This window comes from Chrysemys picta, chromosome 12, assembly GCF_011386835.1.
Source record: "Chrysemys picta bellii isolate R12L10 chromosome 12, ASM1138683v2, whole genome shotgun sequence".
NCBI lineage: Eukaryota > Metazoa > Chordata > Testudines > Emydidae > Chrysemys > Chrysemys picta.
The window spans coordinates 5,200,589-5,272,471 of record NC_088802.1 but is presented as its reverse complement, the minus strand read 5'-3'; the positions used below and the strand labels follow the sequence as shown (position 1 = coordinate 5,272,471).

The following is a 71,883-nucleotide window of genomic DNA, read 5'->3' as shown; positions in this document are numbered from 1 at the left end:
TAGCCTTCATTGCACAAAAAAAGCTTGACAGTAGGACTCAAGTAAAACCTAAATGTTCAGAAACCAGAAGGCAAATATAAAGAACCAAACATGTATAATTTCTCCATAATAAGCCAATCTCATGATGTTTTAGGGTTTGACTCATGGTTTTTGAATGCTTGGGGATCGCAACACTGGAGTTATGTATATAAACGGGCCTCAGTATGAATGAGAATCTGGTCCATTTTATTTCAAGCAGACAGTTTCTTTTTAATACGGTGACTGGGTTTTCAGTCACAGCGAGAGTGCTGCAAACTCTTTAAGGGAGAGTGACTCATGGCTCTGGGACAGTAGAAGCTGGGGTTACCTGCCAAGCTGCCATGGTGGGGTTCACACAGTATTGCTTTCAAGCGAGACCGGAAATCTTCCAGGCAGGAGCTGCATTCAGTGTTACTGATGATTCTGGTATCATTATTCTCTGATGTATTCAGAGCTTCTCTGGTAGGTCCTTCAGAAGAGACATGCAACTGGGAAACTTCAAAAGAGCATCAGTGTCAATGAAAATCACTTCTATTGCAGCCATTTAGGAATTTAAAAAAAATGGTTGTGGAGGATGTAAAATCATCACACAGTGCAGTATCTGTTACAACTAGGGTGAGGACAGAGGAAGAGGGAATCCCATTCACTACACAGTATAGGTGCATTTCTGCTTCCAGGTACATGTAACAATGAACCTGCCTTAGCCGGACCACACAAGTTTCATGCATCCAGCTCTTAACTGCACCTTGTTCCTGTGACACTTTGACCTGGGTGGTGATGTAATGCCTAGGATTTCATTTGCAAATGGATGGGAATCAGGAATGGAATATCGGTGGGATTTGGAATGAGAAGAGAATTCCTGGAGCACCATTAAACCCAAATGGATAAATAGATTGGTGCACTTACCCCAAACTCCCAGTGCTATCACAGCTATTGTCAGGATGATGTTCCCAGCCCATCCGACACCTACAGCGATGCGATGCCACCGGGGACATGGAGGGGAACCTATAAGAGACAATGTTTGGAGAAACACCATCAGCCCCCAGTGCGAGAAATAACAATGGAATTTATTCTTCTCTGGAGCCTGTCCCAACCTCCTTACATGGGAGTTCCACTCCTCTTTAAATACCACTAGGTATAGCTTTACCAATGGCAGCTTCTTTCACCCATTTCTCACAGAAACACTTTCCCACCTTTTCCCGCAATGTCCCTTATGTATGGATGCCCCCCCCAACCCGAAATCATTCTATACAGCCACTGCTCTTTGAAAAAATGTTATATTATTGTTCATTTTGTGGTATAGTTTCTTTGTTGGGGAGCTGTTGTACCAGCAGGGGAGTTTGCTCTCTGCCTTAATTTCTCTAACTAGAGTCACATCTTGGGGCAGAGTTGCTTCCTGGGAATCAGACAGGGTGTTGGGCTGAGATTCCTGAAAGAGGGGTTTGTTTGCATGCCATTTGTGACCACCTCTGTTCCAGGACTGGTGTATACAGTATAAATAAGCAAATTACACTAAGAAAAATACCCAGTCTCTATGTCACTGAATTCTTCTCCAACGTGAAAACAACAGGCCAGGTTCCGATGTCTACTAACACTAAACACAGGGTGACAATACTTGTGCCTGCACTTCACTTTAAGCATGTGAGAAGTCCCATTGACTTCAAAAGGATCCCTTATACGAATAAAGTAATGTGTCTAAGTGTTAGCAGATGAGGCCTTAGTTTGTAAATGATTTGGTTAAGAGACCTAATGTATGTGCAGTGCCTAGCACAATGTGGCTTCAGCCATGACTGGGGCTAAGTTCTAGGTGCTGTCGTAATACAAATAATAATAAATCTGTCAGTCAGAGGCCTTGTCACCTCTGTGACACCCCTGCAAATCAAATCATTTTTGAAAGTTGAAGAAAGAACTAATAATTAGAGGTGGTGGGAGAAGGGAGAGAATTAATAATAACATTTCAAAATGTGTTACCAATTTTTTTTTAAATGTTAAAGTTTTTGCCTAGCTCTATAGTTGGGAGGGGAAACACACACACACACACACACACATACCCCAGATTGAAAAGTTTGCAAATCTTTTGTTGAAAATTTTTTCCCAATTTTATTTTTCAAATTGTGAAATTTCAAAATTCTAAAAATTCTAACCATCTTTACTAACGATACCAGTTATTGTCTAGATAAATTATCAATGCTATTTGACCATATGTCTGCATGGTAAATCTCTTGTGTTGATGCATCAGCCCTGTTAGCATAGATAGGAGTGAGACAGTGGAGAAATAGGCTATACATTACAATCAGTTACTGTACACACATGCTGCTTTATTGCCCATGTGTCAGTGAGGGCAGACGTTACATACAATGGATACAAGCTGGTTAAATTTTCCATTACAACTGTTTTGTGATAGAAAATTGAGTTTGGGACTAAAGTTTTATTTATTTTATTTTATTTTATTTTATTTTATCTTTTGCTAAAAGTGTTTGCTTTCTGCAGAAAATGTGGACTTTTTTGGTCAAAAAACTGAATACTCCCAAATATGATGTTTTTTTATTCTGAAATGCCACCCACTGTGGTGTCTCACAGAACTGTACTTTGGGTGCCTTATTCTCCCATTCTCCTCTACGGGCTGCAGGGCCACCGAGAGGGGACTCCAAAGAGGGCAGTTTGCCCAGCCTCCCATTTAAGGGTGTCCCCAAACCCATGGAACAATATGGTTATTGGATGAAACATGGAAGGGTGGGAAGTCTCAGTTTCAGAAACCTCTGTGTGGCCCTGATGGCCCAGGCTCCCCAGCCAGACTTCATCTTTAATGATGCATCATGGCCATGTGAGTGCTGCTGTGATAATTGGGCTACAAATTTACCCTAATTGTGAGCTCAATTGTGAGAAGTGAGTGAAAGTTCACTACATGTCACAATAACCTGTAATAATAAATGTCGATAGGCAATTGTGCAAGAGGGAGATGGAAAGACTGAACTAATCCAAATAAAAAGGCCGACTGTTACAAATCAAGGCCTGTGTTTACCAAGCATGATCTTAACAAGAGGAGCGTGGGACTGGAAATTAATGAAACAAACTTGGTGTGTCAGAAAGTGGGCTTAATTGATGAATAAAATAATGAGGGGATGGGCTATTCTACTCATCACTCCTTTTCAGGGTAATTAAAAAAACAGACTTTGTGGGGAGAAATAAACAAGAGAAGAAGCTGTCTGCTAACAACCGCTGCGGCAAGCGTTACCATCATGGCTACCACCGCTACCATCTCCTGGGACCCTGAGACCCACTGCTACACCATTGGGCCTTTGTCATCCTGATCTTGAATGATGTCCTGACCAGCCTGGCCCAGACAGAGGAGCCCAGATGACATTGCTACTTCCATCTGCTCTGGCTAAATTCTGAACACCGCCTAGGATGTGAGACTTTGTCTTCCCCCCATTGAATGTTCTTTTTTCCTCTACCTTATTTCTTTCCTTTTCTATCCCTCTCTCCTTTTGCCTTCTGTGTTATAAGAGTCTGGCTTAGCTAGTTAAGACTTGTATATTTTGCAACACCGCCGTAAGACTGTGACGAGAAAAAGGCAACTAGCCATAATGCCCTAAACAGCCCGATTGTGGTACAAGTTTGCCAGGACTCTGAGAAGCTGATAAGATTGTGTACCATTCCTGTGTTTCTGCAGCAGTGAGGTTACACCTGCGGGTTTACACCAAAAACAGAAGTTGCATTTTCTATCTTTGCTGTTCTTTTCTCTCATCTTTTGTTTATTTTGTTTTTTCTTTTAGAGAAACAGGATCAGACTTCAAACAACAACAGCAACAGCTCCAGCCCATCTCAACTAACCTTTTCTCTTTTCCCTAAAAACGACAGGGATTACCATCTTTAATGCCTGTGACAAAGTGGGTTTTTCCTCCTTATTATGTTGTACGTGAGCCTACGTGAGTCTTACTGTTTTTCATGAATACTGAGTGTACCTCAGGTTTCAGAGTAGTAGCCGTGTTAGTCTGTATCAGCAAAACCAACAAGGAGTCCTTGTGGCACCTTAGAGACTAACACATTTATGTGAGCATAAGCTTTTGTGGGCTATGACCCACTTCATCAGATGCATGCAGTGGAAAATACAGTAACAGGTATAAATACACAGCACATGAAAAGATGGGAGTTGCCGTACCAAGTGGGGCGGTCAGTGGTAACGAGCCAATTCAATTAAGGTGGAAGTGGGCTATTCTCAACAGTTGACAAGAAGTGTGTACCTCAGTTTCCCTGTGTATTGCACCAATGCCTAGGTGGTGGGAATAAGGGTGTGTGACTTTCCCTGAGACCCTTGGGGCAGCTGAGGCTGAGTAACCTGAGAACCAGGAGGGGGATGGGAACAGGAAACACTTGGCCCAGCAAGTGAGACAAAGACTGGAGGAGGGGCAACAGGGTTTCCGGGGCCAGGCAGCTGGAAGCGAGTCAGTCTCTGCTGGCTTGGGTGCTGGGGAAGGGCAAGAGCCCTGGCTCTGGGCTCCCCGTCCCCCAAGATGGACTTTACTGAATGTTCCTGCTTTCTGTGCTAACAAGCTCTGTTCTACACTGTGTCCCTGTTGACTAATAAACCTTCTGTTTTACATACTGGCTGAGAGTCACTGCTGACTGCCGAGTTGGGGTGCAAGGCCCTCTGGCTTCCCCGGGGGTCCCGTCCAGACAGACTCACTGCGGGAGGTGCATGGTGAGACCAGGGTGCTGAATGCTCCGAGGTCAGACCCAGGAAGGCCGAAGCTGTGTAGGCTTCTTGCCCTGGCAACAGTGAGGCATGCTACACCAAAGGCCTGACTGGCTTCATTCGGAGCAGTTCCAGAGCACTGGCCCTATGACTCTGTGACAATGCCATCTAAAGTTGCTGAGGGAGGTTGTGAAATCTCCATCTCTGGAGATATTTAAGAGTAGGTTAGATAAATGTCTATCAGGGATGGTCTAGACAGTATTTGGTCCTGCCATGAGGGCAGGGGACTGGACTCGATGACCTCTCGAGGTCCCTTCCAGTCCTAGAATCTATGAATCTATGAAAGACTGTCAGCTACGGGGCTTTTCTTTCTAAAACTCTCCAGCTAAAGGGAACAGAAGTAAGGAATGGTGTTAAAATGAACGCCTTACTTAATACTTTATATCTCAAATCCTTCAATATATTTAATAGAATATTAAAATGAATTTTAATGGTGTATTTGCCCTGGCTGAGGTAATTGTAAGCCAAACCCTGGACCTTGTTTAACACTGTTTAATGTCAGACAGCGACAGGGTCTGTTAACACCTTTGACCCTTTGGGCCCATTTACTCCATCAAAATTAGCACAACATTTCCATAATGCACTGCCTCCCCTTGCCAAGAGAGGAGACCATGATGCATCATGGGAGATGTTTTCCAAGCAGGGAGCCCAGCCCATAGAGGAAAATGGAGACACGAGGCACCCAAATTACAAATCCCATGAGGCACTACGCAGCATTTCAGCATTGAAATATTTCCATTTATGCTTTTATGCCAAAAAGTAAAAATGTTCAGTCCGGACCCGGGGGGAGGACACTTTCCAACAAGCTCTAAACGGATTTGTACAGATGATTCTCAGAGAATTGGTCCTGCAGAACATGTGTCAGTGGTGATAATACATGAAATGGAAATAGCCCAGTTTCAGTTCAATGGGACTATCACATGCCTACGTATTTCCAGGACTGGGGCCTAAGATTTTCCAGTAATTCAGAGGTTCGTCCGTTTTTAGGGCCAGAAGGGACCATGATGATCACCTAATCTGGCCTCCAGCATCACACCGACTAGAGATTTTAATACATTCTACATTGTTTTTCACAAAGCTCTTGTCCTATATGATTGTTCATTTTTGTATTCAGTCTTTAGTGAAATTCACTCAAACACCATACATATGGATTTATTGTGTCTCAAAAAATTACTATGGCTGTAACTTTCAAAGGAGCCTAGCAGAGTTTCAATGGTGGCTGAAACCCCTTAGGCGTCTTTGAAAATCCCAGCCAAAATGCTCCTTTCCCAATAATTATACTGTCAACTGAAGATAGCGAGCCAGAGCCTATTCTCAGTAACCCAGGTGTGCACTAAATACAGAGACATTCCACTAAGGTAACATCCAAATTTACACAGAAGTGACAATGCCGTTACATTAGCTCAGTGTCTTGATTTTGATCGATAATCCTTTGTCATTTTTTGTAAACAGAAACATCTTTAAACCAAACTCACGCTACGCTTTCAAACTACATTTACTAGGGAGAAGGTTAGAAATTAACTTTTTGTTACAAATGAAGCTTATGACACTCTTAAAGCCACTCACAGAGTTTATCATCAGTATAGGAGCGTTACATTTCTTCCTGTTGTAAGCAATGTTAATTCTGAGTCAATTCAAAAATTGCACCCTTCTATTCATAAAAGTGGATCTTTGTGTGTGGATTTTTACAGAGACCTAATTCAGATCACTACTTTGAACTTTAGAGAACTAATTGTTCTCGAATTATGAGTGGACACAAATAGTGGAAATAATTTTTAAAAAGTGAAAAATTGTCTGGTCTAAACGTGTTCAGTACCTAACATTATGAGACCTCTACTCCTAACTAGAACCTTACAGCATCACCACCTGGCAAATTTCATATTAATTAATGCTGAATAATTAGTGGTGGTGGTTGTGTTTTCTGTCTTCATTTTAAAATGACTTGTTGAATTTACTTTAAAATTTCTCAGGAAAATTATCTTGTAGCTTCAGAGTAACATGAATTATTTCTGGCTAAAAGGAGAGGGGGTTTTTAGGAAAAGGAAGTGGGAAGGTCAAAGTCATTCTTATATTGGAATCTGTCTTCCAATTTAACTACTATATGAACTCAATACCGTGACTTCATGATTTTAATAGCAACTTATGAGACAAGTTAATTTTAATTTCAGCGTTAGACCCTGATCCTGCAAAGATTTCAGCAGGGATGTAATGTTAAACCTGTGAGTGACTGCTTCAGTGAGATGACTTATTTGAGTAAAGTTAAACATGTTCATAAGCGTCTGCGGATTCGGGCCTTGAGACAACCCACAGCACAAAGCAATTGGAGGACCAGGCCCTTAGTTGTAAGACAGGAAATACATTTTTGCCAAGGGTCATGGTGGAGTCTTCATCAGTGACAAGTTTAAAAATCAAGATTGGATGTGGTTTTTTTTCTAAAAAATCTGCTCTAGGAATTATGTTATATACGGCCTGTGTTATACGGGATGTCAGACTAGATGATCACAATGGTCCCTTTGGGCCTTGGACTCTGTGAATTAAGGCCCCAGTCCAGCAGTTGGATCCATGTGGGTGGGCCCTTGTGCCCATTGACTTCAGTGGGATTCTGTACAAGTGTGAATGAAGGTCCAACCATAAGGATCAGATCAGATCACAGGACTGGGGCCTAAGTTTCCATTCATTAACATAGCGCCAGTCTTCAACATAACACAATTATATAACTGCAGCTAAATGAACCATTTAAACTCAAATTCAGGTCTTGGATACACTGTTGTAAGTTTGGAGCAACTTCACTGACTTCTATGGAGTCATTCTGGATTTGCACTGATGTAATGAACACGATGTAACTCCTAAAATATTTTTCAAGAATAGATCAGATCCTGTCTGAAAATAGCAACAGAGAGTCCTGTGGCACCTTTAAGACTAACAGATGTATTGGAGCATAAGCTTTCGTGGGTGAATACCCACTTCGTCAGACGCGTGCGCCCACAAAAGCTTATGCTCCAATACATCTGTTAGTCTTAAAGGTGCCACAGGACTCTCTGTTGCTTTTTACAGATCCAAACTAACACGGCTCCCCCTCGGATACTTGTCTGAAAATAATAACTAAAGTGCATGGAAACAATTTCATGAAGGTTCACAACAAGAACTAAATTTAACTAGACAGCCATATATTATGCTAGATCTTAGTATGATGTAAACAGATACCAAAGCAAGATCAGTTGGAAAATATCAACTTTAATAAAATGCTATTAGGCACTTCTGTAAGAAACCGCTTCAGAAGCTGTACAATAGTTTGGTTATGTTCACAGGGTGTAAGCGTACAGCAAGAATTTTTTTAAGTGCAATACATTTGTAGCTATACTTAAAGAAGGAAAAACTTATGAGATAAAGGAAGCCAGAATCATTGGCAATATCCAAGTATAAATGAAGGTAGTAGATGTAAGGTGTTTGTCTATAGCACATCACACTTGATATACAGCTTGATGAAATATCTGGGCTTTTAGAGTGGGATTTTCAGAAACACTTAAGTCTCTTAGGCACTTTTGCAAATTTTATCCTTCATGTAAATCTGTAACTTTACTGTACTAATGGAAAATATACTCTAAAAATAGCTATTTAATATTTAAATTGTTTTCCCCCCAAACAGCCTCCAAAGTATCAAGATTTTTAACTCATTTAATATCATTTTTCAGGGAAAACAAAAATTATTTGTGATACTCACTTTATATCCTTTAAGTTAAATTCTAACACATGGCTCCATGTACTTTCAATATTCCTAAAATACTGATAACTCTTCACTGTCCTCATCTCCTCCATCGTCTTCTCGACAGTGTCCCCTAACTCCTGACTCTCCATGCTCCAGCTGAGCTACAGTGCAATAACTCGCTGTCTCTCCTGCGCTCAGACACAGAACACATCATCTCTGCTCTTGGAAAGCTTTCCTGGTTTGGTGTCCATTTCAGCATCCAGTAGAAAAATCCCCTTCATTATCTCTGTCATTCCCATCTATACAGCCCCCTTTGCCAGGTTCTTCTCCTTTCTTCTTCTCCTCCTCTGGTCCCATTTCTCACATTCCTCAGATACTGGGCTTCCCTCTCCCTACTTATATCACTACAGAGGTTAGTAGACCCTTCCTCCCCACCCCCCACCCCAGTACCTACCATCTGCCACAGTTTTCGTGACCCTCTGCACATCATTGTCTCCCTTCTGAATTTGAGGTTCCACCTCTTCTCTCAGACCTATGTGGATTTTAACCTTTTCTCTAACAAAACAATTAAATTCTATTCTATTCTATGAGCCTCCCACATTCCTTGTGCCCATTCTTCTCAGACTCACCCAATGTATTGCTCCCTGCCCCCTAACTATAACCCACTATACTATGTAGTGTTACCTCAATAATTTGCTGGTATGCCCCAAACACATATGAAATAAGTAGGAACGGCAGTGCTTAATTTGTGCCAGAGCTGAGCCCCGGCACCTCTGGGCTCGGCAGTTCATGGCCCTGGCACCTCCGGGCTCGGCAGTTCAGAGCCCCGGCACCTCCGGGCTTGCTGCATCAGTTATGGATGTAAAAAATTGCTTGAGCCCCGGCAGCTCTGTCATTACAAATTAAGCACCAAGGAAGGGTGTCGTACAAAATACAGCTATATTGTAATACACTTGTATTTGCATGTTTAGACGGTCAGTGGCTATGAAGGTTTCTGTGACACGCTGTACTAACAAATTAAAGTGCACTATATTACCTTAACGGAATTCAGTTGCCAAATGCTGAGTGGTAAAGAATTTCACATTAGCTAAGTCCCACCACACATAAAACACAGAGCTGCTCCTTGGCTCTGGACACTGTTCCTCTAAACTATCTGTGCTGCAAGTCAAACTAAAAATCTCTTAGAAAAATGGAATCCTAACCAAAGACTGACCATATTGCTGCAAAAATAAGAAACTAAATCCACTTACTAAGGTGTTGAGATCGTTTTGGTGGCCTTGAAGAAGAACTGGCTCCAAGAATGTTTAGATCAGCATACACTATTTCTCCAGCCATGGCAAGTACAGAGGAAGGTGTGAGCGTACAGAAGGGGATCTGTGCCTGAGAGCAGTCTCCTGTGTATGTCTGCCCTCTGCTGAGCAGTAACATATTTCTATTCTGTTCTGTGCAAGATCTTATAACGCGCTCATCACCATAATATCTGAGAGACTTCTAGTAGTGCATTAAGCAATGTGACTAACATCTGTCACATGTTTGTTCTCTCAATCACCTCCCCAGAGGCAGAAACAGGCAGTGGAGTGTCTTGGTTTGGTAGCGTGTGGGGTTTTTTGTTTTGCTTTTTCATACAGATATACCTGTTGCTATGTGTTTATATTAGAGATAACGAGGTCAAAGAAATGTGCCCTGCACTTGGAGTGGAAGATGGTGAAGTTTGTGATGATCCTTAGTTCTTGGGGGAGTTCATTCCACAGAAAGTTCTGTCTCCTTCACAGACAAAATTTGCCCTTATTGTTTAGTTCCAGTGAGCCAGAGGTATGGAGTTGTCGACCAGTATATTCATCCCAGAGCTTTAGATGATTATTTAGATACCCTGGGCCCAGGCCATGAAGCACTTTGAAGACAAGGAGAGACCTTGAACTTGATATAAAGTTCTATGGGAAGCCAGTGTAGAGTGCGGAAGACAAGTTTGATGTATTAACACGGCAATGTGGATTCTGTACCAGTTGGAGTTTCCTAAGCGCTGAAGGTTTCATGCGCAGGCATATTACACCTCTACCCCGATATAACGCTGTCCTCGGGAGCCAAAAAATCTTACCGCGTTATGGGTGAAACCGCGTTATATCGAACTTGCTTTGATCCGCCGGAGTGCGCAGCCCCGCCCCCACGGAGCACTGCTTTGCCATGTTATATCCGAATTCGTGTTATATCAGGTCCCGTTATATCGGGGTAGAGGTGTATAAAGCTGTAATCCATCTGAGAGGTAACAAAAGTGTGAACAACTGAGGCCAGGTCTTCATCTGCCAGGGTGGGATGGAGTCCCTAACTAAGCAGAGATGGTAGAAAATGTTACTCCCAGATGCTGCTATGTGAGTGTTCAGTATCAGCAAGGAATCCAAGAGAACTCCAACATTACAGACCGAATTGACCAATTGTTGGGATGTACCTTCATCCAATGGAGACAGCACCATGGCTTTAAGTTCTTCAAAATACTTTCCACTGCCCACCAGCATCACCTCCTTCTTATTCAGGTTTAGCTTCAGCCAGCTGTTCTTCATCCAAGCTGATCTTGTCCAAGCACTGGCCTATCTTGGTGGTAGTGGTGTGGTCGTAGGTGGTGAAGGATAGGTAGAACTGTATATCATCTGCATATTGCTGGCACTTGAGTCCAGATCATCTGACCAGTTCACCTTATGGCTGCATGTATATGTTGAAAAGGACTGCAGAGAGAATTAGTCCTTGTACAATTCCAAGTGAGGGGTCCAGTGGTGGAAGTGCAGTTTCCCATCACTACTCAAAAGGTTGAGACCCTCCAGGAAGGACTCAAACCACTTTAGCAGGTGTTTCAGGCCAGCTTCCTGTCTGGAGGAGAAATCAATAGCAGACAAGTAATTTCCTAGTGCCATTAGTTTATTTACATGCCCTGTTTCCTGAAGAGAGGGGGTCAAACACTGCACGTGACCCCCCCCTTTTGTAGAAGCCCCAGCTAAAGCACTGCTGCCCTGTCACCAGCTCGCTTGTGTTCCTGTCCCTCAGGGACTCTCCTGGAATTTAAATGCTTAACACATAGTCCCCTCTTCCTGACTCAACCCCTGGGCTCTCACCTGGAAAATCCCCTACTCCAAGCTGCTCACCTAGGACCACATGGCCTGGCCATTAATCTTCCTTTCGTGCCACTGCCCTGCCACATGAAGAAACCTCAGAAAAGGTTTGGCTGCCCACCCAGGCAAAGCAGAGTGCTTTTACCCACACAATCCCCTTAATGACGGTCTGGGTGAAGCTACTGCATGGGGTAAAAAAAACGATTACTTACCTGTATAGTAACGGTTGCTCTTCAAAATGTGTCATGTACACATACACATTCCACTGTAGGTATGCGTGTGCTGAATGTACTCGAGTCAGAGACTTTTGCCAGAGACTAGGCAGTGAATGCGCCCTGGCTATCCTCATGCACAGAGCGAAGAGTTTCAGAGTAACAGCCGTGTTAGTCTGTATCCGCAAAAAGAAGAACAGGAGTACTTGTGGCACCTTAGAGACTAACAAATTTATTAGAGCATAAGCTTTCATGGGCTACAGCCCACTTCTTCGGATGCATATAGAATGGAACATATATTGAGGAGATATATATACACACATACAGAGAGCATAAACAGGTGGGAGTTGTCTTACCAACTCTGAGAGGCGAGTATAAACCGGCAGGGCCCCCATCTCCCTCTCTATTCCTTTGCACTGCTCTCTCATACCCAAAGTAGCAGGGAAGGTGGGAGGGTTGGGGAATGTATATAAAGCACAACGCATCTTGAAGAACAGTTACTGTACACTGTACTGTAACCATTTTTTCTCCTTGGAGTGACTGTAGACATTACACTGTAGGTAACTCACCAGCAGTTTCCTTACAGGTGGTGGGACTTTGGATTACTCGAAGAGAGACAGCAGCACCGACTTGCTGAAGTTGGCATCATCTCAGGAAGCTTGAGCGATAACATAGTGTCTGGAAAAGGTACGTACAGATGACCATATTGCTGCTTTGCAAATGGCCATTATCAGTATGTTGCTCAAGAAGGCTGACAAAGTGGAATGAGCTCTAGGGGAATGGACTGTTATCCTCTGAGGAGGAGAAACCTTTGCTAGATTACAGCAGAGCTTGATATGGTCAGAAAACCAATATGATACATTGGGCTGTGTCACAGACTCACAGATCGTGCCCACTCTTGGCCCCGTGCGGTCCGTGGGGGGTGCCCCTGTTAGTGAGACAGCCCTTCTCGGGGGTCCCCTCTCTCTCGGGATCAGGCCCCTCCACCTACTGGAGCCGCACCTCTTGGAGCCTTAGCACACCTGTTTCTCACCGTGGGCCCCCTCAGGGAGTCCACTCGCTCTGGACCCCCCGGGCCTTCATCCCCAAAGGGGTTGATGCCACCCTGTTCTCTAGACTGGAGTGACTCTCAGCCAGCATAAAACAGGAGGGTTTATTGAGGGTTGAACACAGCACAGGAAACTCTCAGGGCCTCAGGCCTGGCCTCCCTCAGTCCAGCACATCCCAGTCTCTCTGCATCCAGGTGGGCTCTGCCTGCTCCCCCTCTCCAGCCCAGAGCCCCCCTGCTTCCCAGCTGGGCATCTGAGATCACTGGCCCCAGGCCCCGCCTCTGTCCATTGTCTTCTCTCCAGGTAAACAGGGTTGTAAACTGGGGCCTCCTCTCCTCGCTTCTGTCCTCTGGCTGGAACCGGCTGGTTAAGTCACTGGGTCCTCACTCTGCAGCCCATTGTCCGCCCACTGGCCATAACCGGCTGCGTCTCCTCAGCTGGGCCTCCGGGTCACCAGGTCACCAGGTCGCCAGGTCACCGGTCGCTGGGGTATCCATCCTCCCGGCCATCGGCTGGGTCCCCAAGTCCTCTCTCCGGTCCTCTGCAAAACAAACTCCCTCTCCCCTCATCTCGTTAAACCAGTAACACCCAGGGAAACTGAGTTCCACCCCCTCCACATGCAAACCATTGAAACTCCACAGAAAACAAGAAAACCCCCCACTTCGTCACAGGCTGTAACTGATTGCCCTTTAATCCTTTCAGAGAAGACTACAGAAAGTCTAGGAGAAGACCTGAAAGACTTTGTGATGACCAGGTAAAAGGACAGAGCACTCCGAAAACATCCAAAGTATGACATTTCTCCTCTGCTTTGCTAGAATGAGGTTTAGGAAAGAAAACTGGAAGAAGAATGGTCTGATTGAGGCAGAATGTAGATACAACCTTAGACATGAACTTAGGGAGAACAAGTCCTTGTGAAATATCATGAAAGGAGGATCAGTTAGTAGAACCTGGAGCTATGATACCTTCCTTGCAGGAGTAATTGCTACCAAAAAGGCACTTTTCATTGATAGCAATGATAGGGAAGTTGTCAGTAAAGTTTTGAAGGGGGAACCCATTAAACAAGACAAAAACTTAATTCAAGTCCCATGAAGGTACTGGATCTGAAACCAAAGATTCCATGTGAATGAGGACCTTTTAAAAATCTAGATACCAAGGGTTGTGAAAAGACAGGAAACTCATCTACTGTTAGATATATTCCAGAGATGGAAGTTAAATAGACACTCACAGAACTGATGGGGAGACCAGAAGATTTCAAATGCAGCAGGTAGTCCTTGGGTTGCACTGGGGGGTTTAAGACGAGAGACTGGAATCTGTCTATCGGAAGATAAGCCACTGGGGTCACAGAGGCAAGATCCATCCCTACAAAATTTATTGTGTGTGTTGGTTGTAATGTTGATTTCTCTACATTCAATTTTAGACCAAGTTGAGAAAACACGTGTCTGATGACCAGGATGTTCTAGACATGGGACCTTGATTTTCCCCAAACTAGCCAATCATCCAGGTGAGAAAATAGCTGAAGAGTGCAGAAGGTCTGCTACCCCTGCCATATGCTTGGTGAGCACCCTCAGGGCTGAAGAGTGCTACCATGTACCGGTAGTACATGTTCCTTACCATAAATCAAAGATTCTTTCTGTGGCTGGGATGTGTTGCCACATGAAAGTAAACAACCTGCAGCTCAAGGGCAGCATCAGTCTCCCATCTCCAGGGAATGGATGATAGATGCAGGGGTAACTATCCTGGATTTTATTTTATTAATAAATCTGTTCAAATTTCATAAGTCCAAAATGGGTTGAAGACGACCTCTGTTTTTGCAAAGCAGGAAGTAGTGGGAATAGAAGCCTTTCCCTCTGTGTTAGTAAGGCTCTTCCTCTATTGCTCCGAAGCCCAAAATAGATGGTATTTCCTGCATTAACACAGCTTCATAAAAGGTGGGTCCCTGCAAAGGGACTGGGAAGGTGGGTTGAGGAAAGGGAGGGAAGTAGACTGACCAGATAGCAAGTGTGAAAAATCAGGATGGGGGTGGGGAGTAATAGGCACCTATATAAGCAAAAGCCCCAAATATTGGGACTGTCCCTATAAATTGGGACATCTGGTCATCCTAGAGGGAAGTGAATTGGATATCATATCCCTCCTTCACAGTACTAAGCACCTAGCTATGCAAAGTAATTTCTGTCCATGCACTCTAAAAGAAAGATAGGACACTTCCGAACAAGGAAGGGTCTAAAAATTGGAGATGAGACATTGTCACTATGCTGTTCTTGAGTGTATTGGTAGTGCATGTTGCCTCCTATAAATCCAAGCTACTTTCTGTGGCTGGGATGTGTTCTTACAAGAAAGTAAATGTCCTGCAGATTGAGGGGAGCATACCAATCTCCCTGCTCCAGGGAATGGATAATAGATGCTACAGTAACCATCCTGAACTTGATTTTCTTGATAAATCTGTTCAACTTTCATGAGTTGAAAATGGGTTGAAGACAACCTCTCTTCTTGGAAATCAGGAAGTAGTAGGAATAGAAGCCTTTTCCTCTGTGTTGGTAAGGCACTTCCTCTATTGCTCCCAAGCCAAAAGAGACGGTATTTCCTGGATTAACACAGCCACATGAAATGGGTCCCTGAAATGGGACTGGGAAGGTGGATTGGTGAACGGGAGAGAAATGAATTGGATGTCTCAGCTGGTAATAAGGTCTGTATTGCACCTGTGATTTGAACCGTTTCCTCTTTGGTGCTGGGGTGTAGATGAGCAGCAAATAAAGGGTCGCACAGGAACTTAACATGAGCATGGCATCATTGGTCTTTTGAGAAAATATCTTAGTTCCCTCAAACAATTTTGTAGCTCTCTTGGGATGCCAGAGGCTTGCAACTAAACAGAGTGTCTCATTAAGATGGCTGTTGCTGTAGAACATGAAGCTATGTCAGATGTGTCGATAGCCACTTGGAGGGACATCCGGGCAGTGAAGTGTCCTTCGGAGACTATGGCCAAGAACTGTTCTTTGTGTTCTTCAGGCAACTTGTATGTGAATTTTGAAACTACTGGCCAATAAAAATATATTTGGCCAATAATACCTGATAATTTGCATCTTAATTTGCAGGCTCGCAGTGATATAGGCCTTTGTCTTGTACCAATCCATTCTCTTAAACTCCTTTTCTTTTGGGGTACCTTTTGGGTGCAACTGCCTCAATCGTTCATTTACCACCATGACTACTAGAGACTCTGGGACAGGGTGGGTGGAGAAGTAATCAGATTCTTGCTGTGGAACTTGATATTGTCTAAGCCAGAGGTTCTCAGACTGTGGTCTGCAGACCACCAGTGATCTGTGAGCTCCAGTCAGATGGTCTAGGGATAGTTCTCTCTAAGGTGCACATCTGGGCAGCCGCACACGAGAGAATGAAGGGCTGCCACCTAATTAGTGGAGTTGCGCAGGCGTGGCTCCACTAATTAGGTGGCTGGACTCTGGAGAAGACGCATGTGTAAGGTGAGGTGGTGGCCTTGGAGGGAATAGAGGGTAAGTGGGAGGGGGCAGTGGGGTGAGAAGAGGGGGTGGGGGGAATTTGGGATGTGCAGGGCTGCAGTGGCCAGAGAAAGAGGTGACTTTCTCCAGCTCCAGGGCTGCAGCTGCCGGGGAAAGATGGCCCTCCTTTCCAGCCCCATCTCAAGGGCTGCCGCGGTGGGGGAGAGACACCCCTCCTTCCCAGCCCCAGGACAGGGGCTGCCGCGGTGGGGGAGAGACACCCCTCCTTCCCAGCCTCAGCACAGGGGCTGCTGCGGTGGGGGAAAGACCCCTCTCCTTCCCAGCCCCAGCTTGGAGGCTGTCGCAGCAAGGGAGAGAGGGAGTTTTATTAAGCTTTTTTTTTATATAGCGCTTTTATCCAAAGCGCTTTACAATAGCTAGCTAACGGTACAAACAACATTTGGAAAGATCATTAAGTGGTCCGCCGAGACCCTCAGCAATTTTCAAGTGGTCCGTGAGAAAAAAAGTTTGAGAAGCACTGATCTAAGCCGCCTCTTTGGCAGCGGGTGCAACAGAGACTGGTATCTGCCAAAGCGTCTTAGCAGGTTCCAGCAAAGCTCCATTAATGGGAAGGGCAGGAGCCTACAGGATAGCCAATCTTGTGTGTCTTGTCTTGACCAAGTTCTGTCTGCAGTCCTAGAGAAGCAGCCACTCGCCTCATGAGGTCTTGAAAGACATTAAAGTCTTCATGAGGAAGAGATAGGGACTCCAGTGTGATGGTCTCATTTGGAGAAGAGGAAGAAATATCTGGGGGTTCCTCCCTTGCTGCCTCCTACTCTGTGAGCTCCAGTGAGACGGGACATTGAGATTCTAAAGAAGAATGTTCTCTGGGAGCTACAGGAACTGGAGAAGGGCCTTGGAGCAAAGGTGAGACTGGCAGAGGGAGACACAAATGTTTGTGGAGTCGATGGCACTGATAGCAGAGCTGAGTGCAAAGCTGCCAACGTTGGTACCAGACCTGATGGTGCTGGGGTCAAAGTTCTCTCCAGTAAAGGTGAAGGCACCGGTCTTGATGGTGCCTCCTCTGAGGTGTCAGTGCTTATGACCAGACACTAGAGGACTTTTTTTGGTGCCTTTCTGTGAGGTGAAGAGCAAGACTTCGACAGTTTATCAGTCTCAGATGGTTCTGAGTGCTTTGAAGAGACCGCAGGAGAGAAAGATGAGTGATGTTTCTCATCCAAATCCTGTTTCAGAACCAGGGCAGCTGGAGGGGCATTCCCCATGGAGGACCTCTCCTCTCTCCAATGGTCAGGCTCCGAGGAGGGACACCTCACCTTTTCAAGAACATGAATTTCAAGGTGGAAATCCCTCTGGTTCTGCCTCCTCACTGGAAATGAGGTGCAAATAGGACATTTGTCCCTCGCCTAAGCAAATTAGGCAACTTTTGTGCCAGTCGCTGACAGGAATATTGGCCCTGCATGTGGCACGTTGTTGAAATCCTGATGATTTCTGCATGGTAAACTCCCCCTCCCCCAAACAGCTGACTAACTAAACTGTACTAACACTAAAGTGAAATATATGCAATAAGAGAAATTCTTTCTTAAAGCCAGCTAACCAAAGCCCATGAGCAACAGAAAACTTCAACTCTTGCCGTGGGCAGTAAGAGGGAACTGAGAGGGAGGTGGCAGCCATATCTCCTTATCCCATCGGCTCATGCACAAGGATAGCAGAGGCACATGCACTGACTAGTGGTACTGCTGGCAAAAGTCTCCAACTGGGAGTGCATTGGGGTGCACATATACCTACAGTAGAATGTATCTGTGCACACTGACTCAAAGTAGAACTAACTCTGTGAATGGAGAGTTCCATTCAGAGAGCTTATATGAACTAATTCATAACGTGTATGACATTAGCACCTGTTTCCATAACAATTCCAAAATGCTACCACAAAATACGTGTTCCTGTTTTATTTTATATACCAGGGGAGATGGTACTGTAGGAGGAACAGATGTCCCAAAGAGCTATTTACTCTCTGAAGATGAATTTTGTGAACTTGAACAGAGCAGTTAGTGGAAAATATTGGTCTGCTGGCTTTGAAAAAACATGCAGCAAACAAAGGTGCTGTAATATTGGTTAACAAGTGATAACAGGGCTATGTAGGTAACAGACAGAAAAGGCCTCTCTGCAAATAACAAGGCCCTAAACCCAGTGTTAGAAATCCGGATGTCCTTCACCAGGGCCGGCTCCAGGGTTTTGGCCGCCCCAAGCAGCCAAACAAAAAAAGCCACGATCGCGATCTGCGGCGGCAATTCAGCGGGAGGTCCTTCGCTCCAAGCAGGAGTGAGGGACCGTCCGCCGAACTGCCGCCGAACAGCTGGACGTGCCGCCCCTCTCCGGAGCGGCTGCCCCAAGCACCTGCTTGGTAAGCTGGTGCTTGGAGCCGGCCCTGTCCTTCACATGACTTGTTTTTCTCCACTAGGTTTTCAAGTTTACTTTGTGCATTGCAAAAAAATGCAGTTGGGCTGAGGAGCTGAGGGACCTGAGGTGTGAGTTTTGAAGTGGACAGTTTAAGTGTTGAAACCTTCCATTTCCTTTCTCTGAAACAAGCAAACAGCAGAGTGCTTTGCAAGGCTATATTTAACTCAGTGTGGGCTGTAACACTCTCTAATGGAAAGTACTGACTGAAAGAACAGGAATAGAGGGACAAAGTCAAGAAGTTCAGGCGGAAGATCAGGGGTTGAAGTTATTGTAGTCAGATAAAGAATTTTAAATGTCAATCAAATAAATATCAAATTGCTCTTAGTTACCTTTAGAAATGGTATTACTGGAAGAAGGTAGGACCTACGTTATTTTGTTCTCTGATTAGCATGACAACACAAACAAACTCCACCTATCTCTAGCACTGTAGCTATAGTATTCTTCTGTAGTTCTTGTTCTAAAGTCTTGCTGTTAAACAGCTGATATGGTTCATCCCAGAACAGCTGCATTGCAGTGACAGATGAAACAATACACCAGAGGGCCTGAACCTGCACTAATTATTCAGATAAAACTCACAGAGAAAAGTAAATGTAGGGGCGCTATTTCAAACTTCTAAACTTACTATTTTTATATGTAACTATTTATGCTCAAGAAATACATGGTGTGCAAAAGGCATTTGCAGTTATTAACAAATGTACCATGTACAAAATGGCTGTTTGTACGCACAGATGGGGTCTCTAATTGTAAAACAATGCTTCTGGGTGGTAATGGCCTCAAATATCTGTGGTGCAGCCACTGAATGGGTTCAGTGTGACGTCATGTAAGCATGAGTTATTTTTTCAGTTACGCATGGAATGTTTGTAAGCATAAGTTTAGTGACCAGTTGGCAAAGCCACTTTGAACTGGAGCTGGTCAAAAATTTTCCTTGAACGGCTTTTCTACTAGAAATGACTTTTCAACCAAAATGATAATATTCACAAAAAGTAAAAACAATGAGGAGTCCTTTGGCATCTTAAAGACTAATAAATTTATTTGGGCATAAGCTTTCGTGGGCTGGAACCCACTTCATTAGATGCATGAAGTGGGTTCAAGCCCACAAAAGCTTATGCCCAAATAAATTTATTAGTCTTTAAGGTTAAGTCTTTCTAATTGTTTTTGCTGGAAAAGACTAATGTGGCTACCCCTCTGAAACTATTCACAAAGTGTTCATTTTGCTGACTTATTTTTATTTTTTGCTTGAGAAAAATAGATATATTTTGAATTTGGTTTTGATGGGAAAAACTCCCATTCACTTTTTTAGTCTCCCCATCCACCACACTTCTTTCTATTTGGAGAAAATAAAAGTGTTTTCCCCCACACACTAAGACTGAACACAATTTTTCAAAAATAAAAGTAAGGATCCTTTTTGAAACGTTTCCTTGAAAAATGTAATGACAAAATTTGAATAATACACACACACACAGAGAGAAAGAGAGAGAGAGAGTGTGAGTCTAAAAGCTAGTTTATCTCCCAAAGTTTTTACAATATGAATAGACAAGAAGGTGGGAAAAGGAAGATTATCCCCATTTTACAGATGGGGAACTAAGAAAAGTGGTCCTAAGATACCCACATTTAATAGTGAATACCAGATGGGGCCATAGTTTGTTTCAGTACATGGCCTGCATCTGTGATTCTTTGGTTTAACTTTGTTTTCTGGCCACACAATATAATCTTCCTCATCTTAATGAGACTAGACACCTCAGAACTTTAACACTTGAACTATTGCCTTTCTGTTTGTGTCTGTGCATGTGTCTAAGCTTCCTGTGTGGTTTCTCAGTGCAGACCCCTGAGGAGGTGTCATCGCTTCTGCTGTGGGCTATGCCCTAACTTGGGCCATCTCAGTACAGGTGTGGCTAGCACTGCTCTTATCTTCTAATCATTTGCTAGGAGACAAAACCCAAAACAGACGTGCAGGCTGAAGATGGTTAAATCTCCAGTTGCAAAGGAGAAACACCAGCTGCCCACCTCAGGTGAGATCCAAGGTAGAATAATCATTGTACTTAGCACTTAACATTTTTGAAAGCACTTAGTACTAATTAGCGGTGGGGTTTTCATAAGTGCATCAGTGTCCCATAATAAGGACTGTTTTGCACAGTTTTATTTATTAGTGTATCTATTTCAGTTTGGGGTAAATACATCTATTTTTATCAATATGGTTATGGTAGTAGAACACTAGTGTAGGTGTAGTATTATTACAAGAAAAAAGGCATAGCTTATAATGGCATAGCTTATTGCCCTTCCTGTATAAGAATAAGCTATACAGATACACACACCTTGAATACCAACATACAGCAGATCCTCAGTTACGAACACGTCAGGAACGGAAGTTGTTCGTAACTCTGAACAAAGCATTCTGGTTGTTCTTTCAAAAGTTTACAACTGAACATTGACTTAATACAGCTTTGAAACTTTACTGTGCAGAAGAATGCTGCTTTTAACGCTCTTAATGTAACTGAAACAAGCACAGAAACAGTTTCCTTTACCTTGTCAAATCTTTCTTTTAAAACTTTCCCTTTATTTTTTTTTAGTAGTTTACATTTAACACAGCACTCTGCTGTACAGCAGGGGGGTTCTCAAACTTGGGCCGCAGCTTCTTCAGAGTAAGCCCCTGGTGGGTCACAAGATGTTTTGTTTACCTGAGCGTCCGCGGGTACGGCCACTCACAGCTCCCACTGGCTGCGGTTCACCATTCCCAGCCAATGGGAGCTGCGGGAAGCGGTTGCCCAGCCCGCGCCACTTCCGCATTAACTCATGAGTAAAATATCAGCTCCAGCCTGGTGGAAGGTGTAGTGTAGATGGGCCCTGATTGACCAGCTGCCACCTCTTCCTGGCCCTTCCCTCACCCTTTCTGATGGCCCCGAGTGGGCTCCAGTGGTGACTTAGTCACTTCCCCCTGCTTTCTCAGGGACTCTGCACTGCACACCCGGCTCGCCAGTCCCAGCGCCGTTCCAGATCCCAGCCCCAATCCTGTCTGACCCCGCAGCCAAGAGCCAGTTCCCATCTGTCCTCCCCACTTGCCGTTCAGAGAGCTACCCTTCAGCTGCCCCCTTGGCTGTGTCGTGCACGTACTGCAGGGGGCAGAAAGGTCACCTAAGGGTGCAGGGCCAGAAAGAGGGGAGGGGAGGGTCACCGCAGCCTGAAGGGCATCCCAGGTCCGAGGGAGGTAACTGGGATTTATGTGCTGGGCTGACAGGTGGAGGGAACCTCTCACAGTGAGTGGATGGGGCCAAACTAAGACGCCGTCTGTCTGCCCAGCCCTCAGCTCTGCCACAAACTACCCGACCCCTGCAATACCCTCGAGTAACTGCCAGTCTGATCCTCCCCTCCCCACTAACTGCTCCAGCTGTGACACAAACTCCCCCACTACCCCTGACCAAATGCCAGTCTGTTCCCCCCAATTAACTGCCATGGTCGGCTACAAACATCCCCATCAGCTCCCTTTGCTCCTCAAGGCCGCTGCGATGTCCTGGACTAACTGCCAGTCTGTCTGCCCCTCACAAAGACATAGTCATAGAGTTCAAGGCCAGGAGGCACCACCACATCATCCAGTCTGACCCCCTTTATGTCACAGGCCACCACCACCACCCAGCACCCACACTCGACACCCAACAACTGAAATGAGACCGAAGTGTTACAGCCTTCAGGAGACTAGTACCTCGTATCCCACCCACCTCCATATCCTGAGAAACTGTCCTGCCTCTGCCCCCCCTCACACAGACCCCCCAGCTCCACCAAAACCTCCACAATCCAGCCCCATGTCTCTCTGGCAGGCAGTCTGGTCGACACATCACTAGCTGGCCTAGTACTGACATTAGTAATTATTTGTGTCACTGCAGCACCTAGGAGCCCTAGGCAGGGACCAGAACCCTGCTGTGCCAGGCTCTGTCTGAACAAACCTTCCCCCCAGACCCCAACTCATCACTGCTGAAAACATGCCCGCCCCTCACTGACAGACCCTGGTTCTCCACAGCCTTCCCCCATGTCCCTGGGACATCTGTTGGCCCCTAAAACTACCTGCCAGACCCCCCCCCCTCACATCCTTCTGTAACTGCCAGTCTGCCCCCCTCCCCTCACAGAAACCCTGGGGCTTCCAGAACCTTCCACCACCCTCAAGTCCCTGACTGAATACCAGCCTGTCTACCTGCACCACCCCCACTAGGGCTGCCAACACTCCTATATTACAAGGGACGGCCCTTATTTAAATAGAAAATGCCCTGTCCCGTACTAAATCAGTACAGGGTGCCTTTTATCCCACATTTTAACATATTAAAAATATTATCATGATGCAAAGCCAGTTTTATTATTATCTCACCTTCCAGTGATATAAAGTTTGTAAAACTAGACAATGTCGTCATGCAGAGTTGGTCCCGTGATTTTCTGAACCGATCCACTTATAGCACAGAGGTTCCCAAACGATGGGGCGCGGCCTCGTGGGGGAGGGTGCTATACGGCTGTCGGGGGACATGAAGCAGGCAGGGCTCTCCCGGGGACATTGGGCAGAGACTCTGCGAGTGGGGAGGCTGCACTCTGGGAGTACCGACCCTGCTCACAGACAGAGCCCCTTCCTGACCCCGCCCTTCAGCCCACCTCCAGGGCACACAGCTCCTGGCACTTGCCCTTCCAGACAGAGCCTGTGGAGGGACAGCAGACAGGGCCACACTCAATGGCTGAAGTCAGCAGGGGGCCCTGTCCAGCACAGGCCAGTACTCACGGGTGCATCTTTCCTCTCCCATCCCAAGCCTGGCCCTTCACTGTTGCCCTGTTCACTTTCCCTGCACAGGTGAGGAGCAAGCCAGGCAGGGAGCTGGGGCCCGGCAGCCCAGACTGCCTGGCTGGTGCAGGGAGCAGAAGGTTTCGTCACATGCCACATATTAGTATCCTCCAGTGCCTCTGGTACTGGGCACCCCGTCCCTGGCCCCAGGGGGTACAGGGTACACCTCCCCCCTAGGGATGCTAAGAAAACACTCCCGTATTTTTGAAATACAATGTTAGCAACCCTATTTGTAACCCCCGGTTAGGAATTGTTGAACCCTGGGTCCCAATCTCTACACTGAGTCCAAGCACCCATACCAGTGCTGTAACTAGTCATTTTAGCACCAAGGGGAAGCAAGCATATTTGCGCCCTCTACCTTTTTTCCCCCTAGTTTTTCCACCCCCACAGCTTTACGCACTAGTCGGCTGCCCCGCTCACCCTGCCCTGATTGCAGTCCTAACCCATGTCCTAGGCTTCCTGGCACCCTCCCAAAATGTGGCTGCTTTAGCCCTTGTTCATGGTGCTGTGTGGGAAAACTTGACTGTCCAGAGGACAAAGGAAGTCAGCCCATGGGATCATGGGATATTTTTGGTAGACTCCCAGAGCATGAGTCTAGTGGGGCTGCATCTACACTGCAAAGCAATAGGGCTTGAACCCTGGGTCCTGGCTTGACTCAGGCTCGGACCCTCCCCCTCCATGGGGTCCTCATATCCTGGGTCCGAGTCCTGGATTAGCGTGATTTGATGTAGGCAATAGGGGGGTTAGGCTTGAGTCTGAGTTTGAACCCTTGGTTTACATTGCAGTGTAGTAAGAATCCCCTTAGTAAAAATCTTTAGAAACCCAGGGTACCAGTAATTACACTATCGTGTCATCTAGTGGTCAAAAGCCCTAAGTGCGACAACGTGGGTGAGGTAATATCTTTTACTGGACCAACTTCTGTCACTCTTCTTCAGGTCTGTGTAGGTTGAAAGCTTGTCTCGTTCACTGACTTGATCAAGGCCATACAGGGAATCTGTGGCAAAGCAAAGAATTAAGCCCAGGTCTCCTAGTGTCAGGTCAGTGATGTAACCGTTGGTCCATCCTTCCTGCTAAGGGAGCAGCTCTGGTCTCTGTGAGCCTGCACGGCCTTTGAGAATCAGCCAGAGCCCAAAGGGAAGGAAATGCTCTGATGCTGGAGAGGCACTTGGATTGTGCATTTACCAATGAAGGTGCTGGAGTGATTTCCGGGGGAACTCCTGCCTCCCCAAGGGTCTCCATCCATCCCACAGCAAGGGCTGCGAGTTTAGAAATGACCCACAGACAGGGGAGCCCCCCCCACAGCTGCTTGTGACTGAACACAGTGAACAGAAAGAAAGTGACTATGAGGTTGCTAAATACTGAGCCATTGGCCCACTTCCAGGGCTGGCCCGGTTCCCTCCCGAAGCTAATCCAGGGATCAAGGTTGCCCTTATGTCGCATCAAGAAATCCTGTTAAAGAATGCAAAGGGGAAATAGACATTACCAACCAATCCTCTTGGACTCATCCTCCCCTCCCTACTCAGAGAGTCATAGGGCCTGACTCTCCGTTATGCTAAGGTCCTTTACTCTGGGAGGGCAGTGTAAAAAAGTGTATAATACAGAACTCAGATCCTGGATCCTAAGGCCAAAACGGACCATCAGATAAAAAAATAATAATAATTTGGGGGTGAATTAAACGTTTTGTTGGATCCAAAATGAACCATTGTGTTTTGATTCTGAGCATTTTAAACATTTGCTCAATAAAATTAAAAGAAGTTTTTGAAACTACAAGTCATTTTGAATCAAAACAATCAAAAATCTTGTTGAAAAAATGTCAAAATGAAACTTTTTTTTGGAGTTTGTTTTGGTTTGTTATATTTACTGAAACAATTTGGCAAAACCGAGATGAGTTTGCCAAATGTCCTGGTGTTGCTGGACCAGCGTTGATCTCAGGAAATAAAAGCTTTATGTGAAAAATTTCACCCAGCCCCATATATCAAGCCCTGGTTTCAGACAGTTCTATTGTAGAAGAGATGAGGAGTTGAGCTTTTAGCTGCCCTGGGCCCAATTTGTTAAGTGTTTTGGGAGATCTTAGGCTTGATGTGATATTCTCTAGGGAGCCAGTGCAGACAGCAGAGGACGGGAACCCCCATTGCTAAGCAAACATGATGCTGGGCTTTGAAAGCTCATTATACTCTCCTGTGGGATGGGTTTCAGAGTGGTAGCTGTGTTAGTCTGTATCAGCAAAAAGAATGAGGAGTACTTGTGGCACCTTAGAGACTAACCAATTTATTTTTGCATAAGCTTTCATAAGCTAAAACCCACTTAATCAGATGCATGGAGTGGAAAATACAGTAGGAAGATATATATATATACAGAGAACATGAAAAGAGGGGGGTTGCCATACCAACTCTAACGAGACAAATCAATTAAGGTGGGCTATTATCAGCAGGAGGAAAAAAAACTTTTGTAGTGATAATCAGGATGGCCCATTTCAAACAGTTGACAAGAAGGTGTGAACAACAGTAGGGGGGGAAATTAGCATGGGGAAATAGTTTTTAGTTTGTGTAATGACCCATCCACTCCCAGTCTTTATTCAAACCTAAATTTAATAGTGTCCAGTTTGCAAATTAATTCCAGTTCTGCAGTTTCTTGTTGGAGTCTGTTTTTGAAGTTTTTTTTGTTGAAGAATTGTGACTTTTAGGTCTGTAATTGAGTGTCCAGGGAGGTTGAAGTGTTCTCTGACTTGTTTTTGAATGTTATAATTCTTGACGTCTGATTTGTGTCCATTTATTCTTTTGCGTAGAGACTGTCCGGTTTGGCCAATGTACATGGCAGAGGGGCATTGCTGGCACATGATGGCATATATCACATTGGTAGATGTGCAGGTGAACGAGCCCCTGATGGCGTGGCTGATGTGATTAAGTCGTATGATGGTGTCCCTTGAATAGATATGTAGACAGAGTTGGTAACGGGCTTTGTTGCAAGGATAGGTTCCTGGGTTTGTGTTTTTGTTGTGTGGTGTGTGGTTGCTGATGAGTATTTGCTTCAGGTTGGGGAGCTGTCTGTAAGCGAGGACTGGCCTGTTTCCCAAGATCTGTGAGAGTGAGGGATCATCCTTCAGGATAGGTTGTAGATCCTTGATGATGCGCTAGAGAGGTTTTAATTGGGGACTGAAGGTGAGGGCTAGTGGAGTTCTGTTACTTCCTTTGTTGGGCCTGTCCTGTAGTAGGTGACTTCTGGGTACTCTTCTGGCTCTGTCAATCTGTTTCTTCACTTCAGCAGGTGGGTATTTTAGGTGTTTGTCTCTGTCTGAGGGATTGGAGCAAATGTGGTTGTATCTTAAAGTTTGGCTGTAGACAATGGATAGTGTGATGTAGTCTGGATGAAAGCTGGAGGCATGTAGGTAAGTATAGCGGTCAGTAGGTTTCTGGTATAGGGTGGTGTTTATGTGACCATCGCTTATCAGCACTGTAGTGTCCAGGAAGTGGATCTCTTGTGTGGACTGGTTTAGGCTGAGGTTGATGGTGGGATGGAAATTGTTGAAATCCTGGTAGAATTCCTCAAGGGCTTCTTTTCCATGGGTCCTGATGATGAAGATGTCATCAATGTAGCGCAAGTAGAGTAGGGGCGTTAGAGGATGAGAACTGAGGAAGCCTTGTTCTAAATCAGCCATAAAAAAATTGGCGTACTGTGGGGCCATGCAGGTACCCAAAGCAATGCCACTGACTTGAAGGTATAAATTGTCCCCAAATGTGAAATAGTTGTGGGTGAGGACAAAGTCACAAAGGTCAGCCACCAGGGATCGATAGCATTGCTATACTACAGATGGAAGGTAACTGGAACACATATAGATGCAGACAGTAATCACTATTGTCAACCCCAAGTGTTCAAAAATCATGGATCAGGTCCCCAAATAATAAAATTGGCTTAAAAATCAAGAGATGTTTTAAAAATAATTTTTAGAGGGTACATTTGGTTTCTGAGCATTTAGGTACCACTCTGCCCATGTTTTCAAGCTTTTCTATGGAACCACAAGGGCTAGAAACTTACTTTTTAAAATGAATGCTTAGATTCTTATGTAATGACAAGACTCCAGGAGCTGGGACTTTAAGAAAAGCACCAAATATGGTGAGGCTTGTGTTAGAATTGTGAGAGTTGGTAACACTGAAAATTCATGATATTACCATGATATTATCAAATGATATCCTCAAATTGAATGCCCATACCTACAACCTTTAGCTTACAGCTAGGCTAGCAGGAAATCTTCCCCCACCCAGGGAAAATTTCCATGAAACTGGGGGAGGGGAAATAATTTTTGTCAAAATTTTCAGGGGGAAAATTTGACTTTTTCTGAAAAACAGGAAAAAAAACAAACATGTTTTGTTTTCAGGTTGGCAAGTGAAAACGGAATTTTACCAAACTCCCTCCCACCCCCGCCCCAAACTGCTGTAAACCAAAATTTAAAAAAAATCAACTGAAAACTGAAGCATGTTCAGGTTTTAGCCCAAATTTGCTCTCCAAGGAAAGGTCAAAACATTTAAGGGAAAACAGAAACTTTCCATTAAAAAAAACCTCATTTATCTGAAAATCCAAATTTCCTGCCCTAGGGCTGAAGTGGCCAAAAATTGCACAACATCCTGCCGGGGGCAGCTGGGGAAAGCAAGTTCATTAGCAGTGAAATGATTTCATCCCCTCTATGCTGCATCTGCTCCCTCTTCGACCTCAGCTATCTCCCTTCTACCTCCAGCTACAGCATCTCATTCTGGGCAACCAAACAGCTGTATGAGGTGTTTGTTTGGGGGGGAGCAGGAGGTCTGAGCAGGAGAGAGGAGGAGCTGCATGTACCAGTGACTCAGTTATTGAGTCTTACAGGACACATGTATTGGGTGGGGCTGGGCCTGGCTGTCTCTACTTTCATCTCTCTGCAATTAGCTGCCACCCTGACTCAGTGCGTTCTGTGCTTTGTCTGCAGGAGGAAGTTTGCGGGGGATGGCGTCTCAGTGGATTGCAAGTGGTTTGCAATGTCACCGGTGGAAGCAGGACAGAGAGCGATGGGCTCAGAAGCCAAAGGACTTTGGGGAGCATCAGAGATTGGAATCAGGGTTTAAAAGCCTCCCACTGGTGGGTTGCCCGGGGGAAGATTCAGCGGGCACTGAGGAAAGAGAATCTCTGTGTGTGTCTTCAGGGCCATGCTCGGGGTATCAGAGCGTAGGTCCCCACAGTGGGAAGTTCCTTAAGAAGAGGGGTGGGGAAAAGGAGTCAGGGGCTGGGGATGCTCTGGGGAGGAGTGCGGGGGCGGCATGCAGGGCCAGGGAAGGCGAGCAGGGGCAGCGGGCAGGGCCGGGGAAGAGACCTGGTCCTGAACATTGGTGGAGCTGGGTCCCCCGGGCCCTGAATTTGCTGGAGCCCGGGCACTACAGGCACATACAACTTGACGCCTCTGATTGCCCCTCAACAATTGTCCAGCCAGTGGTGTGTCTCCCCCTTAACTGTATAAAGTCTGATTATCTCAAAGCTTTGTGGAAGATTTAACAAAACCTAAAGTTCAAAGGTGCATAAGTACAATAAAATAGATTGTTTAGTCTTTTTTTTTTTAAATCCAGTATGTGTCGTTTAGTTTATATATATATAAATTGGGACCACTTTCACCACAAGAAGCACTGGCTATTTAAAGAAATCGTATAAAAGACAAAACATTGATTCTCCCAGTTTCTAATCCAAAAAACGGACAGCTGTTTGAACACAGTTACGAAGGGCAAAAGGACAAGAAAAAAAATGACTGGGAGTGTGATCAATGCAAATGGATCCATACAAGAAGACATCTTTTACCAAGTTTTCTAAGACCGATCGATGCAGATGAAGTTTCGTGTCACAGATACAGATATGAAGTTCTTGATGGAAGAGTGGACAAAGTGATTGTTCGTTATTTGCGACAAGACGAAACACCTGACCTATGTGTGCCCCATAGGAATATGAGAAAATATCCCTTCAGATCTCATGGTTGTACAATACTGTCTGTACTGTCAAAAATTGTGGAGCAGAAACATTTAGGCCTTTCTAAAAATTACTAGTGAAAAATAGCAGACTCTCATGTCTCACCTGCCCGTATGAGAGCGACTCTTCCCAAAAATACACAAGAAATAAAAAATAACCCATGAAAAACAGAAACAGTCACAATAACTTATGTGGTGTGTAGGAGCTTCACTATGTCTTGGAAGGGTTTGTGTGTCAGTTCTGCCAGGTTCCTGACATCTCCGGGGGATCTTCCCAAAGTCACTGGTATTTTTAAGAGGTGACAATATTGAAGCCAACTACACTTCTTTCATATGCCACGTTTCAGCTAGCAGACTTTTACTCTCCCCCTTCATGTGCCTTTTTTGAGAAAAGTCCAGCAATATTTGTGGCTGCACTGACTCATGACTAATGTACAACACATGCACACAAGATTTTTTTACCTTTTTCATTTCTAGCAAAATATGTGGCCCAGGTCAGCAGCAGTTTCACTGTAATAGTACTGTGCTATACGTATAAATTTCACCCCCTGGGTCACTTCAGAACTGACTCTTCTGTGTCCGTATTGGTGTTAAAAATGGTTCTGGGCCAGAACAGGTTAGTAACAGTGTGTTAGAAGTCTGTTCTCATGGCTAAAATATTGTTCTTAAGGGTCTCTAACAGTATCTGTTGTTTTTTGCAAAACTTTTTATTAAAATGCTGTTCCTGGCTGTTCCAGCTTTTACACCATCCCATGGTTTCTTACCTTGTAATCCTCAGCAGCCACTTCTATTGGAACCAGAGTGTGATCTTGGGACAGATGGCAAACCAAACAAATGGGTGTTTGATCCTCTTGACAGAAGACATCTAAAGCCCTCTGGTGTTTCTCACACACATTCTCAACTTCTGGTTCTTTTGTTGGCTCCAGTCCAAGTTTTCTGGAAGCTTCTACAATATTCCTTAGCTGTCGGTTTGGTTTGAAGTTTCTCTAGGAGGAGGTTTCTCTGCACTCAGGACAGCGGAAGTTTTGTACGCAATCTCTCCCAGCTGTGAGAGATGCAGGCCTGGCAGAAATGGTGCCCACAATCTGGAGAGACCGTATCTTTAAAATAATCTTTACACAACTGAACAAGTCAATTGACCTAGAAGTATTTTTGCTGGATTCGCAGCAGCCATGGCTGCTTCTGCAGGGAAGAGACACATTTAGTTTCCTTTTACTGTTCTCAGAAAGTGGTGTGCAAAGTTCAGAATCAGCCCAACAGGTATTTCCTGTGTATTCATTGTCTCATGTTACTCTTGGGGGGCTGGAAACTCCTTTTGGTCTGAGTTAGCCCCTGGAGGAAGCACCAGGACAGACTGTGGAGTGGCTGCACCTGACGCTGTTGGTCCCTGCAATGGTGCAGCATGTCCATACTGCAGAACAGCGGGTTGAAAAACAGCCCCTGCCACATCCACACCCAGCTCTATACAGCGTTTCTTCCCGCCATTGCTGTGTCACTGTGTTGTGGGACTCCAGAGGGACCTACAGCATCGCTCATGGCACAGCTCTCCGAACCAGGTAGTTCTGGGAAAATGTACAAAGTACCGTGGGCTGCTGGTGGTATTCCAGCCTTTAGAAGGGGAGGATCCTAGAGTCATACGCCTCCAATCACTGTGGCAGTGACCATCTATTTTCTGTGTAATGTTTGCCCTCTGCAATTGATACAATAATTTCTAAATACTGTCTTTGTAGCCATGTTCTCACACATCATCAGGGTAGATACAGATGGTCTGTGACAGAGGAAGAGGGAAAATAGGTGGCTGGGGCCAGGACCCGGATTTAAACCTTACACACCCCTAGGCACAGCATCCGGCCACCCGCCTGCCAGCTGTTTGCTGCTGCCCCCCAGACCAGTCCGACTCAGCCAGCTCAGGCTGTCCTGGTGCCACAGCGGCCTCTGCTGGGCGAAAGGCAGAACTGCAGCACACTTTCTGCAGAAAAACAATTTCTGCCGCTCTCGGACGAGAATTCTGCGCATGCTGCAAATGTCACCTCGGGGGAGGCACAACGAGAGACAAGCGGCATGTGGGGTGTCTCGGCAGGAGGCGGGGGACAGCAGGAGGCTGCCTCCCTCCTGAGAACTCCCGAGCAGTGCGGCCAGTGGCAGCAGGGCAGCAAAATATCCCAAAATACCGCAACTCACAACTGCTATCCCCCACCCCCGCAACTGACAGCTAAAAATAGCCCGACTGGGCTAGAAAATCTCAGACTTGGCAACCCACAGCCCTAGGACACTGGCACCTATTTGGAAATCCGGCCCTGGCTGGGACATTGGTGGGCAAGAATCACTGCCTGATTCTCACCAACTGCAGCATGACGACATTTTGATATCTTTGGCCAAGGGCTTTGCATGAGGCACAGATGGGCGTCTTTGCCTCAGTCTAACTTCTGCAAAGTCCTGATCGGCAAAGCTGTTCGAGTGACAAAAAGGCCAGTTTCCAGTGACGTATGCCATCAAGTGGTTTTCACTGTGAGGCGTTTTTAACCAACTTCTCAGAAAATAACATGCAGATTCAAACCAAATCTTCAGACTCTGGAGCAGTGAACTTATCTTTGGGGGACAATCACTGTCAGTATGAGCCACTGTCACTCTCCAAGGTAGTGGAAGTACCTACCACTCGTTGGGTTATAACCTGTGAGTTGGACTCTAATAAAATCGAGCTGGGAGACATTGGGCCTCTTATCATAAGAGATGTAGGGCAAGGAAGCAACGATTAGGCCCTTACAAAAGAAATAATTTTCTGACAGTGAAAATCTTCTGTTAATGGCCTGCCTATAATCTCCTTTTCAAGGGAAAGTTCACCATGAATTTTTTGTGAAGGCAACTCTGGTGCTAGCTGGGGGACATCAAATGCCCTAGACTGCTGTCAGTCTGGTTGTTAGCCAGCATTTAGTACAGGACCTTCTTCTGATGATGGGTGAAGATCATCAATCATCCTAATTCTCAAATACTGATATAAAATCCATAAAACTTGGACCTTTTCCTCTCTAATTATTGACTACTGATATAAAATCCTTTCAGATTTTGCAATACTGCCCTATGTCACAGGGGTGTGGTGAAGCACCATTAGCTGCATTTTATACGTGGGGGTACAGGCACAGAGAGATGAAATGACTTGACCAAGGTCACACAGCAGGTCAGTCTTAGAACCAGGAACCGATCATCGGCTTCCTGAGTGACATCAAAGTGCCCTCTTCACTGAGCCATAGCTCCTGTTTCAGACCTTCATGTCCTGTCCATCATGTAGAGATGCAGGCAGGAGCAGATAGAGGTCAGCGGTACAATGGAGAGAGAGCAGGGTTGGACAACAGCCAGCAGGAACTTTGTGCTATGCAGTGCGCACAGCATGATGGTGGCAACTAAGTTCTCACCAGACTTGCCCTGCAAGCCAAGAGAGCGCTGAGTAAATGTCACCAGATCTCATGGAAAAATACAAACAGCTGTCTGGGGTAGAAGAGGATGAGCACCAGCATAATGAAGTCAAGTTCCAAATCTGGTCTGAATCCTCACGAGAGTGTAAGAAGAAGGTGTATACAGGTGGCAGTGTCGCGTATTGGGGAAGGAGGTAGGTTAAGTTGGTTCAATGAAATAAAGACCATAATACCCAACACCTTACAAAAGGTCCTTCAAGGAAAAATACATGTCATGCTTCAATAAATTCTGCTTCTCTCACTTCTCTGTGCTTGTGCATTCCAAGATCCCCAGCACTTAGTAACAGACTGGATGTAACCGGTGCAGCAAGAGCCTCTGGTTTGTGCAGTGTTCCACAGCTGTGGGTGAGTTCAAAGTTCAGCAGCAGAGTCTGTATATTAAAAACACTTTTTCATTGAAGAGCATAAACATGTATAATCCAGTCTGGTGAAACTTCCTTTGGAGTATTTATTTTGATGCTAAATTTCCTGCTTTCAACAAACTACAGTTTTTTATTGGTTGGTGACTGCGCTGTGGATGTTGGTTATCAAATGGATACTGAGGAAAGCTGCAAGTTTTGTTGGCTGGCCAGAGGATATTTGGGGCTTTTGGCACTCAGGAAGCAGTTTGAGATTGTACAATAAATCATATTAGTTGGGTCTTGATTCCAAAATGCTCGGCTGTGAATGGTTAAATAGTGAATTTGAACTCACTACTCCTGAAAAATCAGGCCTCAAACTGGCACAGGATGTTATTTATACTGAATAATTCAACTAGCTCTACGGTTTGCACCATTATTTCACTGATCTGCAAGTGAGCTCATCAGAGAAAATCTGGACCTCTTTATCGATACCACCAGTGGTGCTGACAAACCAGCCAAAATGTGTATGACCCTTAGAGGCGTAACAAGGCATTGCAATTGTAATCAGGACTATTCACTTGTGTGAGAGTATCAAAGAAATGTTAATTAGACTAGCAACCACTAACTCATCCATGTGTAGTGATAACGGTCAAGGGTAGGTACTAAATGTACAGGAGTACTTGTGGCACCTTAGAGACTAACGAATTTATTTGAGCATAAGCTTTCCCACCTCTTCATATTCTCTGTATGTATAAATATCTTCTTTCTGTGTGTTCCATTCTATGCATCCGATAAAGTGGGCTGTAGCCCACGAAAGCTTATGCTCAAATAAATTTGTTAGTCTCTAAGGTGCCACAAGTACTCCTGTTCTTTTTGCGGATACAGACTAACACGGCTGCTACTCTGAAACCTACTAAATGTATGTAGGTGTCTATGTTTACCTACATCCTGTAGGAAGTGTATCAATGTATCCAAATTAGTTGGTAGTTGCTAAATCCTTTTCCTGTCTTAATACACTATATCACTGTATTCAATTGTCTCCAAAATCAGAAGGGATGGTCAGCATTTACATGAAGCTCGGGAAGTAATAATGTTATTGTCCTCATCTCTCTTCGAAACTTGTGATTCCACATTGTGAACCAACTGTAAACCATCTTGGTAGTTTAAATGTCTGTAGCTAAGGGCATTAGCTTTGAATCACCCATTGAATAAGGATCACAGATGATTGGTGTTTGTTCTCATCAAAGCCCACTTGGTGAACTTGCCTCATCAGCTTGCCAGCCTGCTTCAGCTACAAAAGAGAGACCTTGGGCCCGATTCTGCCATCTCTGCTCTGCTAAATTTTAAATGGGGACAGTTGAAGCCGTGGGAATGAGATCCCCAAGTGATTACTTGAATGCCCTGGAAAGATGCATGGAAGGACTCTAATAGATTCTACATCTAAACTCTCATTTCGTATCTAAGCTTTTGGATGATCGAAAAAGACTCATTGCAAACTAGCAGAACGCCCATCTCTGCTATGATCCTGAGCTACAGACTCTCTACGTCAATTGTAATGTAGATGATTCTTTTAACCATTTACTAAATCTCTTCTTTTCTTTTTTATTAATAAACTTTTAGTTTTTAGTTACTAAGGGGACTGGCTGCAGCGTGATTTTTGGGTAAGATCTAACGTATATATTGACCTGAGGACAGTGGCTTTGGGATTGGAAGAACTTTATATGTGATTTCTGGTTTTAGTAATAATTTTTCACAAAAGACAAGTTTGGATGGACAAGCCAGGAGCTGGAATGCCGAGAGGGGACGGTGCTTTGGCTTCCTGTTAACCAGTGTGGGGATATAAGAGCTCATTTTGTTACTGTTTTGGTGAATCTAATTATAGAATAAACCATTAGTTCTGGGGGTGTATCTGCCCTGTCCTGAATTGGGCATTCTCAGTGGTGATTCATACCAGGCAACAGTCACACCAGTAACAATTCTACTGTCAGCAAATTTAATAATATGAACATACACCATCCAAATATGCATTTATCCACATTTTAGAAAGACCACTTTGGGAGGAAAGTCAGATACAATAAATAGCTGACAGCAAAATCAGGGAGATTTCTAAAAGGTTGCAGCAAGCCCTTACAAAATGGAGTAAGCGTTTTAAAATGGGGTTTGAATTACAATATGGCAAACAGTGAACAGAAGTTACACTGTAGGCAAGTGTAATAAATGGTGAACAGAAGTTACAATACTGAAACAGTGCAAGTCTTAGGCTACATCTACACTACAGGGGGGGTCAATTTAAGATACGCAAATTCAGCTACGTGAATAGCGTAGCTGAATTCGACGTATCGCAGCCGACTTACCCTGCTGTGAGGACGGCGGCAAAATCGACCTCTGCGGCTTCCTGTCGATGGTGCTTACTCCCACCTCCGCTGGTGGAGTAAGAGCGTCGATTCGGGGATTGGGACGCGATAAATCGATCCCCGAGAGGTCGATTTCTACCCGCCGATTCAGGCGGGTAGTGTAGACCTAGCCTTAGTGATTTAAGCAGGAATTGGATTGATAGTGAAATTTACAAAGGCAGCTGACTGAACAGCTATGGCTCTTAACAAGCATCTTAACTGTTAATTAGCCAGTTATTGGGGTAACCGGTTTTATGAATGAACATTGTTTCATTAATAAAACTTTACTTTTGAAGTTACATTAATAAAGTGAACAATTAAAAACAATTTCATTCATCAGTTCTACACTCCCCCCAGTTGAGGGGTCTCTCCCTGGCCCTTGGCTGGGTCCCTCCCACAGGGGCTCCCTCCTTCCTTGATGGGACCCCCCCCATTGCACACAGAGTTGGCCTCTTAGGAGCACAGAGACCCAGCCTAGAGCGCCTCACACAGACCTCCACAGCCATAGAGCTACGGGTAGAGCGTCACCCCCCCTTCAGCCCTGTCTGTGTGGAGGGAGACTGGCTGAGTCCTCCAGGTCATAGAGATCAGGAGGGCGGGGGCTAGAGGAGCCGCACACTAACAACAACACAGAAGAGCGGGCGGATTCTCTCCCCGGCGAAAGAGGCCGGCGGGAAAGTGAAGATCGGGTCCCCGCAATCAGCATCGAAAAACGCCACCTGCCCCCGTTCATAGTCCAGATAAACCCGGATCCTGCGGGGTGCCCGGCTCAGGGAGAAGGTGATGCCGTGCTCAGGGGATGTGAGAGCCCAGTACCGATCTCCATCGCACTCCAAAGCCCAGATCCCCTGCTCAGGGTTAAAGCTGATCCATCCCTTCCTGCTCACAGACTCTCTGGCCACCCCCACAGCAAAGAGTCTCCACTCCTCCACCTCCACCTCCCAGTAATGTCGGCCCGAGGTGAATCCCTCACAGCCCAGCACACAGGGCTCAGTGTCAAATCTCTCAGGGTTATTGGGCAGAGCCTGCCGTGTGTCTCCCCATCTCACACTTCTCCGATCCGCAGACAGGATGAGTTCGGGATGGGCCGTGTCTGGATCCAGAGTCACGTGTGCTGCAGAGAGAGAATCAGAGCGTGAGGGGCAGAGCTCAGCCCTGGGGCAGGGTCTGATCGTGTCAGTGACAGAACCTGCCCCAACTGGGGAGTGACTCAGAGAATCTCCTGCCTCCAGGATTTACCCAGCTCTGCATGGGGAGCAGCGCTGAGATCTCAGCCATGGGCAGGGGGGATTCACACCCCTGACAGAGCCAGTTCAGGGACAGAGTGAAGGGATCAGCTCCGCTGAGCCAGGCCCCCAGACCCAGCGTCTGATTCTCAGTTATTCCATCCTTGTGCTTGGGGGAAAGACAAGTGGGGTTAGAGGGAGGTGGGTTTAAGGCACCTGTGTCCTTCCTTTAGTCTCCCTGGCCCCTAGTTACAGGGGCCTCAGGGCTGCAAAGCAGACAGCAGCCAGAGTGTGATGCCTCCTGTCTATGCCCCCAGCAGAGCCGTCCCTTGGGTAGGGTGAATTGGGGAGACTGCTCTGGGCCCCACACTTTGAGAGACCATGCAGGCCGGTGTGATTGGCCAGTGCCATTGGTCCCGGAAGAGGAATCCGTCACTTCTGCCCCGGACCCCGCACCCCCCTATGGACGGCTGTGGCCCCCTGCATGCCCCAAACCCACTCCTACAGTAATGGCTGGGAGCAGTTGCTGTGGAGCCCCTGTGCCAACTTCACACGGAGTGGGGGGGGGGGCTCTCCTGCACAGGAGCTATTTTCTGGGGTCTGTTTCCAGGCACATTAAAGCCCCTTTGCTCTGACAGAGCAGCACAAAAGGGCCTGACAATCAGGCCCTGGAATCTTTCCCCACCTGCACCCACCTCTCCCCACAGATGTGATTAGAGATCCTGGCACCATAGGAGGCTCCCAGCAAATTACAGGGAATCCAAAGTCCCCCTGTCCAATGATGCGACTCTGCACAGCCCGTCTCCTTGCAGAGCCCCCCCTCCTAACGATCAGCCAGCTGAGCACTAGAAAACCTGCTTTTACAGAGATATCACTGGTGCTGCATGACTCTGTGTAGCTGTGGTGTGGGTGAGGACACCGCACACTTACTGAACGGCTGCTCGGCTTGTGCTGGTCTATCGGGGATTTTCCAAACTCCACACTGCTGACCCCAAGGCTATGCAATGGCTAATACAGTATTGCCGACTTCAAGAGATCAAATCTTATGAGATTGGCCCAAAAATCATAACCTTTTAAAAAAGGATTCTGTTATCATTTTTAGGTCAGTCTCTTGATGTTTGAACGCCCCTGACCCCTTCCCAGGGTGTGCGCATGTGACAATCAGTGTTGCCCACTCTCCCACATGTCCTGGAGAAGGTGATTTCGGCTCCTGTTGCAGGAGCTCTCACCCCCCATCTGCCCGTCTCCTGCCCAGCAATTAATCCTGTTCCCCAGCCCACATCAGTTCTGTCCCCATCCAACCCCCTGCAATTCAGTCCCCCAGCCCCCATCATCACCCCCCATCAGTTCAGCACCCCTACCCCACTGCCCTCAGTTCACCCTCCCAGCACTCACCCTATCTGCTCAGAACCCACCAGCAATACAGCCCCCCCCTCACTTCAGGCCCCCTGCAGCCCCCAGGCCATAATGAAGCCCTTCCAGCCCCACCTCTGCTCCTCCTGGGGTTCTTCACCCTCCCTAGGCCTGGGGGCTACAGTGGGGTCTCCTCTCCCACTTCCCAGGGGAGCAGCCGCACTGGGGTGACTGACAGCAGAAGCCGCAGCTGTGCCCAGGGCAGCTGACAGGATTTCTAAGTAAAATTAAGCCTCACTGATAGAACTCTCAAATGTTGGGATTTTTTTTCAGCCGCAGCTCAAAACAAAATCCTGATACTTGAGAGTTCTATCACGAGATCATGAGTGAGGCTTAATTCTACTCAGAAATTGCATCTCTCACGATCAATTCAGAAATGTCTATTTTTGTATGTTGAATTCTCCCATTCTTCATTGTACCACTTGTGCATTTGCTAATAATAATAATAATATTGCCAGGGGTTGTGATGTATGTGCATAAAGAGTTCTGCAAATGAGGTGAGATGTTCCTCTCTGATTTTCCAAAAGACTCACTTTTAAACTCTTAGATCTCTACACAAATACACTGCTCGCCCCCTCTCCTGCAGCCCAGCCCATCTGGTTAATCAAACCACTAGTTAAAAATTCTAAATTATAACAGAGAAAATAATCTACTTTTCTGGTTTTAGGAAAGATCTGTGTAGCCACCAGTAATATAGTGCTCAGCTCCTGTCAAATGCAAAATTGAAACAAAACCTGAACTATGGTGCTGCCAATGAGCAACCATAATTCATATGAAAGTTTTCACTCCCCCTTTGATCCCAGAAATTTACCTTTGTCCAACCGCTGGCTAGACGAGAGTGAGTCTAGAGGAAGAAACGGGTGAAAGACAAAATGGTGAAAGGGTGAAAAAGATGAAATGTCATGTTTATGAATATATTCACATTGTTAATGTTCTAACACAAAAACAAAATGAAAAGAAAACAAACTTTATTAAGTTACAGTAAAGGAGGCTAAGTGTAATTCAGACCAACACAAACCATTACACACCTCACTAAAAAATAACCACGAACATTAAAAACTAAGGACATGACCTAAGGTTACATGACAGATCCAGAGATGTTTTACCAGCAATTAAACACCTGTGGCTGGCCCATGACAGCTGACTTGGGCTCGCAGGGCTCGGGCACTGGGGCTGTTTAATTGCGGTGTAGATGCTCGGGCTTGGGCAGAGGCCTGGGCTCTGGGACCCATTGACAGGAGCGGGTCGCAGAGACCAGGCTCCAGCCGAGCCCAAACCTCGTGAGCCGGAGTCAGCAGACACGGGCCAGCCACAGGTGTTTAATTGCTGTGTAGAGAAATCCTCTGAAACAAACACCTAATTCACAGACAGACCAATACACAGAAACTTTTTCACTCATTAGCATTCAATCAACTTTAAATCTGCCCCTGTACCGCTAGTACTCAGTAAAACTGGCTCATCCTTCCTGACAGACAGCTAATACAGCAGGAAGCTCAAGCTAAGTTTAACATTCATAGCTGTTAAGAAAGGAAAACCCACAGCGAGTCCAAATTTAGGACTCTAACCCAGTGTGTATGTGCTGTATTGAGAGCTGAGTAAGGAATTCATAGGTTCCAAATTATTAGTTGACTATCTCCATCCACTATCATTGTCCCTAAGAGATTTCTCCAGCTCTGTCAATTATTAGTGTAACATATGTGAGAAAATCCCCCAGGGGACTGTTTATTACCTTTGAATTTCTTCATTCTGGTCTCCAGAGCTGCATTTCTTTGAGAAGATTCCCAGATTCTCCATTTCAGTTCAGAAGAAAAGGCCACTGGGTTCTGAAACTTCTTCCTCTCACATCTGAAGAACAACCCAGTGTTACTCGCTGTGGAGCTCGTTCATGTTTGTGTTTTACTAACATGTATTTTATTCTAGTGATTGGTTGTAGCTCAGCAGACCCTGGAGGATTAAATTCTCAGTTGCCCCAGGAATAGGTCCAATCCCAGCTTTGACACTACAAGCTTCCCCCTCATTTTGGTGAGACCGATATTGGAAAACTGCATCCAGTTCTGGTGGCCCCAGAAATAGTGGAGATGGTGCAGAGAAGACCCACAAAAATGATTTGAGGGCTGGTAATCACTTGCACCGAGAGAACCCTGGCACTTGAGTGTGGGATATAAATACCTTCATGGGGAGAACAGACTTGGTACTAAAGGGCTCCTCAGTTTAGCAAACAAAGGCACAACAAGGACCAATTGCTGGAAGTTGAAGCCAGAGAAATTCAAATGGGGAAATCAGACAGACATTTTCAAGAGTGTGGGTGGATTAACCACTGGAAGAAACTGCCAAGGGAAGTGGTGGATTCTCCATCTCTTGACAGGGGAACCAGAACAGGGGGCCATGGCCCCATCACTTTTAAAAGTGGGAGAGCTCTGCTCTCTGCCTTTGTACCTGCCTTAAAGGCAAGTGATGGGGAGAGGGGGCGGAGAGGAGTGAGCAGGGGGTGGGATCTCGGGGGAAGAGGCAGAGCAGGGGTGGGGTCATGGTTTGGGCACTGGTGGCGCCCCCCCCCCCACTTCTAGGGAGCTTCAGGTGTTACTGTCTATTGATGTCTTCACATCTAGACTGAATGGCTTCTGAAAGATGCTTTAGTCAACAGACGTCAGGATTTAGTCTAAGGGTATGTCTACACTATGAGAGTAGTTCGATTTTACTTAAATCGAATTAGTGGAACTGATATTACAAAGTCGAATGTGTGTATCCACACTAAGAACAGTAATTCGACTTTGTGAGTCCACACTAACGGGGCAAGCGTCGACACTGGAAGCGGTGCACTGTGGGCAGCTATCCCACAGTTCCCGCAGTCCCCGCTGCCCATTGGAATTCTGGGTCGAGCCCCCAATGCCTGCTGGGGAAAAAAATGTGTCGAGGGTGGTTTTGGGTAACTGTCATCATCCAACCGTCACTCCCGCCCTCCCACCCTGAAAGTGCCGGCGGGCAATCAGTTTGCGCACTTTTCTGGTGAGTGACAGCGCGGACGCCACAGCACTGTGAGCATGGAGCCTGCTGCGACCATCGCTGCAGTTATGGCCATTGTCAACACCTCGCACCTTATCATCCACCTTTTTCAGAGGCAGATGCTGAGAAATCGGGCGAGCAGTCTACGGCAGCGCGATGAGGACATTAAGTCTGAAAGTGGCACAGACCTGTCAGAAAGCACGGGACCCTGCGCCGTGGACATCATGGTGACAATGGGTCATGTTGGTGCTGTGGAACGACGATTCTGGGCCCAGGAAACAAGCACGGACTGGTGGGACCGCATAGTGCTGCAGGTCTGGGATGAATCACAGTGGCTGAGAAACTTTCGCATGCGTAAGAGAACTTTCCTTGAACTTTGTGAGTTGCTGTCCCCTGCCCTGAAGCGCAAGGACACCTGGATGTGAGCAGCCCTGACTGTCCAGAAGCGAGTGGCCATAGCCCTCTGGAAGCTTGCAATGCCAGACAGCTACCGGTCAGTCGCGAACCACTTTGGCGTGGGCAAATCTACCGTGGGGGTTGCTGTAATGCAAGTAGCCAACGCAATCGTTGAGCTACTGCTCTCAAAGGTAGTGACCCTGGGAAACGTGCAGGTCATCATAGATGGCTTCGCCACGATGGGATTCCCAAACTGCGGTGGGGCTATAGATGGAACTCACATCCCTATACTGGGACCAGAGCACCAGGCCAGCCAGTATATTAACAGAAAGGGCTACTTTTCAATGGTGCTGCAACGTCGGATGGCCGGGCAAGGTTCATGAGGCTCGTGTTTTCAGGAACTCTGGTCTGTTTAGATGGCTGCAGGAAGGTATTTACTTCCCGGACCACAAAATAACTGTTGGGGATGTGGAGATGCCTATATTGATCCTCGGGGACCCAGCCTACCCCCTAATGCCCTGGCTCATGAAGCCCTATACAGGCACCCTGGACAGTGAAAAAGAACTCTTCAACTACCAGCTGAGCAAGTGCAGAATGGTGGTGGAGTGTGCTTTTGGACGTCTCAAGGGGAGATGGAGAAGCTTACTGACTCGCTCTGATCTCAGCGAAACCAATATCCCCATTGTTATTGCAGCTTGCTGTGTGCTCCACAATCTCTGTGAGAGCAAGGGGGAGATGTTTATGGCAGGGTGGGAGGTTGAGGCACATCGCCTGGCTGCTGATTATGCCCAGCAGACAGCCGTACGATTAGAAGAGCCCAGCGGGACGCGCTGTGCATCCGGGAGGCTTTGAAAGCTAGCTTCCACAGTGAGCAGGGTAACCTGTGACTATTAAGTTTGTTTAAAGAGAAGCTGAACCTGCCCCCGTTTCTTTACCCAGTTAATGTTGACTATCCTCTCCAGTTACATACCTCCTTCACCCCATTGCCCCCCTTCCAACACACCTTTAAAAATAAAATAAATGGAACTTTGTTCATTAACACCGTTTTCTTTATTAAGGGTTTTGTGGTAAAGGGTTGAAACTGGGACGCAGACTGTGGTGGGGAGCGGATGTAGTGATGGAAAGGACGCTTCTAAACTCGAGGAATGACAGGCTCCTGCTCCTACAGCGGTCCACGGTGGTGGACTGGTTGTTTCAATGGAGCCTGCCACCCCTCCTTTTCAGGACTCTGTGTGGGGGGGCTATGTGACTTTGTGGCGGGGGAGGACGGTTACAGATCCCCTGCTGCGTGGCTCTGTCATCCAGGCTAAGGACCGCTGCATAAGAGCTGCAACTGCCCTCCCCCGCCACAAACTCACATAGCCCCCCCCACACACAGAACATGAAAACCACCTCCCAGACTGACCAGGGTGCCTAGTGACTGCAATGTGTGTGTGACCTGCTGCTGAACCTGCCCCCGTGTCTGTACCCTGGTAAAGGTGACTGTCCTCTCCAATTACCAACCCCCTACCCCCCTTCAAACACACTCTCCTCTAAAAGAACCTGACGGAAACAGTAATTAACAGAAACGTATTTTTTATTAACAACTACACAGTTAGGGGATGACACCTGGACGGGGGCTTGGGTGAGGTGCTTTTGGAGTGAAGGAAAGGACTTATCAAAACTTTGGGAATGAGAGCCGTCTGGTACTTGAGCAGTCTGCAGGGGTGGAGTGACTGTTTTCACGGCCCCTGCCGCCCCTCCTTCTTGGGACTTTGGGTGAGGGGGGGATGGGACTTTGTGGCGGGGGAGGGCGGTTAGAGAGAGACTGCAGCGGGGCTCTGTCCTCCTGCCTCCGGTCCTGCAGACTACATCTACAAGGCACCGGAGCGTGTCCGTTTGCTCCCTCATTAGTCCAAGCAGCGTTTGAGTCGCCTGCTGGTCTTCCTGCCACCACCTGTCCTCCCGTTCGCTGTGTGATCGCTGGTATTGCGACATGTTCTCCCTCCACTGGGTCCGTTGTGCCGCCTCGGCTCAGGAGCAGCCCATAAGTTCGGAGAACATCTCGTCCCGTGTCCTTCTCTTTCGGCGCCTAATCTGCACCAGCCTCTGGGAGGGGGATGCCGGGGTAGGTCGGGAGACAGTTGCAGCTGTGGGATGGGAAAAAGGGAGTGAATTCCTCACAAAGATACATTTTTGTGAACAATGAATATAGTCTTTCTCTGTGAACAAGACCATGCACAGCACCTATCACATGCGCACTCAGGACAAGGTCGAATTTTCGGCCTTCCCATTCAGTGCCTGGGGTCTTGGAGTACAGATCACACAAGCGGGGCAGGACAGCAGAATTCGGGTAGCAGGCAGACATGGTAAGCTGTAGACTTTTGGCTGCTGAAAGCTTAATTTATAGCAGTGCCCTCCTTTCACGTTCAAAGCAATGCCCCTAGCGTTGGCCAGTTCCTGCTGCCGGCAATCCGGCCAGCATGAACTCTGCCCCTGTCCCAGCCCCCTCGCGGCTGTCCCTGGGAAAGATCCCGTATGCTGCCCCTGTCCCGCCTCCACCACGTGGCTGTAAACCGCCGGTTACAGTTCTGTAAAGGAACAGGCAATCAGTCCCAATACTAACATTCCCCTAATTTAAAGCAGGTCACCATGAGTGATATCACTCTGATGAGGATTTCGGACACAGAGAAAGACCGCATGCTGCGTGAATGCCAGCAAAAACCAGGGCCGTATGCGGCCATGCTGTGCGAGGCAATGATCCCGGAGTACTTGCTGCTAGCCTGGTGCAGAAAAGTTTCCTACCATGGAGGACGCAATAAGGCCGCTCTCCCCAGGAACCTAATGCAAAGGCTTTCAAATTACCTCCAGGACAGCTTCGTAGAGATGTCCCAGGAGGATTTCTGCGCTATTCTTGGACACATTGACACAATTTTCCAGTAGCTGCACTGGCAAGGACTAAAAAGGAGAGCGCCTAGGGCAAAGTAATCATGCAAAACCGGACATTTTGCGATACTTTCCAGTAGTTGCACTGGCAAGGACTAAAAAGTAAAGCGCCTAGGGCAAAGTAATCATGAAAAACCCATTGTTAATATTCCATTCCTGTTCTGTTCAAAATAAATGTTTACATGTTTAAAACACTTACCGACTGATCCTTCCCCTGATTCAGGGTCAGGGTTAACGCCTTGGGAGGGTTGGTAAGGGATCTCCGTGAGGGTGATGAAGAGATCCTGGCTGTCGGGGAAATCAGCGTTGTATGTGCTGTCGACTGCCTCATCCTCCTCATCTCCTTCCTCATCTTCCCCGTCCGCGAACATCTTCGAGGAAGCGGCCGTCGACAATACCCCATCGTCAGAGTCCCCGGTCAGTGGCGGGGTAGTGGTGGCGGGCGCACCTAGGATGGAATGCAGTGCCTCGTAGAAACGGCATGTCTGGGGCTGGGATCCAGAGTGTCCGTTTGCCGCTTTGGTCTTTTGGTAGCCTAGTCTCAGGTCCTTGATTTTCATGCGGCACTGCGTTGCATCCCGGCTGTATCCTCTCTCCGTCATGGCTTTGGAGATCTTCTCGTAGATCTTCGCATTCCGTTTTTTTGATCGCAGCTCCGAAAGCACGGACTCATCGCCCCACACAGCGATCAGATCCAAGACTTCCCGATCAGTCCATGCTGGGGCCCTCTTTCTATTCTGAGATTGCATGGTCACCTCTGCTGGAGAGCTCTGCAACGTTGCCAGTGCTGCTGAGCTCGCCACGATGTCCAAACAGGAAATGAGATTCAAACTGCCCAGACAGGAAAAGGAATTCAAATTTTCCCGGGGCTTTTCCTGTGTGGCTGATCAGAGCATCCGAGCTCGGACTGCTGTCCAGAGCGTCAACGGAGTGGTGCACTGTGGGATAGCTCCCGGAGTTATTACCGTCAAATTCCATCCACACCTACCCTAATTTGACATGGCCATGTCGAATTTAGTGCTACTCCCCTCATTGGGGAGGAGTACAGAAATCGATTTAAAGAGACCTCTATGTCGAACTAAATAGCTTCGTTGTGTGGACGGGTGCAGGGTTAATTCGATTTAATGCTGCTAAATTCGACATAACCTCCTAGTGTAGGTCAGGCCTTAGGGTATGTCTACACTATGAAATTAAATCAATTTTTATAGAAGTTGATTTTTAGAAATTGATTTTATACAGTCGATTGTGTATGCCCCCACTAAGCGCATTAAGTCAGCTGAGTGCGGCCTCACTACCGTGGCTAGCATCGACTTACGGATCGGTGCACTGACGGTAGTTATGCTACAGTTCCTGCAGTCTCCCATTGGAATTCTGGGTTAAGATCCCAATGTCTGATGGGAGGGATAGCTCAGTGGTTTGAGCATTGGCCCCTTAAACCCAAGGTTGTCAGTTCAATCCTCGAGAGGACCATACAGGGATCTAGGGCAAAAAAAATTGGTCCTGCTAGTGAAGGCAGGGAACTGGACTTGATGACCTTTCAAGGTCCCTTCCAGTTCTATGAGATAGGTATATCTCCATATATTATGGGGCAAAAACATTGTTGCAGGTGGTTTTGGGTACATGTCATCAGTCGCCCCTCCCTCCATGAAAGCAACAGCTGTCAATCATTTCATGCCTTTTTTCCTGGGTTACCCATGCAGACACCATAATAGAGCCCACTCAGCTCACCGTCACGCACTTTAAAAGCTCGCTGGTGCTGTTTGCTGACGAGGTCAGACCGCAGCGCAACCAACATTCCCATTGTTATTGCTGCTTGCTGTGTGCTCCATAATATCTGTGAGAGTAAGGGGGAGACATTTATGGTGGGGTGGGAGGTTGAGGCAAATCGCTTGGCATCCAATTTTGAGCAGCCAGACACCAGGGCGATTAGAAGAGCACAGCAAGGCGCGCTGCGCATCAGAGAGGCTTTGAAAACCAGTTTCATGACTGGCCAGGCTACCGTGTGACAGTTGTGTGTGTTTCTCCTTGATGCAAACCTGCCCCCTTTGTTGATTTTAATTCCCTGTAAGCCAACCACCCTCCCCTTTTCGAAATAAAGTAACTATTGTTTTGAAACCTGCATTCTTTCTTTATTAATAAAAAAAGAAGAGAGATAATGGACAAGGTAGCCCGGGTGAGGTCGGGGAGGAGGTAAGGACACAGCCACATTGCTTATTGTAGACACACTAAAAATCAAACTGTTTGAATGATAGCCTTCTGTTGCTTGGGCCATCCTCTGGAGTGGAGTGGCTGGGTGCCCGGAGCCTCCCCCCCGCGTTCTTGGGCATCTGGGTGAGGAGGCTATGTAACATGGGGAGGACAGTGGATGCAGCGGAGGTCTGTGCTCTTGCTGGCTTTCCTGCAGCTCCAACAGACACTTCATCATGTTCATTTGCTCCCCCATTAGCCTCAGCATCGCATCCTGTCTCCGCTCTTTGCGCTCACTTAATTCTTTCCTGGCCTCTGCTACTGAATACCTCCATGCATTAAGCTGTGCCCTATCAGTGCGGGTGGACTGCATGAGCTCGGAAAACATGTCATTGCGAGTGCGTTTTTTTTGCCTTCTAATCTGGGATAACCTCAGGGCCAGAGATGATAGGGGGAGCATAGAAACATTCTACGCTCTACAATTTTGGAGGGACTGCATGGTCACCTGTGCTGCTGAGTGCTGCTGAGTTCGCCACGCTGACCAAACAGGAAATTAAATTCAAAAGTTCCCGGGGATTTTCCTGTATACCTGGCTAGTGCATCAGAGTTCAAAGTGCTGTCCAGAGTGGTCACATTGGAGCACTCTGGGATAGCTCCCGGAAGCCAATACCATCGATTTGCATCCGCACTACCCCAAATTTGACCCAGCAAGGTCAATTTTAGCGCTACTCCCCTCTCCAGGGAGGAGTACAGAAGTCGATTTTAAGAGCCCTTTAAGCTGACGGAACGGGGTTGGCTGTGTGGATGCATTCATTTTAAAATTGCCCTAATGTGGCTAAATTCGACCTAACCCCATAGTGTAGACCAGGCCTAACACAAGTTATTGGGAAGAATACAGGAATAACTGGATGAAATGTAAAGACCTGTGATACATAGGCACTGACTCCATGGGTGCTCCGGGTCTGGAGCACCCATGGAAAAAAATAGTGGGTCTCAGTACCCACCGGCAGCCCCACAGATGAGCTCTTCCCCTCCCCCCACCAGTGCCTCCTGCCGTTAGCCAGCCCTGCCGTTCAGCTCCTTCCCCTGCCTCCCACCCACTGGGGATCAGCTGTTCAGCAGCAGGCAGGAGGTGCTGGAGGGGAGGAGGTGGAGCAAGGGTGGGAGGAGGCTGGGCAGGACAGGAAGAGGCAGGGCAGGGCCTCGGGGGAAGGGGTGGAGTGAGGGCAGGACCCGAGGCCGAGTGGGGGTCGAACACCCCTGGGGGAATGAGAAAGTCGGAGTCTGTGCTGTGATATACAGGAGGTCAAATGCGATGATATTATGGTCCTTTCTGGCCTTCAACTTTATGAATCTATGAAACCCAGTAATACCATGTGGCAATGAGTTCCACGGGTTAATAATGAATTTTGTAAAAAAAAAAAAAAAAGGTATTTCCTTTTCTCAGCTTTACACTAGTTGCCTTTCAGTTGCACTGAGCATCCCCTTGTTCTTGTATTGTGAGTGTGGGTAAGCAGGATCCCCTGACTTATATCCTATACACCAGGGATTGGCAATCTTTCAGAAGTGATGTGCCGAGTCTTCATTTATTCACTCTAATTTAAGGTTTCATGTGCCAGTAATACATGTTAACGTTTTTAGAAGGTCTCTTTCCGTAAGTCTATAATATCTAACTAAACTATTGTTGTATGTAAAGTAAATAAAGTTTTTAAAATGTTTAAGAAGCTTCATTTAAAATTAAATTAAAATGCAGAGCCCCCCGGACCGGTGGCCAGGACCCAGGCAGTGTGAGTGCCACTGAAATATCAGCTCACGTGCCGCCTTTGGCACATGTGCCATAGGTTGCCTATCCCTGCTGTACACAATTTAAGGGAGATAATTAGTGACAATCCTTGTGGTGATGTAGATACCCATTGTACCAGGACCTGGCGTGAGACCCACTAACCAATTTCAAAGATAATTTATGTTCTTATTTAGTTCTTTGGATACATACAATGGTCAGTCCACTAGCACAGGGGTTCTCAGCTTACAAAGGCCAGTGTGTGTCCACTCCACACTGAGGGACGGCAAACTACTGAATGAACCTGCACTGCCCAAGGGAGCCTTGAGCAGTGTGAGTCGGTGCAGTTCTGGGGGGCAGAGCTGGAGCTGGGGGGAACTGGCTGGTGCCTTTCTATTGCTGGTTCATCAATGGCTGGGAGATGAGTCATGTAACACAGTTGGGCGTGTCCCTGCCCATCGGTGTCTGTATCAGCGCAGGGCCTGTCAGGCTTGTAGCTTGACATCAGCATCACAGTGCGAGAGGCAGCCCAGGTTGGGGATTTGGAGGGCTCAGCAGTCCCACAGTCCAGGTTGCACCCCAGGAACCCGTCACACTAATGTAAATCTCCCTTGTTGTAAATTAAACCGATTACTTCTTGTTCTACTGTCAGTGGACTTGAAAGACAACTGATCACCGCTCTCTGTAGAACAGCCTCAGACATAGTTGAAGACTGTTATCAGGCCCTCCCTCAGTTTTCTCTTCTCTACACTAGACATACCCATTTATTTCAACCTTTCCTCATAGCTCACCCATTCTAAACCTCTGATAATTTTTGTTGTTCTCCTCTGAACTGTCTTCAATTTGTCCACATCTTTCTTAAAGTGAGATGTCCAAAACTGGACACAGGATTCCAGCTGAGGCCTCACCGTGGCAAGAAGGGTGGAACAACGTCCTCCTGTGTCTTACATATGACACTCCTGTTAATACATCTGTGGTGGGGTGTTCACCCCACATCAGCCCCTGAAAAGAGTGAAGGAAGCTGAGAAAGAGGAGATTAGGGAGACAGGCCACACGTGATCGGTTTAGGCCAGAGAAGCAACCCCTGACTGGAAGATGAAGCTCAGCTGAGCAGGTGGGGGCTGGGCTAGTATAAAGCCAGGAAGCTGGCAACAGAAATGGCTGCAGTGAGAAAGTCTGCAGCCCCCCCTCTGTGCATTAGAGAGGGAAGGAGGGATCCCAGGGAGAGAATAACATGCTAGGAGCTGGGCCCTGAGGGAAGGGTGTACTTAGAATTATAGGGTTCGAAGGGACTGCCAGGGTCATCTAGTCTAACCTCTATAAGAGAGAAGGGTGGAGAAGAGAACCTATGGGAGGTGAGTAGGAAGCAGCCCAGGGAGAGAGCAGACCTTGCCTGCATGTGGTAGGGTCCCTGGGCTGGGACCTGGAGCAGTGGGTGGGCTCGAGCTCCCCTACCAGCCACTGATGGAGCGGCATTGCCTGGGCAGTGGGACCAGAGAGACTCTATACCCCAGAAGGGGAAACCATTTAGTGACCTGGCTGGAGATCTGAGTCGTGAAGAGGAAGCTGCAGCTCCTGCAGCTCCTGGAGTGAGAGACGAGGCTGCAGAGTGAGAGAGAGCACAACGCGGGGAGAGACAGCAAGGGGAGGGGTTGGCCCTGGAAGAGAGCTAATCCCCCGAACAGCCAGGAGGAGGCACCACCTGCGGTGAATACAACAACCTGTGACAACATCCCACAATGACATTTGCCTTTTTCACAAGAGCATCACACTGACTCATTCAATGTGCAATCCATTTTAACCCCCAGATGTTTTTCTGCAGTACAGCTGCCTAGCCAGTTATTCCCCATTTCCTAGTTGTACATTTGATTTTTCCCTCCAACGTGCAGCACTTTGTCCTTATTGAATGTCCCCTTACATTGATTTTAATCCTTCCTCCCTCTGCCCTTTGTCTCTTGTGTCTCTTTAGACTGTAAACTCCTTGGGGCAGGGACTGTCTCTTTCTGTGTGTCTGTGCAGCACCCAACATGTTGGGATCTGATTTTGTCTTGAACCTCTAGGCACTGCCATAATAGTATTGATAATAGCACATTCTAAACTCCCTAGAGCAGGGAATGTCTCTTCCATCATATCTCTTGCCATGCCCAGCACACTGATAGAGCTCACTGCATAATAAGAAACAATTAACAAACAGCTCATTGAATAGTCATTGGATGGCCCTGACTTTCCAGCCCTACCAACCTAGGTGGAATTTGGAGTCTATGACCTAGAAATGAGAGACCCATTCTCCATCCCCAATCTTCTGAGGTCTCCATTCCACCAGCTACACTATAAATAACACCCCTGTCTGTAGGTAAATCACTCTTTTCTCAGGCTGCTCTATTCTGGAGTCCAGCCAAAACAATAACAGCCCCAAGATTAGATTTAATGGAGGGAACCAACTCCATGCTCTGCATTGCTGGACCATGCTGAGCCACATGTCATATTCAAAATCCCTTTCCTGCATTGGGAAGTGAAAGAGAGAGTGAGAAGGAGCCACATACCTGTTTAAGGTGCCTTTGATGTCCTAGAGGAGAAAGATAAAAGGAAATTCAGTCCCATTTATCATACTAAGGATCCTTCCTGCTCTGGAGGGGACTCACTTTGTCTTCACAGTTTGAGGTTCAAAGTGAAATTATTTGTTATTTATTAACACAAACAAAAACTTTGAACGTGTTGCCTTTGCTTCTTTGGAAAAGTGCTGAAGGTTCAGGATCTGGGCCCAGGAAGTTTATACGTGGAGATACACTCTCTCTTTGTGTAACAACATTTGAATAACCACCTGACACATGGAATCAGAGGGCTCAGTCTTATGATGTGTTGAACAAAGACCTCCCGAACATTCACAGGTTTGGGGAAGATCCCCTCCTGCAGACAGGGATGCCCCTATGCTGTACTGCCCCCATGCTGTAAACTTTCTCCCCACTCTCCCACAAACATTTTGAAGGCCTGTCATGTGGACTTCTTGACACCCACAGGAAGTTGGGGCTGGGTGAGAACAATGGGTTTGGGGTACAGAGTAACAGAGGGCCAATCACTATCCTAAGCCTCAGCTTCAATGCAGGAACCCTGAGGAGTGAAGAATGCTGCCCACAGCAGATATTGTTTGCAACAGAGAATTTGACCCTAGATATCAGCCCAGAAGTCCAGTATGATTTGTTTTATTTCTCACCTTTTTTTTTCTTTTTTTGCTACTTAGAGGCATTTTTTGAAAATTAAAGTCATTAGAAGGCTTTTGAAATTCTAATCACTACTTACACTTTCAGGGTACCATAAGTAATGAACTTCCCTAACCAACTTCAGTTCTGGCAGACAAAATCACCACAGCCTCAGAGATCATGTAACAATTTAAGGCCAATATTTTTCTTTTTTGTGGTGTGTAGGAAAAATGGCAAAATCAGACTTTAAATGGAAACTCAGCTTCAATCTTAGCTATTTCCATAATTAATGACAGGTTCCATTTTTCATCTTTTGGAGTTATGGTTTGGGACACAGGAAATGTTGGACTGGATCAGACTTTAGGTCCATCTGGTCAGTATTCTGTCTCCAAAGGTGCACAGTGCCAGATGCTTCAGAGGAAGGTGTAAAATGATCTGCCTCCCACATTCTCATCCTTCTCTCTGCATATTCTTGTTATCCATTGTGACAGTGTACCCCATAAGGCTTTAATGGGGGGGGGTGCTTATAAATGTATGTATGACGTAACTGGAATATGTTTTGTGCTGCCTCCGTAACATATCTCCGTAAAGGTTATGGTCTACTATATCTATTCATCCTATTTGTACATATATATCATTTTCTATTGAGGTTAAGAATATGGGCTGTATGCTTGCTTGGTTTCTAAGTAAGCTTTGGGAGGCATTTGGTCAGCTTCTTTAGGAAGGAATTCGCCAGGTTAAGTACCTGATCAGGAAACACTTGGGGAACAATTCATCTTGGAATGCTCCAATCCACATAAGAAGTCTTCCTGGAGACATGCAAGATACCATGTGGACAATGGCTTCGGCCTGTAAAGACTGAGTCATGCAGGGACATGTGACTTGCCCAGGTGACTCCAGAACTCCATCTTGGAGCTGGACTTTGCATAGGAGGGAGGAGGGAGGGTCTCCACCCACAAGAGAGTCTATTTAAACCCGTGGGAGACCCCTCCATTTTGTCTTGAGCTGGCTAAGGAAGGAGCCTCTCCACCCCCCCAGGATACTTGAAGGGAACTGGAACAAATGACAGTAACTACAGGGGGTGTGAGTGATTGCTGGACCCAGGCTAAAAGGAGATTGGCCTGTAAAAGGGAGCATTCTGGAACTGGTGAGGAACTTATCTGTATTTAGTTTGATTAGATATAGATTTGCGCATTTTATTTTATTTTATTTTGCTTGGTGACTTACTTTGTTCTGCCTGTTACTACTTGGAACCACTTAAATCCTACTGTCTGTATTTAATAAAATCACTTTTTATTTAGTAATTTACTCAGAGTATGTATTAATACCTGGGGGAGCAAACAACTGTGCATATCTCTCTATCAGTGTTATAGAGGGCGAACAATTTATGAGTTTGCCCTGCATAAACTTTATGCAGGGTAAAACGGATTTATCTGGGTTTAGACCCCATTGGGAGTTGGGCATCTGAGTGCTAAAGACAAGCACACCTCTGTGAGCTGTTTTCAGGTAAACTTGCAGCTTTGGGACGAGTGATTCAGACCCTGGATCTGTGTCTGGAGCCAGACGGGAGTGGCTGGCTCAGCAAGACAGGGTGCTGGAGTCCTGAGCTGGCAGGGAAAACAGAAGCAGGGGTAGTCTTTGCACATTGGGTGGTAGCTCCCAAGGGGGTTTCTGTGATCCAACCCGTCACATCCATATAAATATCCGATCACTTTTTGAGTTTTGCTAAATGCTTGGTCTCAACAATATCCATTGGCAATGAGTTCCACGGTCTAATTATGTGATGTGTGAAAAAGTGTTCATTGGATCAGTTTTGAATTTCTCACCTTCTAATTTTATTGAATTTCCCTTTGTTCTTGCATTATGAGACAGGGAGAACAGAGTTTGGAGTTGGCCATTTTTGGAGGAGTCTTCTCCCACTACAATTCAAAAGAAGAATTTTGTTTCATTTAGGGCTCGATCCAATGCCCACTGTACTCAGGAAGTATATTTTCATTGACTTTAATGGACCTTTTATCAAGCCCTTAAGGAAAAAGAATGTAGCAATATTGTATGTTCTGACCATTCACTCCTACACTCCAAAAGTGAAGAGTGAGGAGACTTTCTTTAACTGTGAAAGGTTCTGGGGTGTTTCTAACACTGTCTCACCTGCAGGAATTCACTCACTGGCTGCTGGCACTTCTGCTCCATCTCACTGATCAGGGAACTGAAAAAAGATATTTCCTCAGATAACTTGGCAACATATTCATCCCTCCTCTTTTCAATTTTCTTATTCAGCTCTTCCAACTGAGCCAGCAGGAATTGCTCTTGTTCCTCCAGAAACTGGCACAGTTGCTGAAATTCAGACACAATCTTCTGCTTCTCAGTTTCTAGCTGTTTCTGAAATGATGAGATACGAACAGGAAAAGCACAGGTCAAGGCCAGGAATACAGAGTGTCATTGGACATTTTATTAAGCCTCATGTTTGCACATGACAGCATGTCATTGCAGCCCCACAGAATTTAACTTCTGACATTTTAAGGAGAACATACTCTATGCTATGTAGACAGAAGATTTTCCAATTAGGATGACCAGACTGTCCCGATAAATAGGGACTGTCCCGATTTTGAGGAGTCTGTCCCATGTCCCGACCGAAGTACGGTCGGGACGCCATTTGTTTCGGGCTTTTTTTTTTAAACACTCACCCGTCTGGGTCTTCGGCGGCAATTCGGCGGCGGGTGCTTCTGTGTTTGGCGCCAAGACTTATTACCCGCCGCCGAAGACCATCAGTGACTCAAGGACCCTCTGCCAAATTGCCATCGAAGACCCATACAGGTGAGTATAACAATTAAAAAGGCGCCCCTTCTGCAGCAGTCCTGAGATTTTCAACTTCGCATCTGGTCACCCTATTTTCCAATAGATATTCAAGATTCCTAATTGGTGTTTAGAATGTTTCTTGCATGATTTGGATAATCTGTGATCAGTGGCTTTTAGTAAACCAGATCCTTCTAATAACAGGAAGCACAGCAGGTGTGGGATTCAGAACGGGACTGACAAGGATTATTTTAGTAGAGGAAACAGTAGAACCCAAACTAAGAAGCACTAGACTTGACCTGGGGAACACATGCTGTCCACAAAATACATAGAGACATAAAGGGCCTTTAGAAAAAAAAAGGTACTAAAATTTGAACTCCATCATTTGCTCTCATGAGTTCTGAAAACAGTTTTGGATACATAAAATTTGGCACACCATAAATCTTGGATTTGAAGCCACACAGGGACCTTCAGCACAAATTGGGTTGCTGGGAAGACTCCTTTTTGCACATGCAAATCTGAGTTTGCAGGTTGCTTAGGAATGAGTGCATGTGAACTGGACAGAAGTCCACCAATCCATGTGTCGTCAGATGTCACCAGTGTGGTGTTCTGCTCTATCCAATGTTGATAACAGTCGGCTGAGTGTGTGTGTTCCCTCTGTGTGCTGCCGCAGCTCTGCGCAGATAGCTAGCACAGCAGACCCCAAGAGAAACCCCAGGGCACCCGGCCAGGTTTATTCCCAAACTAAACACAGTCTCTAGCTCCTCGGATCAGATGTCTCCAATTCTGCTAGTACATATGTGCTCCCTGACAATGGACCGGCTCAGTCAGGGGTGGGATTTACCACTGCCCCCTAGACCAGACAAGACAACCCCTCAGGGGTGCATTCTTATACACAGGTACAAACAAGTTACACCTCTCTCCTGATGTATTGAGGTACAACCCCTCTACGTAGTAAGGTGCCGCCTATCACCTTGTACATGTTGGTTCAATCAAAACAACCCCATCTATCATATTATCCTTTTGCCCCGTCTTTAGGATTGGTCAGCATGTTCCTTGCTATCTGTGTGGAATGTGCTAGTACCGGAGTGTTCTGGTACCATCCTGGCATATGTTTATATCTCTAGTGTCCAGTACCTTTTAGGTATGTGTGTTTTTGCAACATCAGTCCTCTCCTTGCGAGACTCTGAGCAGGGCCTGCCTCTTGCTCACAGCTTAACTTTGCTTTATGTTAACAAAGTCTTGACCATTACAGGGCCTCTGATACAAGGGTTTATGTTTCAGAGCCTCATCTAACTACACCATGCCGTTTCTGGAGCACTCGCTGGCCCCAGATACCCTAGGAGGAAGGAAATTAGACTGAATTTAGAACCCAGAGCTTCTTCAGGGCAATGTCTAGCAGTGATACCATTAAGGGCCTGTTCCAAAGCTCACTGAACTGACCCGGAGTCTTTCCAATGACTTCATTGTGCTTTGTTTTAGGCATTAGGTGAGCCTCCTCCTCTGGGGCAGCAGATTCCTAGAGCAGCTGCACTGATTGTCCAGCTGTGGTTATCTCTGCTGAAAGTACAGCTTGCGGGGTGGGGAAATTTGCAAAAATAATTGTAATTTCAAAGTTCTTTCCATTTCTCAGTTTTCAAAATGGAACTTCTTTTGATTTGTTTGAAAAATATCTTGAAATAACTTTTGAAAATTTTCACATTTTGGTTTCTCCCTTTTCCCCAAATGGAACAGAATAATGTTCATTTACCCCCATTTTTTATTTTTAGTACTTCCTCGCTGTACCTTTTCAAAAGATCTCCCATTTTTGAAAAAGTGGCAAAAAGATAGGGTGACCATTCATCCCATTTTTCAGGACTTTTTCTTATACAGGTGCCTATTACCCCCCACCCCCGTCCCGCTTTTTCACAGTTGCTATCTGGTAACCCTACAAAAAGAAAAAGGAAAAACGAAGGGGAAAAAATCCTGGAAATTATTCCTTGTAGTGCACTCAGTAGAAAAAAGGACTAAAAAGAGAAAGAAAGCGATAAAAACCAAACATATGAAAGTTTGAAAATTTCTCAGCTTTTTAAAAGCAAAATGAAAATTTCAGTTTGAAATGACACAAAAATGTTTATTTCATTTTGAAATTTCCTGTCAAAAAATTGAAAAATTTGTTTCAAATGACTTTTTCCCATGAAAAAAGCTGTTTTCTACTAAACCCCATTTATCTGCAGGACGCTTTTTTTTGGTTGAAAATTTTCAACTAGCTTTAATTAAAAGTAGTTTCTACTTTAGTCTTTCAAGTAAACAAATTACACTCAAATTATCAGTGAAAATATTTGGATCATTAAAACTCTTTCTTTAATGCTGCATTTTCCTGCTTACTCTCAATTAAAGCAGAACAGTTTTTCTTTACAATGAGAATAAATCTGTAATCATCTTTCACGGATGAGAACGTGCTATTATTCCTCTTATGATACTCAGACTAAGCAGTGTATTGATAATGTCCCTTTGCACATTTGCTTCTGAGTAATAACGGCACTTACCAGCAGTTCCTGGCTTTTATTTTCCTCACTCAATTTAAGTGACAGAATCTCGTCTCTCTCTTTCTTCAAAATCTCCAAATGGCTCCAAATTTGGTCCTAACAAAAGAAAAACTGGTTTAGTTTTGGTTGTTTTTTGGAGGATTTCCTCCCATTTATTTATATTTGCAAGAATATCAAATACATAATAAAATAAGTGAGTACTTCTGTCACTCTCATGCTTGTGGTCTCTCTCTCTGTGGTCCAAATGACTCTTTATCCCCAGTGGAACAGCTTCTACAGGGAAGAGGGAGGAGCCCCACATCACAATAGCCCATGGTTAGGGCACTCACCTGAGAGATGGCAGATCCCTGTTCAAATCTCTTCTCCTCATCAGGTGGAGGAGAGCCTTGAACCAGTGAGCACCCTAACCCCTGGGTTAAACATTAGGAGGGAGGGCTGTCTTTGAAGCTTACAAGAAGTGGAAGATTGGACAAATGACCAGGGAGGAGTATAAAAATATTGCTCAGGCATGCAGGAGTGAAATCAGGAAGGCCAAATCACAATTGGAGTTGCAGCTAGCAAGGGATGTTAAGAGTAACAAGAAGGGTTTCTACAGATATGTTAGCAACAAGAAGAACATCAGGGAAAGTGTGGGCCCCTTACTGAATGAGGGAGGCAACCTAGTGACAGAAGATGTGGAAAAAGCTGAAGTACTCAATGCTTTTTTCGCCTCTGTCTTCACGAACAAGGTCAGCTCCAAGACTACTGCACTGGGCAGCACAGTATGGAGAGGAGGTGACCAGCCCTCTGTGGAGAAAGAAGTGGTTCGGGACTATTTAGAAAAGCTGGACGAACACAAGTCCATGGGGCCAGATGCGCTGCATCTGAGGGTGCTAAAGGATTTGGCGGATGTGATTGCAGAGCCATTGGCCATTATCTTTGAAAACTCATGGCGATCGGGGGAGGTCCCGGATGACTGGAAAAAGGCTAATGTAGTGCCCATCTTTAAAAAAGGGAAGGAGGAGGATCTGGGGAACTACAGGCCAGTCAGCTTCACCTCAGTCCCTGGAAAAATCATAGAGCAGGTCCTCAAGGAATCAATTTTGAAGCACTTTGAGGAGAGGAAAGTGATCAGGAACAGTTAGCATGGATTCACCAAAGGCAAGTCGTGCCTGACTAACCTAATTGCCTTCTATGATGAGATAATTGGCTCTGTGGATGAGGGGAAAGCAGTGGACATGTTATTCCTTGACTTTAGCAAAGCTTTTGATACCGTCTCCCACAGTATTCTTGCCGGCAAGTTAAAGAAGTATGGGCTGGATGAATGGACTAGAAGGTGGATAGAAAGCTGGCTAGATAATCGGACTCAACGGGTAGTGATCAATGGCTTCATGTCTAGTTGGCAGCCGGTATCAAGCGGAGTGCCCCAAGGGTCGGTCCTGGGGCCAGTTTTGTTCAATATCTTCATTAATGATCTGGAGGATGGCATGGATTGCACCCTCAGCAAGTTTGCAGATGACACTAAACTGAGAGGAGTGGTAGATACGCTGGAGAGTAGGGATAGGACACAGAGGGAGCTAGAGAAATTAGAGGATTGGACCGAAAGAAATCTGATGAGGTTCAACAAGGACAAGTGCAGAGTCCTGCACTTAGGACAGAAGAATCCCATGCACTGCTACAGACTAGGGACCGAGTGGCTTGGCAGCAGTTCTGCAGAGAAGGACCTAGGGGTTACAGTGGATGAGAAGCTGGATATGAGTCAACAGTGTGCCCTTGTTGCCAAGAAGGCTAACGGCATTTTGGGCTGTATGAGTAGGAGCATTGCCAGCAGATCAAGGGATGTGATCATTCTCCTCTATTCGGCATTGGTGAGGCCTCATCTGGAGTACTGTGTCCAGTTTTGGGCCCCACACTACAAGAAGGATGTGGAAAAATTGGAAAGAGTCCAGCAGAGGGCAACAAAAATGATTAGGGTGCTGGAGCACATGACATATGAGGAGAGGCTGAGGGAACTGGGGTTATTTAGTCTGCAGAAGAGAAGAGTGAGGGGGGGATAAATAAATAATATATGGAGATATACCTATCTCATAGAACTGGAAAGGATTTTGAAAGGTCATTGAGTCCAGCCCCCTGCCTTCACTAGCAGGACCAAGTACTGATTTTTGCCCCAGATCCCTAAATGGCTCTCTCAAGGATTGAACTCACAACCCTGAGTTAACAGGCCAATGCACAAACCACTGAGCTATCCCTCCCCCCATAATGATTTGATAGCAGCCTTCAACTACCTGGAGGGGGGGGTTCCAAAGAGGCTGGCGCTCGGCTGTTCTCAATGGTGGCAGATGACAGAACAAGGAGCAATGGTCTCAAGTTACAGTGGGGGAGGTCTAAGTTTGATATTAGGAAACACTATTTCACTACGAGGGTGGTGAAACACTGGAATGGGTTACCTAGGGAGGTGGTGGAATCTCCATCCTTAGAGACAAAGGACTGGCTGGAATGATTTAGTTGGGGATTGATCCTGCTTTGAGCAGGGGGTTGGACTAGATGACCTCCAGAGGTCCCTTCCAACCCTGATATTCTATGATTCTATGTACTAGCTTGTGGGGCCTGATCTGGCAGGCGTGCTCAGAGGCCACCTATCAGGTTGGGCCCCACACTCTTCTTAGGCAGCCAAATGCCTGTCTTCCTCCAGACTGTGAATGGCTCTAGGGCTTAGGTGGGAAATAGGCGTCCGGATGCCTAGCGGGAGGCAACATTGCAGTGTGTCTGCCTAGAAATATAGGGATGGTGTAAAAGCTGGAACGAGCCAGTAAGGCCCAGAACATTTTAGTCAATAAAAATGTTGCAAAAACCAGCAGGTACTTTTACAGACAGTTAAGAACAATATTTTAGTAATGAGAACAGACTCCTAACACATTGTACTCCTGGGGGACTTCTGCGCCACTACGCAATGAAGAATTTTGCAGACATTCATGTTGGGCACGCAGAATTTCCTTTCCCCCCCCACAGAAATGGGCTGCAGAGACGTTGGCTGCCACTAGGGGCTGCTGGACTTGGCAGAGCCCAGCTCGCAAATAGAAGACAATGCCAGGGGGTGGGAACTGGAGTGTTCCCAGCAGCTGTTGCAGTTGCCAGCACGCCCTGAGGGAAGGAAGGGGGCAGCAGGAAGCAGGAAACTCCGTGCAACCCAGCATCAGGTTGTTTCTCCTTATGGATCCCTGGGCTCTGGAGAGGTAGGGTCTGAGTGTCTGGGCCAAGGGGAGCCCCACAGCTGGCCTCTGGGGGAGACAGGGTGTGAGTGTCTGGGCTAGGGAGGGCTCCACGGCTGGGCTCTGGGGGGGAAGGGGTTGTGAGTGTCTGGCCCCTGGCTGGGCTCTGTGGGGGAGAGAGCAGAGAAGCAGGAACTGGGTTGTTGTAGGGATTTCTTTCACTCTCTAGTCCTGGGGGGGGGGGGGGAAATTTTGTGAGTCTGTATTGTTAGAGACATACTTGCTGACAGGTATTTTGAAATAAATTACCAAAATAATTGAAACTGGCATGATTGTATAAGTGTTATTTTGACAAATAACACTTGCAGAAGTTTGCAGAATTTTAAAATAGTGTGCGCAGAATTTTAAATTTTGTGGTGCAGAATTCCTCCAAGGAGTAACATTGTAATTAACTCATTTTGGCTCAAAACCATATTTTAAACACCAAAAAAAAAAAAAAAAAAAGACCTTGGGGACAATATTTTACCACTGAAAACTGATTACTAGAATGCTGTTATTAACCCATTCCAGTCCAGAACCATTTTTTAAACACCAAGAAGAACCTGGGACACGTGTTTCTGAAGTGGCCCAGAGGATGACATTTATAAACATAGCACATTACCTTGTGGACAATATTTTACTAATGAGAACCCATTACTAGCACACTGTCATTAACCTGTTCCAGCCCATAAGCATTTATTGAACGCTAATAGGAATCAGGAATACATGGTTCCGAAGTGGCAAAGGGACAAATTTTATACATACAGCACATTATCTTGAGGACAATAGTTTAGGAAGAAGAACCAATTAGTAGCACACTTTTGTTAACCCATTCCAGCCCAGAACCACTTTTTAACATCAATAGGGACCTGGAACAATCAGTTCTGAAGTTGCACGGATATAGAAAATTATTACATGTTGTACATAGAGGTGAGAATACATAATACTAATGAAAAACCCATGTAATTACCTTTTACAGGGCATTCCAGGTAATAAATAGCTTTATTACTAAAGCTGCATAGAACACACGGTTCTGAAGAGACACAAGAATGGCATTTTAATAAATAAAATTGTTGCCAAAAGAGAGTAGATACTGTGGCAGACACTTAAGACCAACATTTTAGTAATGAGAACAGACTAATCAAACATTTCTGTTAACCTGATCTGGCCCAGAACTTCTTTTTTAGCTCCAAAAAGGACCCAGAACACACAGTTCTAAAGTGGCTCATGGGACAAAAATGATACGCATAATACAACTGAGAATAACGCTATCCCACAGAAAACCTTTTCTGAATCCACCTTCAAGTGCCAATTACAGGCAAAAAATAGCTTTATTTTTTCTGTGGTGGCACTAGGAACCAAAATGATTCACATACAATGGTGTGACTTCTATAAATGCAAGCCTGCATTGCATGCCCGACCGCCTGTGCATTGTCTGACTGGCGGCCTGCAGGCTGGATCCGACACGTGGGATGATTCTGTCCGTCCCCAATGTAGAACACCATTTTGTCCTTCTCACAGCAGGACCTCGTACACAGTGCATGCGAGATCATGTTTACAACGCATGGAGGACGCCATTTTGGACTGTCTACGGCATGCAAATGAGTTGTTGCATGCAAATGAGATGTTGCATGCCCTACTAAAATGGTCACGGCATGCGACTGTATATGTAATACAACTAACTGGGAACAACACTACAGAAAACCTTTGCTGAAGCCAGCTTTAGGTGCCCGTTCCAAGCTCCAACTAGCTTCATAAATAACACTGCCCAGAACACTCAGTTCCGAAGAGACACGGGGAACAAAAATATGCTAGAAACACATCTTAATAAATAAAATTGTTGGAAAAACAGTGGATATTGTTACAGACATTTCAGAACAATATTTTATTGAGGAGAACTGCCTAATTACACACTTATTAACCCTTTCTAACTCAGAACCTTTTATTTGAACACAAAAAAGGACCTGGAACACACGGTTCCAAAACCGCTCAGGGACCAAAGTGATACACATAATACTACTCACTGAGAATAATGCAATAATACAGAAAACCTCTTCCAGACCCACCTTCAAGTGATGGTTTCAGGCAATAAACGGCTGTATCAGTAAATCCGCCCAGAACACTCAGTTCCGAGGCAGCACAGGGGACAAAAATGATACTCACAATACAACTGAGATTAATGCTGTACTACAGAACACCGCTGACAACCCACCTGTTCAACAAACAGCTTTATTCATAAAACCACCTGTAGACTCAGCTCCGAAGTGGCTCATGGGACCAAAATGAAGAGAAATGGCTGGAATGGCATTTTAATAAATAAAACTGATTTAAAACACCTCAGTGAAAACAGTCAGACAACGTTGGGAGCGTTATTGTAGTCATGAGAACTGATTAACAGCTGACTGTCATTAACCCATTCCAGCCCAGAACCATTTTTCAAACCAAGGAGGAGCCTGAACAGTCGGTTCTGAAGTGGCTCAGGGGACCATTTTTGCATACAGCACATACAGGTGAGACTGATACAATGCTAATGAGAAACGTGTCTGAACCGACCTTTAACCCGGGTTTTCGGGGGATAATTCGCTTTATTACTAAAACCACCCAGAACACTTGGTTCCAAAGTGGCACAGGGGACAAAAATGATGCATGTAATACAAGTGAGAGCAGCACAGCACTACTGAAAAAAACACCAAACCAGTCTTTAACTGCCTGTTCTGTGCAATGAAGGGGTTAATTATTAATAAAACACTCTGATTGAAAGTGGTCCAGAGGAGGGAAGTGAGTTGTTTGACTCCTACTGCCTGGCTTTGGGTAAAAAGTCTGAGTCTCTCTTGATCCCTTTTGCTTTGCAGCTGATTTGCTGCCTCTCTCGGTGTAAGCTCAAAAGCTTGTCTCACCAACAGAAGTTGTTCCAATCAGAGATATTACCTTGCCCACCTTGTCTCTCTGCCCCCTGCAAATCCATTTCCTTACTCTAATCTCACTCTTCAGGGAGCAGGCAGAATAGGTCACTAACCTCCTAGGTCCCTATCATTGTTGCCAATCACTGAGCTGGGAGTGTGTGTTGCTTAAATGCAATACATTATTCAATACATTAGTCTACTTTAATCATCCTACTCTATCATTGGTTGCATCTCAACAGTTGTCCAGTCGGTGGTGTGTCTCACCCTTAACTCTAATCTGATTTGCGCAAAGCTTTGCAGAAGATTTAACAAAACCTAAAGTTCACAGGTGCACAAATACAATAAAATAGATTGTTTAGTCTTTTTTTCTTCCAGTCTAGTTTAGTTTATATGTATAAATTGGGACCACTTTCACCACAAGAAGCAGTAGACATTTTAAAAAATCCTATAAAAGACAAAATATCGACTCTTCCAGCTTCTAAGCCAAAAAATGGACAGCTGCTTGCACACAGTTATGAAGGGCAAAAGGACAAAAAAGATGACTGGAGGTGTGATCAATACAAATGGATCCATACAGGAAGACATCTTTTCCCAATGAGGATTCTCTGGTAAGGAAGAGATATTTCTGCTTAACCTGAGGGCTGATGGATACAGATTAGGTTTTGTGTCACCGATACGGATACGAAGTTCTTGGTGTAAATGTGGACAAAGTGATTGTTCATTATTTGGGACAAGACAAAACACCTGACCCATATGTGCCCTATAGGAATATGAGAAAATATCCTTTGAGATTTCATGGTCGTACAATGCCAAAAGTTGTGGAGCAGAAACATTTAGGCCTATCTAAAAATTGCCAGTGAAAAATAACAGACTGTAATGTCTCAGCCGCACATATGAGAGTGACTCTTCTCAAAAATTCACAACAAATAAAAAATAATGTATGAAAAACAGAAAAGCAGAATCAGTCACAATGATTAGTGATATGTATGACCTTCACTGTCTCCTGGAAGGGTTTGTGTGTCAGTACTGCCAGGTCCCTGAAATCTCTGTAAGTCTGGATCTTCCAGATGTTATTGGTATTTTTTAAGAGGTGACAATATTGAAGCCAACTACACTTCTTTCATGTGCCACGTTTCTGCTAGCAGACTTTTACTCTCCCCCTTTATGTGCCTTTTTTCAGGAAAATCCAGCAATTCCTGTGGCTGCACTGACTCATGACAAATGCACAACACCTGCACACAAGATGTTTTTTTCATTTCTACCAAAATATGTGTTCCAGGTCAGCAGCAGTTCCACTGTAATAGTACTGTGCTATATGTATAAATTTCAGCCCCTGGGCCAATTCAGAACAGATGTTTCTAGGAGCTTATTGGTGTTAAAAATGGTTTTGGACTGGAACAGGTTAATAACAGTGTGTTATAAGTTTGTTCTCATTGCTAAAGTATTGTTCCTAAGGGTCTCTAACTGTATCAGCTGGTTTTTGCCATATTTTTTTTTTATTAAAATGCTGTTCCTGGCTGTTCCAGCTTTTACACTGTCCTGTGATTTCTTACCTTGTACTCCTCAGCAGCCTCCTCTATGGGAACCACAGTGTGTTCTCTGTGATCTCGGGACAGGTGGCAAACCATACACATGGGTATTTGATCCTCTTGGCAGAAGACTTTTAAATCCTCCTTGTGTTTTTCACACACTGTCCCAACTTCTGGTTCTTTTGTTGACTCCAGTGTAAGTTTTCTGGAAACTTCTACAATATTCCTTAGTTGTCTGTTTGGTTTGAAGTTTCTCTGGGAAAAAGTTTCTCTGCACTCAAGACAGTGGAAGTTTGTACTCAATGTTTCCTGAGTGATGCAGGCTTGGCAGAAATTGTGCCCACAATTTAGAGATATTGGATCTTTAAAATAATCTAGACACACCGAACAAGTCAGTTCAGCTAGGAGCAGTTGTGCTGGATTTGCAGCAGCCATGGCTGCTTCTGCAGGGAAGAGAGGAATTTAGTTTCCTTTTATTGTTCTCAGAAATGGGCTGATTCTGAACTTTGAACACCAAACAGGCACTTCCTGTGTATTCATTGTCTCATGTTACTCTTGTGAGTCCAGAAACACCTTGTGGTCTCAGTTGGTAAAGGGAGGCTCTACCATAAAAGACCGTGGAGTGGCAGCACCTGACACTGTTGGTCCCTGCAATGGTGCAGCACGGCCACTCTGCAGAACAGTTGTTTGAAAAACAGCCCCTGCCACATCCACAGCCAGCTCTATACCGCATTTCTTCCCGCCATCGCTGTGTCACTGTGTTGTGGGACTCCAGAGGTACCTACAGCATCGCTCATGGCACAGCTCTCTGCAGCAGGTGGTATTGGGAAAATGTACAAAGTACTGTGGGCTGCTGGTGGTATTCCAGCCTTCTGTTGGGGAACATCTTAGAGTCAGACCCATCCAACCCAATAACTGTGGCAATAACCATATTTTTTCTGCTTAACCCAAGGCCTTTGCATGAGGCACAGCTGGGCTTCTTAGCCTCCATCTAACTTCTGCAAAGTCCTGTGGGCTGCCAGTGGTATCCCAGCCTTTAGAAGGAGATGATCCTAGAGTCATGCCCCTCCAATCCAATAACTGTGGCATTAACCATCTTTTTTTCTGCTTAATATTTGCCCTCTGAAATTGATACAATAATTTCTAAATACTGTCTTCCTAGCCATGTTCTCACAGGTCATCAGGGTATATACAGATGGTCTGTGACTGAGGAAGAGGGAAAACAGGTGGCTGGAACAATGGGGGCCGGAGTCACTGCCTGATTCTCACCAACTGCAGCATGAAAACATTACGATATCTTGTGCCAAGGGCTTTGCATGGGGCACAGCTGGGCTTCTTAGCTTCCATCTAACTTCTGCAAAGTCCTGATCAGCAAAGCTATTCCAAGTGACAAAAGGCCTGGTGGATCTGTGTTGCTTCCAATGACATACGAAATCAAGTAGTTTTCACTGTGAGGGGGTTTTAAGCCATTTCTCAGACAATAACATGCAGATTCAGACCAAATTTTCAGATTCCAGAGCAGTGGACTTATCTATGGGGGACAAACACTGTCATCTCTGCTTGAATATGAGCCACTGTCACTTGCCAAGGGAGTGGAAGTTCCTACTGCCCTTTGGGTTATAACCTGTGAGTTAGATTCTAATAAAATCCAAGTGGGAGACATTGGGACTATTATCAGAAGAAATTTAGGGCAAGAAAGCAACCTATAAGCCCATACTAAAGAAATCATTTTTTGACAGTAAAAATCTTTTCAGTTATTGCCCTGTCTATTATCTCCTTTTTAAGGGAAAGTTCATCAAGAATCTTTTGTCAAGGCCACTCTAGTGCTAGTTGGGGGGATTTCAGATTTCCTTGACTCCTGTCAGTCTGGTTGTTAGCCAGCGTGTAGCACACAGACTACATTGCTAAAGGACCTTCCCCAGATCAGGGGTGAAGATCAAGTTAATCATGCTGACCCTTTTACATCTGTCAGACGTCTTTGATACACTGCCTATGGTGAATTGTAACTTATAGCACTACACTTGAATGGTTTTGTCCTTTTCTTTCTAGGAGGATCCCATAGGTAGTGCTTTGCAATTTTTTGTCTGCCCTGAGGATTTTTTACGCAGGCGCTACAAGGTTCTATTCTTAAATTAAGGAGAGAGGTCTCTGAGCTGCGCTTCCAAATTTTAAACAACACAAGCCATTCAGTTTTGCACTTTGTGTTGGGAGGTTTCATTTTGAGGATAGAGCTTCTACGATCTGTAATCATCATATTGCGTGGCAAGAGTTCATGGGCATTATAATTTCATCTGACCGTATCACTGCTAATCTGAAGGCTAAAGTCCAGCCCATCCCTAGTCTCGGAGAAAGGTGACTCTATAATTTATGGGAAATTACAAAACAGCATTAGGAAGTCCTGTGTTCTGATTGGCCATTAGACATCATGTTGTGATATACATTGGAACCCCACGCAGTATTTTTGGTGACCACTGTATGACATTGATGAAAGGTTTATGTGTGATTGTGTCTTACTCCATACCACAAGTCCTCCAGGAACTCGAAAGGGTGTGTGGGTGGGAGAGGGACTAAGGGGAGTCACTGAATACTGTAAACAGCCCCCAAAGGTACCAACTGCTTCAGGCCTCCGCTCCTGTGATAGGGCCATGTGGCCTCCCCTTTCACACACATACCACACCCTGTGCCACCAGCAGAAAGGGGTGTCAAAGCTTTAACTGAATGAGGGAGGTGGCTTGGGTTCAACAACTCAACCTTCTTCAAAATACTCTGCGTGGGGTGATTCCATCAATGGCCCTTCATATCAACCCATTTTTTAACACAAGCGGAGTAGCCTGGGGCAGGCGGGGATTGGCAGAGGATGCATCTTCCCAGTGTGGGGGTGAGGTAGGCCTTAGCCCTGCTTGCCATGGGGCCCCTCCCCTTGCTCCTCCTCTCCCCCCAAGGCCACACCCCCGGCCAGGCCTGAAGCGGGCCATGGTAAGAGCCCAGGGGGTAGGGTTACCATATCTGAACTTTCAAAAAAGAAGACACTCCATTGGGGGGTAGCCCCGCCCCCTAGCCATTCCCATCCACTTCCCGCCCCCTGATAGCCCCCCAGAACCTCCGACCCATCCAACCCCCCCTGGTCCCTGTCCCGTGACTGCCCCCCTTCTCCAACTCCCTGGCCCCCTTACCATGCTGCTCGGCTTAGAGCAGGTGTCTGACTCCGTGCCCCAAGGAGCGCCCCGCCCCACCCAAGTGCTGCCGAGCGGCGAGCTGAGGCTGTGGAGGAGGGGGGAAGCAGGGGAGGGGCTCTGGCTGCCGCTGCCAGCCCCACTGCCGCGTTCTCTCACAGGCGCACAGCCCCGCCCCCCAGCGCTGCCGGGCAGCGTGCTGAGGCTGCAGGGGATGCGGGGAGCCGGGAAGGGGCTTTGGCTGCCGAGGCCCCAATGCGAGCAGCACTCAGCCACCCTGTCAGCTGCTTTTCAGTCTATAAATAGCCGACCGGGGGGAAATCCCGGACATTTTTAGATTTTTAGAAATCCCCCCCGGACGGCTATTTAAAGTGCGAAAAGCCGGACGTGTCCGGGGAAACCTGGATGTATGGTAGCCCTACCGCGGGGCTGAAAATACAGTAGGAAGATAGATAGATAGATATATACACAGATTTTGGTCAGGGGGCAACTTTAACTGTGATTCCAGGAGCTACTTAGGCACCTGAAAACTATAGAGGCTTTTTTTTGCAGATTATTACACCTCTACCCCGATATAATGCGACCCGATATAACACAAATTCGGATATAACGCGGTAAAGCAGCGCTCTGGGGGGGCGGGGCTGTGCGCTCCAGCGGAACAAAGCAAGTTCAATATAACGCAGTTTCACCTATAACATGGTAAGATTATTTAGCTCCCGAGGACAGCGTTATATTGGGGTAGAGGTGTACTTAGAAATTAGCTGACAGGACACTGTATCTAATTCCTATTAGGGCTGTCAATTAACTGCCTGCGATTAATGCACAGCACAATTAACAGGAGTACTTGTGGCACCTTAGAGACTAACAAATTTATTTGAGCATAAGCTTTTGTGGGCTACAGCCCACTTCATCGGATGCATGCAGTGGAAAATACAGTAGGAAGATATATATATATACACAGAGAACATGAAACAATGGGTGTTACCATACACACTCTAACGAGAGTGATCAATTAAGATGAGCTATTACCAGCAGGAGAGAAAAAAACAACAACACCTTTTTGTAGTGATAATCAAAATGTTCCATTTGCAGCAGTTGACAAGAAGGTGTGAGGAACAGTAGTGGGGGGGGAGGGGAATAAACATGGGGAAATAGTTTTACTTTGTATAATGACCCATCCACTCCCAGTCTTTATTCAAGCCTAAATTTAATGTGTCCATTTTGCAAATTAATTCCAATTCAGCAGTCTCTCATTGGAGTCTGTTTTTAAAGTTCTGAAGTTGTGATAACAACAATATAATCTCCCTGCATCTAAAAGTTCTGAGATGTCCAGTCTACTTGACATATTGAATTAATGCCTTTCTACTTGTGTCCATGGCAGCGTCTAAGCTTCCTGGGTGGTTTCTCCATGCAGACCTTATGGAGGTGTCATCACTTCCACCGTGCAGGCCTGAGTCCAGTGGGGGTGTGTAGGGAGACAGGGTGGCTGCCCTCCGAACCTGAGGGTAAAGGGCCTTTCCCTCAGCCTGAGTGGGCGGGGCCAACCCAAGCTTGCTCCACCCCCCGGAAGGGGAGGGGTGGAACAGGAAGTATAAAGGGCGGGGCCCTTAGCTCAGTTAGGGCAGCACCAGGGAGGGAGGCAGACGCAGACCGCGGGCTGCTCCCTTCAGACCCTGCTGCCACGCCAGGGGAGGCCCTGGACCAGTGGAGACCTCACCTGGAGGACGGACTGGGGCTGCCAGGACTGCCCGCGGCCGAGTACCCAGAGGAACTGGAGGAGCCGGAGGGGGAGCTGGAGCTGCCAGCAGCGGACTACCCCGACGCACCGGCGGGACCAGAGGGATTCGGACGAGCGATCGGGTAGGAAGTAGCCCAGGGACAGAGCTGCACAGTGGTGAGTCTATATTGCGGAAAGACCCCGCTGATCCAGTGGCGGGACCCTCGTCCTGCCACTGTCAGGGCCCTGGGCTGGAACGCAGTGGTGTAGGGTGGGCCTGCGTTCCCCTACCCGGTCGGGCCACGTCGGGCCCTTTGCCGGCGCTCCCCTGCCTGAGGGGCGCGCTATTGACCTTTGCCGGCGCTCCCCTGCCTGAGGGGCGTGCTATTGACCTTTGCTGGTGCTCCCCTGCCTGAGGGGCGCGCTACTGGCTTTGCCGGCGCTTCCCTGCCTGAGGGGCGCCCTACAGACTCTGGCTGGCGGCCGCCCCGCCGCTAATTCCCCGCTGACGGAGGCGTGACCCAGGCCGGCCAGGGACCTCATAGCTCCCCACCGCCCCCTAGCGGGTAGGTGGGCCGACGCGGATCACAGGGTGCGTCTACACTGCAAAGCAATAGGACTTGAACAGTGGGTCCCATCTTGACTCAGGCTCAGACCCTCCCTCTCCATGTGGTCCTGAGATCCAGGGTCCGAGCCCTGGATTAGCATGATTTTCATGTAGGCAATAGGGGGGTTAGGCTTGAGTCTGAGTTTGAACCCTTGGCTTACATTGCAGTGTAGTAGAATACCCTTAGCTGTCTGTTTGGTTTGAAGTTTCTCTAGGAGGAGGTTTCTCTGCACTCAGGACAGTGGAAGTTTGTTCGCAATCCCTCCCAGTACAGAGAGATGCAGGCCTGGCAGAAATGGTGCCCACAATCTGGAGAGACTGGGTCTTTAAAATAATCTTTACACAACTGAACAAGTCAATTGACCTAGAAGTATTTTTGCTGGATTCGCAGCAGCCATGGCTGCTTCTGCAGGGAAGAGACACATTTAGTTTCCTTTTATTGTTCTCAGAAAGTGGTGTGCAAAGTTCAGAATCAGCCCAACAGGCATTTCCTGTGTATTCATTGTCTCATGTTACTCTTGGGGGGCTGGAAACTCCTTTTGGTCTGAGTTAGCCCCTGGAGGAAGCACCAGGACAGACTGTGGAGTGGCTGCACCTGACGCTGTTGGTCCCTGCAATGATGCAGCATGTCCATACTGCAGAACAGCGGGTTGAAAAACCGCACCTGCCACATCCACACCAGCTCTATACAGCGTTTCTTCCCGCCATTGCTGGGTCACTGTGTTGTGGGACTCCAGAGGGACCTACAGCATCGCTCATGGCACAGCTCTCCGAACCAGGTAGTTCTGGGAAAATGTACAAAGTACCGTGGGCTGCTGGTGGTATTTCAGCCTTTAGAAGGGGAGGATCCTAGAGTCATGCCCCTCCAATCCAATAACTGTGGCAGTGACCATCTATTTTCTGCGCAATGTTTGCCCTCTGCAATTGATACAATAATTTCTAAATACTGTCTTTGTAGCCATGTTCTCACACATCATCAGGGTACATACAGATGGTCTGTGACAGAGGAAGAGGGAAAATAGGTGGCTGGGGCCAGGACCGGATTTAAACCTTACACACCCCTAGGCACAGCATCCGGCCACCCGCCTGCCAAGTGTTTGCTGCTGCCCCCCAGACCAGTCCGACTCAGCCAGCTCAGGCTGTCCTGGTGCCACAGAGGCCTCTGCTGGGCGAAAGGCGGACCTGCAGCACACTTTCTGCAGAAAAACAATTTCTGCCGCTCTCGGACAAGAATTCTGCGCATGCTGCAAATGTCACCTCGGGGGAGGCACAAGGAGAGACAAGCGGCATGTGGGGTGTCTCGGCAGGAGGCGGGGGACAGCAGGAGGCTGCCTCCCTCCTGAGAACTCCCGAGCAGTGCGGCCAGTGGCAGCAGGGCAGCAAAATATCCCAAAATACTACAACTCACAACTGCTATCCCGCCACCCCCGCAACTGACAGCTAAAAATAGCCCGACTGGGCTAGAAAATCTCAGACTTGGCAACCCACAGCCCTAGGATGCTGGCACCTATTTGGAAATCCGGC

General features: G+C 46.4%; 2 protein-coding genes across 2 annotated transcripts in view; both read right to left on the bottom strand.

Moving 5' to 3' along the window:
• Positions 1–11,035, bottom strand: part of LOC135974841 (killer cell lectin-like receptor subfamily F member 1) — a 23,739-nt gene extending 12,704 nt beyond the window's left edge. Inside the window, exon 1 of the mRNA XM_065563872.1 lies at positions 10,924–11,035. Within this exon, the coding sequence (XP_065419944.1) occupies positions 10,924–11,035 (112 nt within the window). The remainder of the gene's footprint in view (positions 1–10,923) is intronic.
• A 24,299-nt stretch (positions 11,036–35,334) lies between these two features.
• On the bottom strand, positions 35,335–65,454 carry LOC101949999 (zinc finger protein RFP-like). The gene is made up of 7 exons (XM_024112904.3): positions 64,887–65,454; positions 57,204–57,299; positions 54,031–54,261; positions 51,229–51,251; positions 40,124–40,239; positions 39,206–39,238; positions 35,335–36,869 (listed from the first exon to the last, which is right to left on the bottom strand). The coding sequence occupies exons 1-7, from the start codon at positions 65,295–65,297 to the stop codon at positions 36,358–36,360; spliced, it is 1,422 nt and encodes a 473-aa protein (XP_023968672.1). The 5' UTR covers positions 65,298–65,454; the 3' UTR covers positions 35,335–36,357.
• Between the last annotated feature and the right edge of the window lie 6,429 nt (positions 65,455–71,883).

Coding starts and splice junctions, on each gene's coding strand:
- LOC101949999 (XM_024112904.3), bottom strand. CDS start 65,297: ATGGCTGCTGCAAATCCAGCACAACTGCTCCTAGCTGAACTGACTTGT. Junction 51,252..54,030: donor CAGTGAGTGAATTCCTGCAG/GTGAGACAGTGT, acceptor TTTCTCCTCTAG/GACATCAAAGGCACCTTAAA. Junction 36,870..39,205: donor TAGCCAGCGGTTGGACAAAG/GTAAATTTCTGG, acceptor CTCTCTCTGCAG/CACACGTGACTCTGGATCCA.